This window comes from Lactuca sativa, chromosome 8, assembly GCF_002870075.4.
Source record: "Lactuca sativa cultivar Salinas chromosome 8, Lsat_Salinas_v11, whole genome shotgun sequence".
NCBI lineage: Eukaryota > Viridiplantae > Streptophyta > Magnoliopsida > Asterales > Asteraceae > Lactuca > Lactuca sativa.
This window is the reverse complement of record NC_056630.2, coordinates 196,242,524-196,314,612: the sequence shown is the minus strand read 5'-3', so window position 1 is coordinate 196,314,612 and position 72,089 is coordinate 196,242,524. Positions and strand designations below refer to the sequence as shown.

At 36.0% G+C, this 72,089-nt stretch overlaps 1 pseudogene; it reads right to left on the bottom strand.

The window, feature by feature from the left end:
* Positions 1 to 30,450: 30,450 nt before the first annotated feature.
* On the bottom strand, positions 30,451 to 52,490 carry LOC111912671 (probable serine/threonine protein kinase IREH1; annotated as a pseudogene).
* Between the last annotated feature and the right edge of the window lie 19,599 nt (positions 52,491 to 72,089).

The following is a 72,089-nucleotide window of genomic DNA, read 5'->3' as shown; positions in this document are numbered from 1 at the left end:
CACCGCCACAGGGTCTCAAATGCCCTCTGCTACTCAGGGCCCCACCGGAAATCCACCCCCTTCCTCGTTAGACGAGTGAGGGGTACGAAAATCTTGGAGAAATCACGAATGAATCTCCGATAATACCCCGCTAAACCCAAGAAACTCCTGATGTCCGAAGGAGTTTTCGGAGTCTCCCACTGCATAATCGCCTCCACCTTGGCTGGATCGACCAAAATCCCCTCTTGGTTAACGAGATATCCGAGGAAATGGACCTCTTGTAACCAAAACTCGCATTTCGAGAACTTGGCATACAACTGTTCTCGTCTCAGAACCTCTAATAGCTCCCTGAGATGCTCCTCATGCTGCTCTCGGGTCTTGGAATACACCAAGATATCATCTATGAACACAATGATCGGGTGATCGAGCATCGTTCTGTAGACCCGGTTCATCAAATCCATGAACATTGTTGGTGCATTGGTGAGTCCAAACAGCATCACCACGAACTCGTAATGACCATAATGAGTCTGAAACGCAGTCTTCTCCACGTCTTCCTCCCTCACCATGACCTAGTGATATCCTGATCAAAAATCAATCTTGGAAAACCAAGATGCACTCTGCAGCTGATCGAACAGATCGTCTATCCTCAGGAGTGGATAACGTTTCGTCACCGTTAGCTTGTTCAACTCCCTATAGTCAATGCACATCATGTGCAAACTGTCCTTCTTCCTGACGAAAAGGATCAGTGCTCCCTAGGTGGAACTACTCGGACAAATAAACTGTTTACCCAGCAGCTCCTGCAACTGAGATGATAGCTCTTGCATCTCAGGCGGTGCCAAACGGTACTGTGCCTTAGTGATAGGGGCCGCACCTGGCACTAGATCAATCCTGAACTCAACCTGCCTCTCCGGAGGCACTCTGGGTAACTCCTCAGGAAACACGTCAGCAAAATCCCTCACGACCGGGACCTCAGAAACTGCGAGCTACTCTCTAACCCGCGTATCTACCACACACTCCAAATAACTGGCACACCCGTGTTGAATATACTATCGAGCCCTAGCTGCCGAACAAAACCCTAATCCCAACCTGGTGCCCTCACCATATCCTACAAGTTCTCCCCCACTTGGGGTTCGAACCACCACCCGCTGTCCCTCACAGTTGATCATGGTGCCAAAACGGCTAAGCCAATCCATCCCTACAACCACGCATACATCCCCCATGGGGATAGGAATCAAATCTATCGGGAAGGACACCCCGAAAATCTCTAACTTGCATCCCCGGTAGACCGAAGAAGCAGAAACCCCATGCTCGTTGGCGATCGAAACTCGCAACGGACACCCAACATCATCTATCGGCACACTGAACCCCCTAGAGAAAGTCTGAGATACAAACGACCGACTCGCCCCCGAGTCAAATAATACCAAAGCGGGCAAAGAATTCACTAAGAACGTACCTACAATAACTGAGACAGAGAATAGAAACGTACCAGCAACCACATCTGGTGCTCACTTGGCCTCCTCGGCCGTGAGCTAGAAGGCGCGACCCTGAGCCTTCGGAGGCTCCACCTTGACTGACCTCCCATCCCCAATCCTCATAGTAGCGGGTGCTGAACCCTGAGCCGACTTGGCGGCGAGCTGCTAACAGTTGGTCTTCACACGACCAACCTGATGACAATGGTAACAGATCCTCATATCTGCTGGAGTGGCGAACTGGCGGCAGTCCCTGGCATAGTGCCCCTCCTTGCCACATTTGTGGCACCCACCCCCTGCTCTACAAACTCCCGAATGAACCCTATCACACTTTCCACAAGTGCGGCTGTACTGACCCCCAGACCGTGTATCAGCGGTCTTAGACCGCTTAGGCGCCGGTTGAGACTGTACAGGTGCCTGACGCTGCAACTCTATCTCCAACTCACACTGCCTCGCGGCTTCCTGGAGGTCCAGGAGGGTATCACATAGCTGTGTAGACACGAACTGTCGAATATCAGTCTTGAGCATACTCAGATAATGAGTCATCTGACACTGCTCTGAAGCAAACTCCGGGCAAAACATAGCCCTCTCTGTGAACATACAGGTAATCTCGATCACAGACTCCCCATCTTGTCTCAAGGTTAGAAACTCCTGCGCAAGCTGCTCCCGCTCGATGCGTGGAACGTAGTGGGTGCGGAACATATCTCTGAACTGCTCCCAAGTAATAGCATCCCACTGATCATCAGTATACAACCTAGTCGTTAGCCTCCACCAGTCCTTTGCCCCAAGCCTCAGCAGGTTCAGGGCACACCTGACCTTCTGGTCAGCAGGACATGAGCACGTAAAGAAATAGCCCTCCACGTCAGATAACCACCTTATAGCTCTAATTGCATCCTGTGTACCATCAAACGTCGGGGGCTTCGTATTATCGAAGTCCTAGTACTGGAAAGCCCTGCCGGCTCCTTCTCCAACCCCTACCGCAGTTACAGCCGAAGTGGCTGCAGCGGTAGCTGTCTCTGCTAGAGCTGCATATCGCTCATCAAAATACTTAACCATTACGTTCTTGATCGACCCAAACATCTCTGGCAGCTGCTCTCGGAATGCAACAACAATCTCTTCGTGCATGATCTCTCGAATCTTGGCATCCAACTCCTCGGTCCTTATCTGAACCACGGGTTCAGGTACTACCGGCACCTCCAATCCTTCGTCTCCCGACCCTGATCCTGATCCGGATCCCGAAGCAACACGTCTCATCACCACCATACTGCAAACACACTCAATATATAAGATAAAAAATATAATGTCGGGAGACCAATACCCTCAATCCCTAGGGGTTGTGACTTCCTTGCTACGCATATGGGTCCTGTGCTTTCAGTAGTATGGGCCCCTACTACCTTCCACACCTACCTACATTTGTCTCAAGTATCACCACAACGCCCTAATACTATACTCAACATAATATGCGCTCAACCCTCACTAACAGGGGACATCGCCTATCTCGCAACTAATCCCGCAGTTCCGCACCACTCACACATCTATGAAACTTCCATCAGCCCTTGCAGCACTAGTGTACACTGGCTGCACATAACGCTGGACCCGATAGACTTTCGAATATCCGATCCTACACTAAGGTCGAATCAGACATTCTCAGGCTATAAGATCTTGACTACACACAGCCGTGGTGCATACACTAAACATCTACAGTTATGATGTCAATTCCATATACAAGAACCCTAGGCTAATAGGCATCATATAATCAGACAATTCTATCATGCGATTCCTGAAGATCCCTAGCCTAGCACTAGCATGTTGTTCTAACATATCAGAACATCAAATAACTGTATGGTATTTTGGGGCTTACTTACAGGCTCCGGCTGATCGTACCTTCTGCATCCTCCATCCTTATTTAAAAAACCATTTTAAAATTTTTACTTTCCGAAAATCTCTTTGATTTGAGATTGGATTCACACAAGTGTTCCTCCAATTCACTCAAACCAAGGCTCTGATACCAACTTGTAACATCCATAAATTTTAGGCCAAATTTAAACTTTTCAATCATAAATAAAAACAAAATAGCATTATTTACAAAATGTTTTCCACATGGGCCTACAGTCTCCCCGGACCGCTCATAGGGTATGTTGGCCTTCAGTACGAAGCATGACCGCCTCAACCCAACCAACAAGCAAATAACCATGCATAACTATCATATACGGGCATATACAAACACCAAGCATATCTATCATACTGATCATCAATCATGGAATTCTCTAGAACACTAACCTAGCAGGCCAATAGCATACCAATCCCTACGGATCATAAAAACATAACATACTGTCTATCTTGATTCCAATCAAACAAACCATAATCACATGTAGCATACCATAACAATAACAACCAAAGGGTCGGCCTTGGTGCTGTAGACCCTATCAATATAGTGAGGATAACTCACCTCGCAGATGTCGACTCAGAAGGTAAACTCCAACTCTCGGATCACTCGACAGAGGCTCCACCACCTATACCATAGTTCAATAGTCTCATAAGTTCTTAACCTTATAAGATACTCCATAACCCAATAGTTAACCCCTGATCAAGGTCAAAGTCCTCAGTCAAGGTCAACAGTCCATGTTGACCTCAACTCGCTGAGTACACCTAGCTACTCGTCGAGTTCCTTGAAGCACAATCTAACTCGCCGAGTCATCGAGGTGACTCGTCGAGTTCCTTCAAATCCCAATCAAACCTTAAGGCCACCCGTCGAGTTCCCTCTTTGCAACTTGACGGATACACCCGCGAACATGTTCTTGGTTAAAACTCATCCGACTCGCCGAGTTGTTCTTCAACTCGTCGAGTCTTATGATAATCTTCATCGGACTCGCCGAGTTGTTCATTCAACTCGTCGAGTTCATGGCCATCTTCATGTGACTCGCCGAGTCTATTCAGTCCTCTTTCCATACAGATCCATTTTGAGCCATGCAGCGGCTCCAAATCGCAGATCCAAGCTTCTAGGGCATGCTTATCACGTAAAGTTACAAACTTTACGTGCATGCATGGCTATAAGAGCTCTAAATGTCTCTTTTATGTTCTTAATGGAACTTCATGCTCAATAGGGACCTTAATTACGACCAAGACTATGACTGTATGCTTCTAGAATCCAAGGAGGGTCCAGATCTGAAGTTATAGCTCCAGATCTAGCCCATAGCTCATCACACTAACTTGAAAATCCATATAAAGCCCTAGAAACTCAACAAAAGGGAAAAAGGAAGTAAGGATGGCACTTTGATACCTCCAAAGGATTTCAGCTGAGGTAATTTCTGCTTCCCACTCCTTCCTTGCTTCAATTTCCTTTGAGCTCTTAGCTTTCTTCCTCCAAAATTCTCTTCTCCAAGCTTCAAACACCACACCAAGGCACACACACGAATTAGGGTTTTAAGGGGGCTCTCAAAGACTGTAAAGAGGCCAAAGGAGGCTAAGGCTCCTTTAAATAGAGGTGAAAACCCCGGGATTTAGGGTTTCCACTGCCAGCTCCTACTTGCCGAGTCCCAGAATGGACTCGTCGAGTAGGTCACTTAACACGCGATCCTTCTCGCTGCTACTCGACGATTAGATCAAACAACTCATCGAGTAGGGCCCAACCCAGAACCCATATTAAACAATACCTGAGAATCGGGGCATTACAGTTTTTGGATAATATTATCACTTTTGTTTTTAATTGGATCAATTATAGGGGTAAATTCAGGAATTGTAAATGGGGAGCTTGGTGTTGTAACCCCTTCGAGACTTTGTAATTGATTGTTTTGTTTTCACCCTATCTTTTTCTTTTAGGCAGCGATTAATATAATTTCTGCCGTTAAAAGAAAAGAAAAAATTGAATAAAACAATTTAGCTGAAATCTCTAAATGAGTTTTGTCAAAACCATTTCCAATCTAGCATTAAGACACAAACTTTTATATTAAAATTTGTGCTAAAGTTACTTTCACAACATTAAATTCCATATTTTTAATATTATTCTAATAAATAATATAAAACAAGCGACATTATTTAATAAATAATGATAAAGTTTTATTAATATAAACTAGGTGTAAGACCCATATATTACATAGGTTAATTTAAAAAATTAAATATAAAAATCTAAATATTTAAGAAATTTGGATTTATAAGAAAATAAGAAAAATAATGAATTATTAAAATTGATTTTTTTTATCTTTATAATTTAAATAAATAAAATAAAATAAAGTAAAGAACTTTAATTTGGTTACTTTGAAATAAGAAAGTAAGTCTATTAATGAAATTGACATTCATTTATTAGTATATTTATTGTAATTATTACATTAAATTATTACGTAGAAGTTATTAAAATAGAAAACCCAGAAAATGACATTTGGCAAATTAAATGAGAATGTAACATGTGGCAAAAAAAACCTATTAGAGTAGACTAGGTTATAACTCATGGAAACCACGGGTATATTTAAAAATTTTATATAGATAAAAAAATAATAAATGTCAAAAAATATCAAGAAATAAGTAATTATAAATTAATTTGTTAAGCAAAATAAACATAAAAATATTATTAGGATATGATTTTGTGTTTTCAAAATTCGAATTAAATTTGATTTGTTACTAAAAAATAAATAATAAAAATCATTGAAAAATAACAAGTGTCAAAGAGACATTTTAAAAAACTGACACGTATCATTTTTGAAGTTTCATTTATTAGAAGAGGTAGATTAGTCCCATTAATATAATCACATTATATAATGCTAAAATTTCTTTAACATAAATTAGTCTTTCAATTGTGAACAAAAAACTTCTTATTTTTTATATAATTATATTATTTATTTAATAAAAAAGTTTGTTTTATTATAAGATGCAATACGTCTTTTATATATATATATATATATATATATATATATATATATATATATATATATAGAGAGAGAGAGAGAGAGAGAGAAAGAGAGAGAGAGAGAGAGAGAGAGAGAGAAATATTCATTTGAGACCATATGTTCCAACTATTCATCTTGGAGATCAAAAAAATTTATAAAATATAAAATAAAAAGAAAATTTTGAAAATTATTTTTTTTTTAAATATTATATTCATCATTTAATTTATAAAAAAAAACAATATTGGTTTTTCGAAATATATGCAAAATATTCTAATACAATATTACACTATAAATATTCAAATCAAATTTTTGGAATATTAGAATATTCTAATATTCAAATAATGCTGTTAAAGGGAAATCGCCAATAAAGCCCTAAAATTTTGGTTCACTTTACGTTTTAGTCATAAATTAATTTTTATTTACGAAAAGTCATAGATAACGGCAAAAGTTTGCATTTTGAACCTTTTTCCGGCTGCAACCAGTAACAAATTAATTTGGAAGTATTACGTAAGCTGACCTAAAATATTATGACTTATCTGCAAATAAAACTATTATGACTTTTCTTCAAACAAAAACCTTTTTATTATTATTATTATTATCATTATTATTATTATTATTATTATATTAAAAATTTAAATAAGTATACTATCTTATTATTAATATTGTTAGTAATACATGATGGGTTTTATACAAACAATCCTATGTGTGCATGCAACCCTAGAATTGGATCTATGTTTTCACTATTAGATACACAACATTATGAACACATAATAAAACCCTAATGAGTCATACTATTTTCAAAATTCACCAAGAAGATTAGATTACATACATCTTGTTGTTATGTTGCAATAACAACTCAAATCCTCCTTGTAATGGCTTTAGAAAGCTTAGAGTCACAAGTGTTACTCCTCTAATGGCTCACAATCACCAAGAGCAAGAGGTTGAAGAATGATAAGAGAGGAGGCACCCAAAAAACGTGTGGAAACCCCAAGGAAAACTCTTAGCCACGTTTTTGTTGCTCTAGGGATCCTTAAATAGTGAGGCTATTAGGGTTATCTAACAAGGAAACCCTAATTTGACTGCTTAGGCCCTAAGCAACTCATGGACTCCCTCCTTAGAGGCCTATGACGATTTCTAATGGGTTTCCCCATAGAATTCGTCCACCCCTCTAATATGGAGTCCATTAGCCCAATATTCAACTATCATACAATTGACAGTTCTAGTCCCTTAAGTTTAATTAATGTCTTTTAGCCACGAAATTAATAGATCCTACATATTTGTATCTCTTAAAGATGGAAATGAAATAGAAGTTAAGGAGGATGGGAGATGGGATGGTGACTGGTGGGATCCAACTTAAAATATTCAAATGTTGTTTTAGATTTAAGGTGAGGAGATACATATATATATATATATATATATATATATATATATATATATATATTATATATATATATATATATATATATATATATATATATATATATATATATATATATATATGAAGTTTTTCTAAATATATAAAAAATAAATACATTAATAAGAAAATAACTTAAAAAGGGAACAATATTCTTTTGAGGTAAGACATGGACCAAACAAACAACACAAATAAAGAGTAGGGGTTATCCGAGTTAAAAAAATAAGTTAGGAACCAATCGCACAAAATACCCAAACCGCAAGGACCATTCATGTAATTTACTCTTACATTTTCGGTTTGTTCACATCTGGGTAACTGTTTTTTTTTTTTTTGTATACATCTAGATAATGAACGTTTTGGGAGTGTTCACATATGACCATTATGACCGTGTGTAACCTCCTACAGCCGGTCATAGTGGTCATTTGTGAATACTTCCAAAAAATTCGTTACCAAATTGTGTACAAGAAAAAGATAATTACCTAGATGTGAACAAAACGAAAAGTTAATTACCTTAATAAGTCTATTTCCCTTGAAAGTAATAATAACAAATGAGAAATGACCATATATAAAGTGAGAATATACAACATTCATTATTTTAATGTTTAAAGCATCACCATCCTTTACACCTTCATCCGTAAAAAATATCTTTAATATTCTTTTTTTACTTAGAGGTATTTATATATATTATTAACAATATTAATAATAACAAATTTAAAAAATAATATACATATTTATATTTTTAATATGATAATAATAATAATAATAATAATAATAATAATAATAATAATAAATAGTATACTTATTACAGACTTTTTTTTATGATTCTCATTTTATCATAATACGTTATTGATAATCATATTCTGTAAAAATGAAAATGATTAAAAATTTATGCATGAGAACAAATATGAATAAGAATTAGTGACAATACATGATAATGATGATAGTTGTGTGAGGTTGAACGCATTCATATTACCAAACAACCTATTCTTATAGTTATTCTTATAGAATAGTACTGTCCACACACGTCTTCACAATATATGTCATCCATATTATAACCTCTCTTGCTCTCTCTCTCTCTCTCTCTCTATATATATATATATATATATATATATATATATATATATATATATATATATATATATATATATATATATATATATATATATATAGGGAAATGATCAAATGAGAACACCAAAAAGGTTGAGAACGCGATAACAGTTCTGAACCAATCAATAGATAAGGGCATATAGGTAAACTTGTCTTTTAATTAAATGATATTTTCTTAAATTTTTGGGATTCTAATTGACTGTTACCAAATTTTTTTTTCCATTTTCTTTATATCATTAATGAAAGAGAAAAAAAGTTATCAATTTAAAATGATTTTATCTTGCTTTACGTGATTATTGTCCATAAATGAATAAATATCAAACTAATTTATTGAGTATACAATCAATTAAAAATATATAACAGTTAACTAATTTTGTAATTTAAGTTTGTCAAATAGTGTCATATTCATAACTGAAAATGTCCTGACTGGATTTGTCCTTTTTTTTGTTCATGAATTGATATTAAAAAATATTTAAGAATTCATCATTTCGTTGCAAATGAATACGCCTTTTATTACAATCATAAATGAATACAACTCTAATCATACATGAATAAATTTACAAGAATACAAAAAACATGTAAATTCCTATATTTCCAGTAGTTATATTCATATAAGATTATAATGTGAATCATAGATGAATTACTACAACATTGTTTTTTTTTCTTCATATTTTCTTGCTGCTATCATACATATATAAACGAAGAGGGATGCCCTTGATCCTGCTATCAATTTCCATGCTTTAAGGTTATCCTTATTAGAAACATCAAGCGCTTAATTACATCTGTTCAAAACATAAATCGTTAAGATATGAAATCATGTGATTATAATATACTTCTATTCATTGATGTTTAATTACAAATGAGACATTTGACATTGTATTCTTATAAGATTACAACTGAAACTTTATCTAAAAAACATAGTTCTAATCATTAACAGTTAATCAATATGTAATACTGATTCACATCTATTACCCTCGTTTTCTTATTCCTTGTTCTTTTCAAATGAATCAACCAAAATAAAAACCAAACCCATTTTTACCCTTCTTCTTCCTTCCTATGAAGTTACAGTCAAGAACAAATTTTGTTTTGTTCTCGTGATTTCCTGCAAACAAGAAATACAACCATTGGGATTATTGCTTCATCTTCTTCATATCAACTTCCAGCAAACAAAACACCAATCTAAATCTAGTAATATAAACCCATCGGTTTCTGTTGGAAAATCAAAGTCGAACACCCATCATTAAGACCTATTGATTTACAGTCAAATTAAAAGTAAAAGAAAAAGAAGCGATACCCGATGAACTGCCCCTGTCGTGACCTATCGATTTTTGTTGATAGATCGTTGTTACTGCCTGTTTCGTTGTCCCCTCACACCTTCCTCTTCTTCTATCGAGCACCACGGTGAAAAACCTCACCGGAGCTGCTGTTTCTGCTTGCCTTGCTCCATCGGGCCAAATGTTCTCCTCCCCTTCGCATATGCCACCGGAATCGAAGGAGAAGCAGCCAAAAACTGCTTGAGCAGCCCTTGCTGCACCTACCGAGACCAATGATGATGGGAACAGATCTTTGTGGTCGGTTGTAGGTGATGCCAAGATCGATGATGGCATGAGTTTTATGAAACCCTAAAAAGAAGAGGTGCAAATATATACAAGACAGATTAAAAGAAATATATGAGCGGGTGAGAAATTATAGGAGATATTAAAGTTGAAACTCCTGTTATGTCCTTCAAACCATTTAAAAATTACATTTTAATGCCAACAGTTTAAGAATTTTTCATAAATCCCCCTTTCAATAATGACCTTAGATTTAAGTATTTAAATGGTCCAGATTTGTTCTCGCGTTCTCAGCCTTTTTAGTGTTCTCATTTGATCATACTCCTCTATTATATATATATATATATATATATATATATATATATATATATATATATATATATATATATATATATATATATATATATATATATATATATATATGTATTTATAGGCTTAGGATTATTTGAGAATTCAAAGATAGTGAAAACCTGATTTTTTTTGTTTTATATTAAAAATATTCTGAGACATCTTATATTTCTTTGATTTTATAGCATTAAGTCACTTATTAAGATGTAAATTCGCTGAAAAATATTTGAAACGAATTATTTTTGTGCATATATACACATTTTCTTATATGGATACATACATATATGAAAATGTTCATATGTGCACAAAAAAATCGCTTGTTTTTTTTTTTCTTTTAGCATCAAATTACTTCTTAATAACATACTTAGTAGCCTATAAAGTCAAACATAATTAGATGTTTCAAAGTATTTTTTTTGTATTTTTTTTAAGTTTTTGGATTTTCACATATCTTTGACTTCTCAATGGATCTCAACCATATATATATATATATATATATATATATATATATATATATATATATATATATATATATATATATATAGACACACACACACACGGATTAGTATCATCAAATAGGATTATATTTTTTATAAAATCATATTTTTACTCCATAGTAGATGTCATGGCATATTGTATATGCTTGATTGAAAGTATGTTAACATATATTGTTTTATTTCAATTATGAGAAATAAATAATTTGATAATTAGTATTGTTAATAATATTGAACCATTACTAATGTCTAAAACAAACAAGTCGGAAAATAGTAATGAGAGTTAATTGTCATTAATTGCAAATAATTGGTAAAGAGACAAAAAGAGTGATGAGATCTCATTTTTGGTGTGTAATAAATGGGACATGAGAGGTCCTATTTGTACTAATATTATAACCTTGGAATCCCATAATAAAAATGAACTGTTGATGACGTCTTGTCTCTCATGGGTTTCCACATGACACTTTGTTGACCACATAAAATCCTAAGAGTTGGTGTCATTATATGGAAGCTTATGGAAGTTTCTTGATGCTTACAGTGCGGTCAATGTGTGGTTAACTATCATAGGGTGGGTCCAACCTTATCCAATTAGAATGCATCTAAAAGAAGATACTCGACTCCTAACGACGATATGGTGGTGTAAAGTTTAAAGTGTGCTTAAATCGTAATACTTTGTGAACCTTGCATCTTGTATTCATGTCCTGGCTGGGCACGCATGTGGGAAACGACCCATATTTTGATACACTAAAGCCTTTGATGGCTATTTCCAAAGCATACCTTATAAAAACTCTCAAGGTTCTTCCCCCCACCTATGTAGGATAAAAGGAATTTACCTACTTCAAAAACTTTCCTATAAGTTTCATATAATTCATATAAAGTTGGTAAGTTTCCTTTCTTTTAGACAGATAATGTATCTTAGGTGTCTTGAAGTTTAAACCGTAGTTTAATGTCAACAAAACAAGAAGACGTCAGTTCAATGCTATCTAATGAATTTTAACAAAGAACCTGGTTGCCTTTCCAATTTACCCACACACATCACCTACCATATTTGGATGAATTTTCACTGAGCGTGAATATAAACATGTAGTATAAACTCTTTTCACAACCCTTTAGAAGATAACCCATTATTATTTATTTGAGGTACGACCACTCTCGATCACATATATGCACAGTTTTATAACATCTTAGTTGCTTAGATGTCTCTAAAACTTTTTTAAGAGTATTAACTCAATCTTGTTCTCATAAATCAAATATTGTCTTACCTCACTTATATTTATCATTATTGATAATTTCTATTGTTAGTGACTTCGTTATTACCCTTTAAACTTGAATATTTTAGTGTTAAAACTTGAATATTATCATTAATTTAAAGTTGGGTTACCATCACTAAACTATGTATAAGATTGTATTTTTTATACAATGTGGTTTAACTATCACAATACATTAGAATAGATGACATTGGAGTACACCACCGACGGATATCTAAGAGTAGATATCTAATCCACTCCACCTCTTTTCATGTTGATATTAAGACAAGAAACTCGAACTCCAACATTAAGTTATCTATAAATGTATATTTCTTTCTAAACCAAGAAATAGTTCGTCCAAGTAGAGTATGTATCTAAACACTCCTGTATTTTGAATTGTTGGTGTAATCTATCCATATAGCATTTGAATACCCTTATAGTATACCAGGAGAAGATGTATACATAAATTTGAGAGTAATTTTGTGAATCTAGTACTCGAACAACTACCTTCTAGTGGTTCATACCAATGGTGACAATATACCGACTTAGCTTGCTTATAGAGAATACATTGTCAAGTCAAGTGTAATGATGACATACATCATGCTACTCAACTATACTTGCATAATCTAGTTGAGTTACTTCTCAACTAGATTTCACATTATGTTTCACGCTTGAATCAAAAGGCATTTTGAATTCCTTAATATTCAAATGCTGAAACTTTGTCAAATTTTTTTTTGTATTTAATGATATTGAGTTACTGAAGTCTAACTACCTATTTTTTTACCTTGATACCAAGAATGGTATCTACTTATCCTAGATCTTTCATCTCAAAGTTCAAGGATATATATTTCTTCATCTCAACAATATCTTCTAGGTGAGTACCAATGATCAACATATCATCAACCTACATGCATACAATAGTTGTGTATTTGACTAAGAAATTGGTATAAATGTAATAAAAAGCAAAATCAATCTCAATGGTATAAAATCTCTCACGGGTTACCATCACTAAACTATACATATTATTTTAAACAATCTTCGTATATAATTATTCAAAATGGCTCTCTTCACATCTAATTGATAAAGGTACATTCTTTTCAAGGCTATGATTACTATAAGATCTCTTATAGAAATAATCAAAATAACCAAATCATAAGTATTGAATTAACTAATTCCTTCTCTCTGCCTATATCTATTATCAGCTAATATTTCTTTATAGGAAGATATAAATCCATTTGTATTATATTTTCTTTTGAAAGTCCATTTGGATCCTATCGATTTCTTTTCCTAAGGTACATCAACTAAATTTGTTGTTCCATTTCCCACCATAGAATCCATTTTATCATTGACAAGTTCCTTCCTTAGAAGAACATACCTAGAAGGGATTTAAATTCATCAAGGGTCTGAGGATCATCATCTCAGTTAATGAAGAAACATCGCTTGACACTTTCTTTTAAGTCCCCTTAATCAAATAAGATAGATAATCATCTGATAAAATTCTCTTTTCTATCCCTTATACTTTTCATTGGTTCTTCTATAATTTAAGAAGATCATACGTTATCTCAAGAAGTACTTTGGAGCTGTTATGGGCTTTAAGTTTTCATCATTTTTAAAACATTTCCCTTGAAGAATTCCATATCTCTGGATTCTACTACTATACATGATTCATTATCTAATAGTCAGTAAGACTCGTTGGTTTAAGAATGTCTAGTTAATATATTCTTCATAGCTTGGACTCCTAATTTGAATTGCTTAGAATCAGGTATACGATATTAGGCAACACTCCATACTATCTAAACTAGTCTAGGTTAGGTTTTCTTCCTTTCCACACCTCATAAGGGTTTGTAGGAATCACATGACTAGTGATCATGTTGTGTATATAATAAGTAGTCAATAATGCTCCTTCCATAAATTGTGTGGTAAACTTGATTGGTTTAATATGCAGTTCAACATTTCAGTCAGGGTTTGATTATTCCTTTCATGCAAACCATTATGTTGGGAGTAAATAGTTAGTTCTTTTATGTTTGATACCATTCTCTTTGCAAGATATGTAAAACTCTTGATTGAAGAATTATATTCCTCTATCTGAGCGAATATCTTTATGCATTTATCATGTTGATTTTCTACCTTAGCCTTATATAGTTTAAGTGCATCAAAAGCTTTATATTTGTATGACAACAAATTAACATGTAAGTAACTGCTTGAGTATTCATAGAAAGTAATAATATATCTCTTACATTCTCGCGTGAGTATTTTGTTTTGCTCGCATATCCAAATTGATTAACTTTAGAAATGTAGTAATGCATTTTACACTTGGAAAATCTTTATTTGCAAATTTTGATTTTACACATGTTTCGCATTTATCAAATTTTATATCATTTTTTTTTCTTTCATACCTTTAGTTTGCATTTTTTTCAATATTATTTTGGTATTCGAGTGTGCTAACGTTTGTGCCATAAAAAAATTTAACAAATGATATAATAAGAAAAATAATTTAGTTCAACTAATAAACAACCACATCATTGTTATAAAAAAAGGAAATACTAGTGTTGTTAATATCAAATGTTACTATCCTTACAATCATTAAAATTAACATCTAGTATAGAAAACATCAAACTCAGATCTACCATGACTTGCAACTCCTTCAATCAAATCAAGCGGATACATTCCATGGATTTTGACTGATTGACTGACAAAAATGTTGTTTCTAGAGAACTCCACACCTCCTTAGCAAATTTACAGTTAACAGAATGATGAACTTGAGTTTTTAACTCTACCTCACTAAACAAGTGCAAAAGATTGTTCGACTCAGTTCTTCATCTATTAAAATTAGCTAAGGTAGCCAACCTATTCCTACAATCTTCGACCTCATGATATTAATTTTAATAACAATTTTGTTTTAAAAATTATACCCACTATCCAAAGTTAAAGTACAATCCAAATGTATCTAATTGATGAAATAGAATATTCATAACAACATTCCAACTCCTAACTCCACCTAGCAAAGATTTTAGTGAATCCAATAAACCCTTCTCTTCATCTTTATTCATTCTTCTTCAACACGTGTTATACAATTTGATACACCTTATATCCTTTTGGGTTTCAAAAATGGTATGCTACTTAGGTTTGGGTGGCCTTATGTCGTTATAAATTCGTTACGCATTCATTGATTATACCGGAGACAACAAAAGAAAAAATACCCTTATTTTTCTGTATTTGATTTCAATCCAATGTTTTATAATAACACAAAATTTCTTGGTTTGATTGAATGATATGCAAGATGATGACATAATTTCCTCATTAATAGACCTTTGTTATTACAAATAAGGTTCATCCTTTCATACTCCTCTATCTCTTGTCAAGTGTCTACACATGCAACTCATGCATGTTTAAGAGAATGTGTTGATGAAATTCTATTCTTCTTACAGAACAATCTCCATTTGGTAATAGATCAAAATTACCAAATTGCACTCACATCTTTATGTTTATCATTTCTTATATTTGTAGTGGTTAGTTGGAAATAGTGCACAATAAGAGGCTAAGGTGTTGTTCAATACTTTTATGAATTTATTATAAATAGCTAACAAATCTAGATAAAAACATATGTATTATTGTATAAAAAATAAAAATAAAATGGTACAAATGAACACATATTCTTGATAACAACCAACAAACATTGGTCGCAAAGTAATATCTAAATATTGTAATTAGGGATTAAAGAATTTAACAAATTAAATTATTGGAAATAAACTTCAATTTTAAAATGAGAATTTTCAAAATTTTCATTTTACATTTATTTAATTAAATCAAGAGAAAAACTCAACAATGGTCCATATGGTTTTTTAATATCTGAGATATAGTCCTTAAGTTTAAAAAACTTCATAGATGGTCCATATCGTTTCAAAACTTTTAATAAACAGTTACTCACCCACATAAAAAGACTTATTTACCTTTTTTTAATTACTTTTACATTTTTCTTTAATTAAAACCATTTAAAAAAAAAAGAAATAAAGAAATAATTAACCCTATCCTTGGACCCTCATCTCTCTCTCTCTCTCTCTCTCTCTCCATATATATATATATATATATATATATATATATATATATATATATATATATATGGAATATGTGGCTGTCATGTACCTAATATTAGTTATAGAACCATTAAAAACTACATAATTTTAACAAAATTCAATCAAATATTTCTATCATATTTCTTGTGTCCTCTATTAGAGCTTACGTTAGGCCTTGTATATATATATTTTTTGGAGTTTTATGAGTTTAATTTTGCATCACAAACCATGTATAAAAATATTTTACCAATTACATGTAGTTTGGTATATTGAATTTTATTACAAAAACTATAGTGAAAAATTGAAATTGTTCGTTAAAAACCGGATAAACCTCTTCCAATAATCCATCAAAAAAACCAATGCAAATATACATAAGGTAGGTGTTGAAGGAAGTTACGAAGATTCTACAAAAGGTCTAATGAAAAACACATTCAAAATACATAGATGGAAAAGGAAGGAGAAACTTTAGACATGAAATCCCATGGGTCACACACTTTTAGTCTAATGAAACAGAATCGTAAAGGTAAATACTTGTTCGAAGGAAAGCAACCCTTGGTGAAATTCAGGATATTTGCTGAATTAAGTGATGAATTTGAGTTTGATGACTCCTCTGACCACATGGAATCTGAAGATGACATCATTACCATCTCTGAGCATGAAGAGGAAAGAGTTCCTCCTGTTACAATTATAGCAGAGGAACATGATAATATGATCAATGTGGAGGTGCAGAGTGATTTCAATAAGAGTCAAGATGTAGGTGGTGATGGTGATGATGATGGTAATGATGAGGGTTTCAGTGATGATGATTCAATTTTTGGTGGTAACTTGCCTAGGCATGATGATGTGGACTTTAATTTCGATTTTATGGTTAACTATTTTCCTACAAACAAGGACCTTCACTCATTCTTTGAAGGTGTCCATGAATTTGCACAACCGACAATAGAGACACGAGAAGTAGAAAATATTCACAAAGCTATGCCTTCTACCTCTGAACAAATGGCCAGTATTCCAATTGATACAGATGCAGCATCAAGGAATCCTCCCCTTAATGTTGATGTTCCAACCTCTACGTCATCTGTGATTGAACCTTTGATGACTCATACCTCCCAGCCTCCGTTGAAGAGAATAAGACATGATCTGAGCCCGGGGGTACTAATTCGAGAACAGACCTCACCAATTTAGCCGACAATCACAACACAACATTCTACACCAATCAATCAGACTCAAGAAGGACCCAACACAATATTTGAAGCAGGGGGCTCTTCAGCTCCTGGAGGTTCCTCCCCACCAAGGTCATCACATGACATTGCCTCTGTGAGGCTTGTAAGGGCCTTGGCAGCACAAGAAGCAACAGGTCTTCCTCCTCATGGTAAAGGCATATCAATCGAGGAAGGCAACTCAGAGGGAAATGAACCATCCAATTTAGAGCTCAAGGTCAAGATTGGAGTTCTAAAGCAAACAATCATTGAGAAAGATGTTTTGATCGGAAAACTTGATGTTCGAGTGATAGATCGTGAAGCTGATGTCAATTCCAAGTCAACGCAGATAACTGATCTCCAAACTCACCTGGGAGCATTAATTGTATGCTATTATGACTTGAAGAACAAACTTTATGAAGAATTTTGTGATAAGCTTAAGTCATCTGTTGATCAGCCTGTAGTGTCTTAAGGTTTTCCTAGTGTCCCGATCTAGCCTCCTCTAAATGACTATCCTATGAATCAACCACCTCCCAAAACCACACAAATTGTTGATCGATTCGAAACTGAGCCTGTCAATGCCAACACATGAATCACTATCAAGCAAGCTAAAATAAAGGTCACTGCTGAGAAGAAACAAGGTTTTCTCTTCATGAGGAACACTGATGAGAACTGTAGTAGAGACCAGCATCAACTCATAGTGACTGATATTCAAAATGGAGGTTCGATGACACGTTTGGCAATCGATCAGGAATTAAGATGTGGGGATATCATGCTGACTTAAATATGTGGTTAGTGAAGAGGAAATTTGTTGCTCCTGAATACTACAAAAATACACAAGATTTTTGTTACTGGACAAAAATCGATCTTACAGAGCTTTCAAATGCTCCTTTCCACAATCCCTCCAAGGATCCTCAGGCTAAAAATTTCAAACTCTTTCTAGAAAGATAGGTAAAAGAGAATTTTTTCAGGGATGAAGACTGCAGGATCTCTAGTTAGAAAATAAATGGATGTGCTAGATCATCAAACCAACGAGCCAATGAAGATAGTGTTGTGGCTTGCTACTAAACAGCTAAAAGAAATCCCAATTCCTCAACATTTTCAAGATGGATATCTGGATCAGATGGAATTTTGGGCTTTTGATGAGGCCACAACCACTGTAGTTACCAAGTTTTCCGACAACGACACTATCCTTCGACTTGTTGAAGCTAAAGATCTTCTAAGGTTCAGAGAAAGAGATATCCACACCTTGTCAAAACATCAAGTAATCTGCAAAACCAAAATCATGGAGGCAGTTGCTAAGGAGTTCAATGGAATGGTTACGAAGATAATTGACAATAGGATTTGGATTGGGGCGATGGGAAGATCGGATGTGAGGTTCCTAGAGATTCCAAGATAAAAGAAGACTGAGCTCATGCTAGCCAAAAACCAAGGGGGAGATTGATAGGCCATAAATAAGTGGTTTGGACTAGGAAATCATTTATATAAGTCTTATGGGGTCTTGATTATATATTTTATGTGTTTGTGTTTGTTTATGGCTGAGTTGGGGTTCACGGCCGTAAAAGTGTGTTCGGTCGTAAACCCAGTTTACAGCCAGTCTATTGCTTATATATATTGTCAGAGTCTGTCAGTGTACAGTGACGTGTCAAGAGTGTTTGCGGTCAACTATGTGTTTCTTAAGGTATACTAGACGTTTTTTGCTTATAAACGTGTGCATTGGTTGATCATCTTCTTAATCTACTCATTTCTTACTTGTATTTGTTCTTATTACTGGTTTGGATCATTGGACTGGGACCTTACAAATATATGTGCTAGCTGACTTGTGGCTCAAAGTATCAGCGACAACATTCGCTTTCCCTAAGTGATAAAGAACCTCAAAGTCATAGCCTTGACCACGTCAAGCCATCTATAATGTCTCATATTCAGATTCGGCTGATCCATGAGATATCTCAGACTCTTGTGGTCTGTGTAGATGGTATATCGGACCTCATATAGAAAATGTCGTCAAATCATGAGGGCAAAAAATATTGCCCATAACTCCAAATCATGCGTCAGATACTGAACCTCATGTGACTTCAGTCGCCTAGAAGCATACGTAATGACTCTCCCTCACTACAAGAGCACTGCCCTAGACCGGTGATAGAAGCATCATAATATACAACAAAATCCTCCATGCCCTCTAGAAGGGTCAACACCAAGGACTCATATAATTTCTGCCTCCTCGTCTCTAACGCAACTTGTTGCTTAGGCCCCTAGCAAAAATCCATTCCCTTCCTTGTCAAACGAGTAAGAGGTACAACAACCTTGGAAAAATCCTAAATAAACCTCCATAATACCCGGTAAGCCCATAAAACTCTTGATCTCCGAAGAAGACTTCAGGATCTTCCCCTACATAACTGCCTCTATTTTGGTCGGGTCGACCAAGATCCCATTTTGGTTATCGAGGTGTCCCAAGAACTGGACCTCCCATAACTAGAACTCACACTTTAATAGCATGGTATTAAACCTCTCCCTCCTCAAAACTCCCAGTAGCTCTCGAAGGTGCTCCTCATGCCGCTCCTTAGTGTTGGAATAGACCAAGATATCATCAATAAAAACAATGATCGAATGATCGAGCATTGGCCTGCATACCTGATTCATCACATCCATAAATATTATCAGTGTATTGGTGAGCCTAAATGACATCAAAACGAATTTATAATGACTATAACGAGTTCAGAACATTGTCTTCTCCACGTCCTCCTCCTTGACTCCGATTTGATGATACCCTGACCTCAAATCGATCTTGGAGAACCAAGATGCTCCCTATAGCTAATCGAAGAGATCATCAATCCATAGAAATGGGTAATGGTTCTTCACCATCAACTTGTTCAACTCCCAGTAATCAATTCACATCTGGTGTAAACGATCTTTCTTCTTGACAAAAAAAATCAGCGCTCCCCACGGAGAACTGCTATGTCTGAAAAACTCTTTGCCCAACTGCTCATGAATCTGAGAGGATAACTCCTACATATATAGTGGAGCTAATCGATATGATGCCTTAGCAATCATCGCTACACCAGGGATTAAATCGATCATGAACTCCACTTACCTTGCGGGAGGCAAGCCATGTAATTCCTCCTGAAATACATCTGGAAACACTCTAACTACATGCACATCTGAAACCAAAACCCCTTTCTCTACCCAAATATCAACATATATGCAAGATAACCCATGCACCTATGTTGTAGATGTTGGGTTTTGAGCGTTCTAACACTCCTAAGTGTACATGCAACCCTAAATACCTTGGATCTATGTTTTCTCTATTATACATGCAAATAAGAACTTTCCAAGGTATTATCCTAATCTAGCATACAAAACAATAAATATAACAAGATAGAATACATACCACTTTGATGTAGAAAGTCTTCATGAAGCTTGAGTGCCTAGTTCCCCAAGTGTGACACCTCAAATGGTTCACACAACACCATATACACTTGGCATAACTTGAGAGAAATCTACACTTCATGAAATCGGCTAGCCCTTCATATTCACACACTAGTGGCCGATTTTTGTCAAGAATAAGATCTTTATATATTGTTACAATTAGGGTAAACCCTAATTGTCATGACTTTCCATTTCCTTGGATCCATGGGTTCAAATACACCATGGAGCATCCATGGACCATCCTATGGGTTTTAGCCCAACTTGATTATCCATGGAGCATTAGCCCACTATACAAGTATGGGTGATTTACACAATCAACCCATATATTTAATTAGTCTTCTTTTGATCACTTAATTAATCCTAGATTAATTCTTGATCAATACTAATTAAATAATCTTATTATTCTTATTATTAATATACTAGAACTTATAATATATTAATAACCATAAGTGTCTTATTTCTCTCATTATAGTCTATCCAAGTTCATGATGCCATGCAACCCAAATGGACCATGTCGGGTCGGGTCAAGTCTTACCAATTATAGTTATGGACTTAGACATTAATCCAACAGTCTCCCACTTGGATAAGTCTAAAACTATTATTGCATAAGAATTCAAGAACCGACTGGCAATCGTAGCTCTCAAAAGCTTTTGTCGAACTCTGACCTTGTAGATGAACTCTGACCTTTTTCAATGACTTGTCCATTAGATAAGGGATCATATATTCCTCCATTCTAGATATCATATGGACTGAGACATGGATTATAATCATTCTCTCTGTCCATTTGTTGTTTCCCGATTTCCGATATATGACGACTGACTAATTGAACAAATCAAATCAGTCCTGGCTCGGCCGAGCACTTCCAGTTGTCATCATCAAATCATCAAGGGGCCCATAGATATCGCTTTTATCCCGAAGGTAAAAGGAATGGATAAACTTCGACTCATATGGCTTGTTCTACTACTTGTTGAATCATACACAAAGGCATGTTTTATAGCACCGAGTTACCGAATGCGTTTTCGTGCAATCAATGTACTATCAACTCATAGTAACAACTCATATCTCTACGTTTGAAGAATATAAGATATTATCGTCTCATGATCACTCGGGATAAAATCCATGAAGTGATTCCAATGAGCGCGAGTTGAATCCAATACTCAGAACTTATGAGCACTCATGAGTGTTGTAGCCCTTTTTCCAACACCTTAGACCTCTACAAGCCAACCCATGACAGTCTTAATTCATATCTACTTCCAACATATGACCGACTGTGGATGGTTTGAATAACTTATTCATTCCGGAAGAATAACCTAGTTTATTCGGGAAGTCAAAACATGCAAAGTGAAACACAATAATAATTGAATCCAATATGGTATCAAAACCTATGAACATAAATAAAACACCTTTTATTTATCACCATATGATTACACATTATTCATTGTATACTGTTTCAGCTATCAACTTTATTCTTGAATTTAAAACAACAGTTGTCCCATGCTCCAAGCACGTACACTATGTTTTCTAAACACTAGTCATGCCACACACCAAGTATGCATACTATGTTTGTCTATGATCTTTACTTTGTGAACTAGATCAATTGAACATAACTTCAATGATTCTCTTTTCACACTCCCAAATCCTTACTGCAAATGCAAGAATTCCAAATTCATGCCATTTACTGAAATCTGTTAGATTCTAAACTTATATGCATTGATCCTCTTGTAATGATTATGCACAAAGTCAGAAAGACTTGACAACAATCATTACAGAGTATTCCAAAGGAGATCAGCTCCTTGGAAACATCCTTCTTGCATTAAGTTTCCTAATCTTAAACAGATTGAAAATTCTAACTTTGAAACATTTCCAGATTCCATTTTGACTATCACTTCTGAACAAGAGTTGCCTCCTTACAGACTATGTCAATATGGTCCTTCCAGAATTATCACTATACTTCCAACTGTCCTTGAGCATCCAATCTTTGGTAAACTTTAGATTGTCCTCGACAATTGTTTAATCCTTTTAGTCATATCCAGTTCTAAACCTTTTCCCTTCTTAATGCCCCAGGCATTTGGAAAATTTTAGAAAGGATGGATATAGCACATGTAAACTATCCTATATCCGAAGCATATGGGACACGATTCATGATGTCTCACATATAGACTAAACCAGTCTTTTGCTATAACATTTCCATTTCAATTTGCCAAGTTCTCATAATTCAGATTATGAAAAGGGATGCCGTAATCACAATCGAATTTTAGAACGCAAATAATGGACTCATATACAAAATTTCCTTATGTTGAGCCATTCCAACATGAAATTCATATATATCCTTGACTAAATGATTAAAACCTCACGATCTAAGCTTATAGATTTGAGATGAAGTATAATTTCCTCTCCCTTAATTATAGCAAAACAACTCTTTCCCAATTGAAACTTTTGTTTTCTATAATTAAAATTGCTAGCTTGCAATACTTATCATAATTATCATGCTCCCACTAACATGATGATTATTAGCATAACACTTATGCTCCCACTAGCTTTGACATGTACTCAGAAATCAGCTGACTTTCTTACCAAAGTTTAGATTTCTGATACTAGATTGTTTTGATAAAACTTTATCAAAATCATACACCTTCCCTTAGATAGCACACTTGTGTGTCTAAACAATTATGAAGAGGGATGCCGTAATCATAATGGTTAGACCTTTTTGCCACTTCTCACAAGTCCAAGTTAGTGTGCCGGTAAACCACACACGCTCCACTAACGAATTTGAGAATGCAAATATCACAATTGCTATCTAAGATAAAATCTACTTAGTGAAAGTGTTTCCTCACCATCATTTTCATGAATCGGAGAGAAACCTTATGACACTTAGATTTAATGGTGTATGTGTTCTTATCCATGTGAATTGTCAAAACCATAGACACAAGACAAGGATAATGACAAATCCACACTCATATGGATTGAACTCAATCTTAATTTCTTGCCACCTGGCAGCTCAAGGGCCTGCCATTTCTTCCAAGTTGTTGTGCAACTAATTGAGAACTCTAAGAGCTCATATGCAAAGCCAACTTTTACTGGAATGGGCACAGAATATGTCAACACGATAGGTTATAAACGTCAAGTCGTGTGCTAATGAAGAACTTCAGGTTTTATTCTTGATTAGTTCTTGAGACTTTCAACACCTTTAAGACTCCCACTGTCCTCTTGACATATAAGACTTTCTTGTCACTTATTCAAGAGATAGTGTGGATTCTAATCAAGACAAACATTTCAAAAAATTGGCCTAAGTTGGTCTTTGTTTTATCCAAAACATCACAACTTACCAATTTCAAATGTACAAGAGTAAAAAACTTTTACTCTAACATTTGACAAGTGTTTTAAACCTTCTTTAAGACATGTCACTCAAGTTACAATCTTGGAGTATGACTCTAAGACTTGTATTGGAACGAAGTATGACTCATCTTCTTGATTTAACCATTTCAACAATTGAAGTTCCTCTTCTTAGTCATAAGAATACACTAAGATTTCCTTAGAGAACTAACTTTGATATGGTTTCTTAATCATTAAAATGATCACAAAAAACTGATACTAAAGTACTCTCCCATCTTTTCAGATTTGAAAAACTTTTATCCTTCTGCCTAAGTTGATTCTTCTTATTCGCTCTACCTTACATTGAAACTTTTCCAATGTCTCAGAATTATACTTTTGCCTGTAAGTATAACCATATTTACTAAGCTTTAGTAAATTATGACAAATAATCTTATCGATCTTTTGTGGTGGACTTAATCAGTGCACAAGAATGTGTACTCGATCCCTTAGTCCTTTACTTGACTCACACATCCATGTGACCGAGTAATTAGTCTTACTTTTTCCAATACTTGAAAGCTCTCATTCATCATGCTATACAACTTGCATGATTCCAAGTTCCGGTCCAATTGAAGCTTGGGTTATGAGAATCTTTCCTTATTTGGTAAATTTAGACATTACCACAAATGAAAGAATCAATTTCATATTTCCACTCTTGCTATTAATGGAATCATATAAACAACAATTTTTCCTCAAATGCCATTGTAAGGATATTTTAAAATAAATAAAATCGAAAATTTTCTTTTATTTTAAAACTTTGCGGAAAAACTTATCCTTACAATCCATATGAAAACTTGTTGTTATCTATTCCTAAGCAATATCTCATAACTCCTAAGAAGTAGCTCAAGAATCCGATCTTCAAACTACGCGATAGAAATCCATCTACGCGATCAGATTCAGCATATTCTTTCTTTAAGTTCCTTTAGTTTTCTTTGATTCTTAAAACATCAACATGTGACCCAATCACATCATGTAATAAGAATCTCATAATAGAAACTTAGCAGAGTTAGATAGTGGACTTTACCTAAAGTAGAGTCAAACTTATTGACTTTAACACCCTTAGGTAAATTAGCAGATTCACAACCAATGCCCCTTCCTTTGGCAATATAAACATATGGACCCTTTGATGATGGTACACGGGACTATCACCGACTTAGTTTTTCTCTTTACCATTTGGTCAACCGAGTTGACTATGGCCGATCCCTTTCCATTGGGAAGAGAAATGTTTTTCTGGATTTCCTGTGTCACTATTGTCAATGTCCATCAAGTTTTAAGGAAGTTGATCTTAACAAATAGATAAGATCATTAAGGGTCTTGTCATAGTCTGTTTCATAGGTGTCCCAAAGGAACTCACTATGTGACTTAGAAAGTGATTGAACTACCAACTTTCTCAAGACTTTGACACCCAACTCTCCCGGCTTGTCAATATGTGACTACATCTCCAAGACATGACCACACCTAGACCTTGCCTTGCCAATTGGGCTTGAGTGACCTTGAACTTGTGGGTTGGGGAGAATAATTGGAGGAGGTGAATGAAGTATGATTTCCAAGGGACATCATCTTCATTTAGGAAAGCTTGTTTCAAGAGATTTGGGAAGATCATAAATGTCTAAACCAGACATCTTTTGGGAGATATTCAAGATAGTTGATTTTAAAGTCCTTAATATGACATCCAATCTGAAATATTAAGGCTAGGACCCAACAAACTATTTTATAACTTAGAAGAGGTATGCCGTAATCCAAGCTATAAAATATTTGAAGGTAGGTGAATGACGATTCACCAATTTCCACCAAGATAAACGAAATGTATTATTAGGTTTTAATTGGTTTTGAAACTCCTAGATCTTTGAGATTCATTGAACTGTTCAATGGCATGTTTCAATCTCGATTGTGCCCTTCAGGTTTTGTAACTGGGATGCCGAGGATCACAAAACAAGATGTGAAGTAACCATGCAAATTACTTGGTACCCTTAAGTGTTTACCACTCAATCGATGTGCCGGTTAACCACACACGCTCCATCGATACTAAGATAAACATTAAGTTACCCTTTACCTACCTTGTTAAATACGAGTTAGTGTGCCGGTTAACCACACACGCTCCACTAACCGACTTAAACAAAGTGCAAAGTGTAATTTCATGGATTAGCACCTTATTCACATTTTCCTAAGTAACTAAGATTGGGTATTATTAAGAGTTTAGTTACTTAGTATTTATCATTAATACTTTTAATGAAGGGAGAATTAAAGTCTTGTCAAACCCGTTCGGCTAACGACCCTCCACCAGTCAAGCAAGCGGTGGGTGAGAGTGGACACCCATTAAGTTGTCATTTTATAGGCAACAACCTTATACCCACCTTATAGACTGGCTTCGTGAATGAGGCGTACTAGCGGTAAGACTGACTTTACTCTTATACATATATATATTATTAACTTATAATATTATAAAGTATAAGGGTTGAATTTTAACTCTTTAAAATTCTAAGGGCTAACTTGGAATTAAAGTATTCATAAGTGAAAACTTTACAAATTCCAAAACTTGAGGGCAAGTTTTGAAACTATTCAAAACTAATTAATTCCATAACTTATGTGTTTAAAGTAGTTTTAATCCAAAAACTCTTCAAGTTCCATAACTTGAGGACAAGTTATGGAAGACTTTAAACTAGTAAAAGAATTAACTTTTCTTTATTTTATAACTTATGGAATTAATTAAGGTTACACTTTTTTTTAATTTATTATTTAATGAAGAGACTCTTGGTCCTCTATAACTTGAGGACAAATTATGGAGTCATAACACCATTTAATTAGAACTAGACTCTTCATTTTTGTAACCTTTGCCAACTTTTATGAGTTTTATGAAACTTAAATGTGACTTTTCATATAACTTGAGGACAAGTTACAAAAACACATTTTAGAATCAACTCTTAGATTAATTTGGATTGAAAAGAACTATTTCACTCAACTTTCTATTAATCTAAGCAACTCATACGAACAAGATAATTCAAATCAAACTTTTTGATGTAATTAGTCTAAACCTTAAACTAATACAAAACATGAATCTATTGACAATTATCTTTGAAATTAGATTAGCATGAACATTACCACATCAAAAACAAGTTTATAAGTTCAAAAACATCTTAGGGTAATGTTCCTAGTCCAATTCCAGCCAAAAAAAGTCGAATTTATGCTGTCTGGGGTTCCAACTCGCCGAGTGCACGAACCAACTCGGCGAGTTGGATGCATTTTGCCTTGGACTCGGCGAGTCTGCTAGGCAGACAACATCAAAACTCGTTTTTTCAGCTCCTTTTGCAAGTATAACAAGAAAACAAGCCTAGGCTCTGATACCACTATTGAGTTTTCAGCATTCTAACACTCCTAAGTGTACATGCAACCCTAAATACCTTGAATCTATGTTTTCTCTATTATACATGCAAATAAGAACTATCCAAGGTATTATCCTAATCTAGCATACAAAACAATAAATATAACAAGATAGAATACATACCTCTTTGATGTAGAAAGTCTTCATGAAGCTTGAGTGCCTAGTGCCCCAAGTGTGACACCTCAAATGGTTCACACAACACCATATACACTTGGAATAACTTGAGAGAAATCTACACTTCATGAAATCGGCTAGCCCTTGATATTCACACACTAGTGGCCGATTTTTGTCAAGGATAAGATCTTTATATAGTGTTACAATTAGGGTAAACCCTAATTGTCATGACTTTCCATTTCCTTGGATCCATGGGTTCAAATACACCATGGAGCATCCATGGACCATCCTATGGGTTTTAGCCCAACTTGATTATCCATGGAGCATTAGCCCACTATACAAGTATGGATGATTTACACAATCAACCCATATATTTAAGTAGTCTTCTTTTGATCACTTAATTAATCCTAGATTAATTCTTGATCAATACTAATTAAATAATCTTATTATTCTTATTATTAATATACTATAACTTATAATATATTAATAACCATAAGTGTCTTATTTCTCTCATTATAGTCTATCCAAGTGCATGATGTCATGCAACCCAAATGGACCATGCCGGGTCGGGTCAAGTCTTACCAATTATAGTTATGGACTTAGACATTAATCCAATAGTAGATACTGTCGAGCCCTGGTAGTAGAGAAAAAGGCCGATCCAACCCCGATATTCTCACCATAAATAGTTAGTTCTCCCCCACTTGGAGTTCGAACTACCACCTGCTACCCTTAACAATCTACCATGGCACTAAACCTGCTCAACCAGTCAATCCTTACTATGACACATACTTCCTCCATAGGGATAAGGATCAAATCGATTGGGTAAGACAACCCAAAAATCTCAAAGGTACAATTCTAAAAAACGATCAATGAAGAAACCTCATGTTCGTTGGTGATGGAAACTCATAACGAGCAATACAACTCTCCTCGCGACGTGTTAAAAATCCTACTGAAGGACTAGGACACAAAGGATCAACTCACACCCGAGTCAAAAAGCACAAGATCAGGTAAGGAGCTTACTAAGAATGTACCTAACAGAAATATATTCATAAGCATACAATAAAATAATTTGACAAAATCATAAATGAAAACATACCAGTAATGATGTTCAACACCGCCCCGACATCATTTCCATGATATGAAAAGTACGACGTACCCCTGGCCTTCGGGGCCTCAGCTCTCCCTTGTTGCCTATCCGTAATCCAAAGAGTAGTCAGAGCCAGTGTCTGCATCAACTTCACAGTAAGAAATGGACAATTGGCCTTCACATGGCCAACCTGATCATAGTGGGAACAAATCCGGATGCTCAGCAGTAGAGCCTGCCGATGACAGTCCCTCACAAAATGTCTCTCCATGCCATAATTATTGTACACTATCGATGATCAACCTACTCCCTCATGATCCCTCTTGCACTTGCCACAAGTGCGGCTCCTCTAACCTCTAGATCATGAATCAGGGGGCTTGAACTGCTTTTCTACCGGATGTGATTAAACCGGGGTCTGCCTCTCCTCTCTAGTATATGTCTCAATCTCAATCTCCCTCTTTTGAATGAAAGACTACATCTCGGAAAGGGAACTGTACCGTCGAGTAGACGTAGACTCCATGATCTCAGTCCTGAGAATGCTCAAGTAACGGGACATCTGAACCTACTCCAAAGCAGCATACTCATGGAAAAATAGAGCTCTTTGTGTGAATATCTTGGTGATCTCCATTAATGACTTACTCCCTCATGAGCCCTCCTGCACTTGCCACAAGTGCGGCTCCTCTAACCTCCAAATGGTGAATCAGCGGGCTTGAACCACTTTGCTATTGGTTTTGATTGAAACGGGGTATGCTTCCCCTCTCTAGTATATGTCTCAATCTCAATCTCCCTCTTCTGAGCAAAAGACTGCATCTCGGAAAGGGAACTGTACTGTTGGGTGGACGCAAACTCCATGATCTTAGTCTTGAAAATGCTCAAGTAACAGGACATCTGAAACTACTCCAAAGCAACATACTCAGGGAAAAAGAGAGCTCTTTGTTTAAATATCTTGGTGATCTCCGTTACTGACTTTTTCATCTACTTCAGCGATAGATAATCTTGGGCTAATCTCTCTCTCTCTCTCTCTCTCTCTCTCTCCACCAACGACACATACTTAGTGTAGAACATCTTCGAGAACTACTCCCATTCACTACAACTTTCTTCACAGGAGAATAAGCATTGACACCATCTTCCACCAATCCTTCGCCCTCAAACGAAAAAAGTTCATGGCATACCTGACCTTTTGGTCCTTCGGACACACACATATGAATAAATAGCCCTCCACGTTAGAAATCTTCCTCATAGTCATAATCTAGTCCTTGACCCCATCAAACTCTAGGGGCTTCGTATTTCAAAAGTCCTGGTACTGGAATGACCCTCTCCCCTAAATCCCTGCAACAACTACAACTGTGGTAGCTACAACAGCATCAACCTCAGTCACAGCTGCGTAATGCTTAACGAACACCTTAATTGTCATGGTCTTGATAGACCCAAACACCTCCTGGATGGCACCACGAATAGCCTCAGCTGCCTCAATGGAGATCAAATTGTGAATGTCATGCTATAAAATCTTAGTTATATACAACTATGATGCACATAGTAAGCAACTACAGTAATGATGTTAACTCCATCTATTCATACAAGAAATTCTCATAGGCTATTAGACATCATACATCAGGAAATTCTATCATGCAATCCTTGAAGATCCCTAGCCTACTACTAGCATGTATTTATATCATAATCATCATAAGCATATAATAGTGTGGGTATCTAAGGGTATACTTTCTTGCTCCAGCTGATCGTATACATCTCATCCTTCCTTGGGTACTTTCGAAAAAAATTCTGAAAATACTTTTGAAAACATTTACGAAATCCTTAGCTTGAGTGTAGATTCACATGAATGCTTATCTAATTCTCTTAAACCATGGTTCTGATACCAACTTGTAACATCCCAAAAATCAAGGTAAAATTTTTATTTTTTAAATCAACCTAAAAATCATAAGTGTTTACAAAATATAGTTTCCAAATGTCATAAACAAGAATCAGAGAGTCCTAAATCAAATCTCATAAAAATTCGGGAGGATGTGCATAATCAATGCTTTGCCTTTCTCTTGTCCTCTGAAGTACATAAAACCATAAACGTCAACTTATAAACCAAAACATAGTGAGTTCCCCTAAAGTACCACATACATAGCTAAACAGATACACATAATGCATGTTGCGCCCACAGTCTCTCAACTAGATTTGCCTGTTTATACAGTCCCCAGAATGGATTGCCCCTGGCTAACAATCTCCCGAATGGATTTCCCTTGGCCCAAAGTCTCCCGACTGGATTGTTACTGACCCTTATCATGTCGACAAGCACATTAAATAAACATATAACTAGCACACACAGGTAATTATACAGATCTACCAGTCTAACATCTAATTAGCATACACAGGTAATCTTATTGATCTACCAATCTAGCATATCATCATCCTATAAATAAGACCACATACTCTAATTCGCCAACATTGGTGCCTTTCACCTACAAGTATAGTGAGGAAAATTCACCTCATAATTTGGAATGTAGCCGTATAGATCACTGCTCTAACTCTGTCTCTAATGGTCACATATACAATAAAAAGGGAGGTAATCTCAAAATACTATTCAAATTACCCAAAATGCCCCTAAATCAAACTTGGTTAAACCCCTGGTCAAAGGTCAAAAGTCAAAAAGTTAAAGGAAGTTAACATAGACTTAGTGCGCCTTGCGTACTCAGTCACTATGCTTAGCATAATGGATCCTTTCTTAGTTACAAGGCTCTAGCCTGGGACGTGTAGCATACCACCATGTATGCCCAGTGTATGCGACCGGTTCCATTTTCCCCATTAAGTGCTTATTCGATTAAGATCTCACGTCCAAAGCTAAGATCTAGTCCCAAATATCATTCTAACTCCTAAATTTTCCAAATTTATGACTCTTCAAGGCTAGAAGAGGTCCAAAAACCAAAACCCTAACTTAATACACAAACCAAAGCACCATAACTCTTACATGAAGGGAAGAAAGAGACAAAGACCACATTTTTATGGTTCCTAGAAATCACAATCTTCTGAAAGGACAACTCTTATGGTTTAGAGTAAGCCATACTCATGAATACCAACACAATGGGACCAAAATACATAGAATCTTAAGATCTAGAAAGATCTAAGGAAAACATTCATCAAGTTCCAACGTTTATACCTTGAACGGATGTTTGAGGGTGAGATACTTCTGGATCTAAGTTGCATTTGGCTTCCAAGATGATTTAACACCTTCACAAGCACAAAGAACACACACATTTCAAGCTCAAAATCACATACCAAGGAACTAGGGTTTGTAAGGGACGTTTTTGGGAGATGGAGGTTGGACGTTGAAAGGGTTTTTAGAGTCAAGGATGCCTAAATAATGCTCAAAAACTTAAAATTAGGGTGTGCATACCTGCTGAGTACGCCTAACATACCCCTAAATATGCCCAGCATACGCACATGAACCCGCGATTCCTTTAATGATCTACGTCATACATAGAACCCAATTACGCATGACATAAGGCCCAAATTGTAACAATTTTATACCTTTTAGTGTAAAAAGGAAAATACCTAATTGCTAGGTGTTAGAATATATATATATATATATATATATATATATATATATATGTGTGTGTGTGTGTGTGTGTGTGTGTGTTTTAGACTAGATTAGAAGACTCTAGTTCATATTGTGCTAAGAAAAATACGTACCGACCTTTTGAGGTCTGTGGTCTTCTAAAAATCAAATAGTATGTGAAGGATAATGTCTACGTATGGTATGTGTGGTGCAGATATAAGACACTAGAAGATTTGTAGACAAAAAATAAATACCAACCAAATGTCAAGACTGTCCAAAAGTTTCATCTTGGTGGCACGCCGAGAATGGTTTTATATCACAATGAAAGAAGAATGTAGCTACTTTTGATGAAGAACTTCACTAATGATTTGTATTTATTTGATATCTACTGCCAAGAAAGGTTTTATATCATGCTAAAAGCAGATTGTAGCTGTTTTCAAGTATGTTCATCTTCAAGGGATGTATCAAGTGGTTGCTTTGCTGCTCTTAGGGTGTGATTATGAAAGAGGAATCCTACTTTGGATTCTCATAATTTGTTTCACTTGCTAGAACACACAAGAAAAAGTCTACAAGGGTATGTATTTTGTATGGACGAACTTAGTTGCAATAGATTTGATTGAACTTGGATCGTCTTTTGGATTTTGAGATTATTTGTTATTGCTTCTTATGTGCCTTTGTGTCCTTTTGTATCCTATAACCCAATAGTGGTATCTAAGCCTCTAGTTCACATCTTTTTCAATTCGATTTCTAGTCTGTTTTGTGTAAATATATTTGCATGAATGTGGATTGATTAGGTCAGACCACTATAAATTTTAAAGTCCTTCATAAGCATTTTACAACTGAAATCAATTATGGATTAAGAATAAATCATTTCTGCCAAGTATACACGTAGTGTCGCCTATTTGTTTATGGTGTGTAAGTAGCTAGAAACCTGAACCCTAATTTGTGGAATGCGAAGCATATCTCCCTGGTTTGGAATGAGTGTTCACACATGGAATGCAACACATTGTCTCTGGTGTGTGACACATGTTTACTATTTATTCACATAAATGAACATTTTAAGCTTTCTAAACTAATTATGCTTTGGTCACATTAATAAATCCGAATCAGATTAATAAAATTTAATGAAAATTTGATAGTTTTACAAATATTGATTATCACCTTGCTTGTTGGTTTTAATTTGTTTAATTATAGTTATTAAGAAAGATAAATCTATGGCATTGTTGTTTAAAAGATCTCTTGCATTTGACATCATAGAAACAATTATATGTCAACTTGCTTTAAATTTTATGGTTATTTATTTAATCTAAAAGTTGTAATCCAAGTTTGCAATAATTATGTGGCTTGAATTGTGTGACACCCCAAAACCGGAACGGCGGAAACGTTCTGGGGTGGAGGACGTCATGTTTAGTATCACAACACATGCATCATAGTAATAAAAGTAATAAACAACCATTTCATTAGAAAGAAAGTGCTTACAAAGTATGTGTTCACAAAACATAAAGTACATAAGCAAATAACAAAACAAGACATGAGGCTATACTGATCCATCTTCTGAATTCCCAGTGTGAGTACCTGTCTACTAGTTTCCTGAGAATACAAGTTATTTTGAAAGTGTGTATAAACAATTAAGCTGGTGAGTTCATAAGATTTTAGTGATGTAAGTACGTTGTAGAAAGCTTAATAAGTTGTAGTAAATTGTAAGTTTTGTTTTTGAAAAGTTCGCTTGTTCCTCCGGAAAATCCTATATTTCCTGCTTTGATGAAAGATAAGTAAAAATGACTCTACAATCCTTTCTATGAGTACTAAATGGATACAAGTTATATAAAACTCAGAGTAAACAATAAATCGATTGTGTGTATCTGCCATAAGCCCACAACCAAACAAGGAACAAGGAATGAGGCGGATGGCACACATCCTATTGGTTGTTAGATCATTGTTGTATATAACCTTGGTGTATTCACTTGGTACTCACGGAGTTAACTGTAATAGTTCCTTTAAATTTGATGAAAAGACTCTTTAAGAAAACCCTTATTTCTTATAATAAAATACTAACCATAGTGGTGCCTTCTATAATCACTTAGTTTATACTAGCTATATATAATCTAATATCAAACAGATAGTTAATTGTGTGAATCTGCCCTAAGCCCACAACCAAAGAAGGAATAGGGAATGAGGCGGAAGGCACACATCCAACTACCTATCGGGTATTAATTATATATACCCTGATGTATAAACTAAGGTATTATAGAGTTAACCACCTAAGGTCCTTTAAGCTTATACTTGGTTTAATAAAATGGATTAAATCCTTTACTGGTAAGTTTCTAGTTTTGTACACCAAATGTTCTATTTGAAAAGTATGTTTTGTACTAGAAAAATGTGCATTGAATTAGTGTCCTATGACCTGACCCATACCTGGTACCCCTTATGATGACTTAATGTATACAGAACATATATATAACAATGATCGAATGGATAATAGGTTGGGTGAATCCGCTCTAAGCCTACAACCAAACAAGGAATAGGAAATGAAGCGGAAGGAACACATACTATTACATGTCGGATCCTATTAGTATATATCCCTTGATGTATACATTAAGGAATCATAAGGTTAGCATTATGGTCCCTTTCTACTGAATGTACTAGAATCGACTGTTCTGATTGTCATTAGTAAAATGTAAGTTTTCCCTAGTTTATAACTATCTTGACTAGGAAATAGTTTGCATTAACCTTCAACTGGAACTGTCACTTTATGAAAGTAATGGGAAAATGAAAGTAATCAGTTTTCTTTTAAATTGACATCCTAGCATACTGATTTCCTTAAAACATGTTTGTTTTATTATGGTCAAAATGTGAAGGCTAGTACCCATACTATATGCTCTCCCTGTCAAGAGATTTTGGGAACCATGCACGACTTCCGAAAACCAATTGCTAGGCCGTGTAATCCACATTAAAGTTATGTGATCATGTATACTCAATTTAACTATCACCTTTTCTTTAGAACAATGAGTTGGTGATTCATTGGTAAAATTATATCCTGTATTTGTTCCATGCTATAGCATCTTAGTGTGTTCGTTCTGTTATCGTATCTTAGTATGTTCTCGTTATAGTATGAACTGAACCCCTAAACTATACCCCTTATAGTTTACTAGTATTTTACTTAAACTGTTATTGAAACGACTCATTTTACTACTACATTATGCTTGTGCTTTAGAAATGGAGTTTTGTTAAACTATAAAGTAGCATAACTTTAAAAGAGTTTTTGAAATGTTTTCATCACTTATAAAAGACATAAGCAATCTTTTGAAATACGTTTATAACAAAAATTTACACAATTATCATTGTGTTCAACTTGTATTCCCCCCCCCCCCCCCTCCCTTAAAATCATTTAAAACAGTTAAAAGATTCATTACGGGGTATGAACTCACCCGATGTGGGTGATTCAAACGAATGTGTGTGTAAGGATAAGAAGTTCCACGAATGAAGTCCCGAGACTTAACGAGTCCTAAATGACATATAATGGCATATATTGGTGTAAAAATAGTGTTTAAAGAAACTAACATGCTAGGAAACACCTTTAGGGACTAGGAAACACTTGAAGTGAAGTGGTGAATCACATGTGATTGATCAAGGGATAGTTCACGGACACAAATGGAGTTTACGGCCATGAGTTTACGGCCAAAGGATTTTATGGTCATAAACTCATGGTTAATCTTGCCAAAGTGTGTGTTTTAAGGTCCTACAACATCCATTAAGGGTTCAAGGTCAAAGGCTTGGACTTAGGAAGGGTTTGCGGCCAAAATGGCACACTTATAGGGGTTTACGGCGAAGGGAGATGCTCTTGGCCGTAAAATCGTTTTGTTCTTGCATTCTTGATGGTTTCAAGGCTCTAATAAGGTGTTTCAGCTAGATAACAAATTAAGGAAAGAGTACTTACGATATAGAGGCTTGAAAGGGTTGATTTCGGCCAAAAACACTAGTGTGTGTTCTTGGTGTTCTTGGTGAAAGTTGAAGATTTGAAGATCTAGTTAAAATGGATGTTTTAATGGATGAATCATGAGGGTGTTACGAGATAAAGAGATGTATCAATAAATCAGAGGAAGAACACTTACGTTTTTGATGATCTTAGATGACGAACTCCATGATACTTGAGAGAGAATTGGAAGTTCTTGAGGTGGAACTGAAATAATGAAAGAAAGTTGAAGGATATGAGACTATATGGAGGAATTTACGGCCAGCCTTGAGTTTACTACCGTAAACTCTTGTACCTTGGCCGTGAACATCTTTTTGATGATGCTTAGGCTTTGATGATGCTCAATGAATTTAGCAGGTACTTCCCAACACTTATTGCTTAGGTGTACTCGGCTAAAACTCCTTAGAATGACCTTTAACAAGGCTAGAAATCATTACTAATGAGTCTAACACTCATTTGAGTTGACCGACTGAGCTTTCAAAGAAAAACTTTTCGGGTTGTCACATCATCTCCCCCGTTAGATGGAATTTCGTCTCGAAATTAGCTTTCTTAGTTGTACTACTGGGGTTGTGCTCCTTTGATTTGTAGAATATCCATTCGTAGACCTTGCAACTTTGTCCTGGAGTTCATTATATGACTCATACTCGGTCCATCTATCATTACCTCATGTATACAAGTCGCATAGAATTAGGATTCGTAAGACGGTCGGTTGTGCGACTATGCACCAGGTCCACAACCAAACAAGGAACATGAGATAGGGCGGAAGCACACATCCTAAATCTGCATCATCATAATCATATACCACCCTTGCATATACACTGAATAGTGATAGGTGGGCTGTATTCATCCTTAGCCTCTGTGCTCGAACTTGGTCTGTTGGACGAGTGGTATTTCGTGACGGTCTGTGGAACATACGACGGCAAGGCTTCGGAGGACAAAGTACCCTTCACACGAGTACTTCGGGGTTTAGAATATGAAAGACAAAACTAAGGTTTAGGTCGGACAGTCAATACAAATGACGAAGGTTTCGTGAACTTTACGGTTGAGGCAATAAAAACATATGAACTTAGTATGGTGAGGACCATGCCAATTCATGACGAATGATAGTAACATACTCTTTACTGAACAAAGTTTTGGCCAATTTGAAAGAAACGTCTGTGTATACGATGACGTACTCCTAGTGTGTTCGACAATGTACTCTTTGTAACTGTTCTAGTGCTTTATGTTTTCCCTTTGATACTAACACTTCTACATTCGTACCGCGATGAGCGAGTACATGCAAATGGAAGTGTCTTGATAACTAGTATCGATAGTTTATACCACCCTCCCTGGTACCACTACGATTGTCTATCATATACAAGTTATGAATAATTAAGATGAATAAGATAGTCGACTGAGTAACTCTGCCTCAAATGCACAACCAAACAACGAACAAGAATTAAGGCAGAACCACTCGCTCTAAGTCCGCAACATCTTAGCTATGCACAACCCTGATGTATATGCTAAGCCATCATAGCTTCTCTGAACGGATCTTTTAGTTCTCTTGAATATTGTGACTTGTTTCAATAAGTGAGTTATTATAATTAATTTGAAGTGTTTTCCCCAAGTTTTAATCTAATATATAAATATTAATTAATTTTAAAAATAATTAACATTTCGAAAACGTACCGCTTCTCGAAGGCGACTCCAGGGTTGATTCTCCTACGGTGAACATCAAAATACGTCCATTCGCACCTGAGTTCTTTGTTATCGGGCAGTCCCTCTGGCAGTGTCCAGCTTCGCCACAGCTATAGCAGGCTTGGTTTTCTACAACTCCGGGGGCTTGGGAGATCGGTTGAGCCGGTGCCATGCAGAAACGGACTGTGTGTCCCTTTTTGTGGCAGTTCAGACACTACATTTCTGATGGGTTTTGGCCATAAGAACATCCTATGTGCTCATACAAACCCTAATGCTTGGATCTAGGTTTCTCTATTGTACATGCAAGTTATCCAAGACTATAAACCCTAGATCTAGCATATGACAATCAATATAACATATAATTAGGGTTTAGATCATACCTTGATTGTTATATAGTAATAACAATCCCAAATCCTTCTTCTATTGACTTTAGAAAGCTTAGAGTCACAAATGTCACTCCTCTAATGGTTCACAAACACCAAGAGCAAGAGGATGAAGAGGAGAGAGGATGGAGGCTGCCCTAAAATGTGTGAAACCCTAGAAGGATGCTTAGCCACGTTTTTGGGTCATAAGGGTTCTATATATAGTGAGGCTATTAGGATTATCTAACAAGGAAACCCTAATTTGGATGCTTAAGCCCTAAGCAACCCATGGGCCCCTTTCCTTAAGGCCTTGGACGATTTCCTTATGGGTTTCCCCATAAAATTCATCCACTCCTTAATACAAGGCAATCCAAGGCCCAATTGCAATTATCTTATAATTACAATTCCAGTTCCTTAAGTTTAATTAATCTCTTTTAGTCACAAAACTAATTACCAATTAATTATTGACTAATATTAATTAAACAATATGATTTCTTCTTTAATATATTATTCTCATAATATATTAATAAATCATATTTAATCCTTTCTCTCCATAATTCATCCTATCAAGTTGCTTTGGTGAAGGCAACCCAAAAGGACCATGCACCATCGGGTCAAGTACATACCAAAATATTTATGGACTTAGACACTAATCCAACAGTCTCCCACTTGGATAAGTCTAATAACTATTATGCGTATGACTTCAGATCCTGATCTGCAATCGTAGCTTTCCAAAGCCGCTGTCAACTCTGATCCTATCAGATACGCATGTCCTTTAGATAAGGGATCATATATTCCTCCATTCTAGATATAATATAAGACATGATTTCTAATCATTCTCTTTGTACTCTTTCTCGACTTCTGATTTATGACGACTGACTAATTGAACAAATCAAATTAGCCCTAGCCCGGCCGAGCATTTACGTTTGTCATCACTAAATCATCGAGGGGCCCAAAGATATCGCTTTTATCCTACTTTGGATAAAAGGAACGGATAAACTTTGATACAATGCTTTCTTGCACTTACTCACCAAATCACACACAACAATATGTTTTATAACACCAAGTTACTAGTGCGTTTACATATTATCAATGTGCAACCGATTTGCAAGATACAACTCACACATCTCGGTTTCAAGAATATAAGATGTTATCGTCTCACCAATCACTCGTGATACAATTCATGGAGTGATCCAAGTGAGCATGGGTTTAATCCAATGCTCAAATCATATTCATAAGCACTCATGAACGTTGCAACAAACATTTGCTTATGTCTAATACTCTTTTAGACATTCCACACACCGATTCATGACAGTCTTCATTCATACTTACTTCCAACATATGAACGACTGTGGCCCGTTCGAATAGTTTGACTGTTCTTAACCAATTAAATTATTCAGGAAGTCAAAACGTGCAAAGTGAAACACAAGAATAATACTAATCCCATATGGCCTCAACCCTTTGAGCATAAATAAAACACCTTTTATTTATCACCATATCGATTACTCATTATTTGTCGTTTCGGGTAATCAACTTCTTACTTAAATTATTACACTTGTCCTACGCTCTTAGCATGCACACAATGTTTACCTATGGTTCATACTTTGTGAAATAGATCAAATGAACACATTTCCAATCATACTCATTTCACAACTCCTAATCCTTTTTCATAAGTGAAAGAATATCGAATTCCTGCCACTTATGGAATATGTTAGATTCTAACATTTTATGCAATGATCCTTTCGTAATGTCACTGCACCAAGGTTACAAAGACTATTTCCAATGAAATTACAAAGTCCTCTATCGGAAATTGTTACAATACAATTCCTTAGATATGATGTCTCTCACTCAAAGTACATTCCTTTGAACATCCTTTTGCATAAAAGTTTCTAATCTAGTCATAGATTTTCAATATTCAATTCCCAATATGGAAACGTTTCCATATTTTCCATATGACAACTCATTCTTAATAGAATATTATCTATTCATAATAATGTCGATATGGTCCATCCAATATGGAAACATTTCCATATTTTCCAATACTATACTTCCAACTACTCACAAGCGACCAATCCTCGGCGAACTTTGGATTTTCCTTTGATAGTTGTTTAATTATCCTAGTCAAAACCAATTCTTGTCCTTTTTCCCTCTAAATGCGCTAGACATTTGGAAAATTTTAGAATGGTCAAATATTATAGCATTTGCAATCGATCCTATACCCGAAGCGTATGGGACACAATGCATAATGTCTTACATTTCTATTTGATGCTTTATCAATCTTCCGCCATAATATTTCATTTGCTATGTTCTCAAAATTCAAATTGTGAAGAGGAATGCGGTAATCATAATCAAAATCTTAAGAACACACTATATACCTTTGACTAAATTTATTAACATTCCACAACCTAAGCCTTTAGATTTGAAATGAAGCATAATATTCTCTCCCTTAATTATAGCAAAACAACTATTCCATCCTTACAACTTTGCAAAGAATGATTCTTGTTTTCTATAATTAATATTGCCAACTTGCAATACTTTCCTTAATAATCATACAATCATAACATTTATGCTCCCACTATCATGATGATTATTATGAACATAACACTTATGCTCCCACTAGCTTTGACATGTATTCAGAAACAGCTTAACTTTCAGAAAAACAATGCTTATTGAATTTCTTAAGTTCATGTTTCTAATACTTAGTGCTTTGATAATCTTTTATCAAGGCTTCTTGAACTTATACACCTTTGCCTTAGATAGTTCATATGTGTGTCTAAACAATTGTCAAACCTCACAATTCAAATTATGGAAAGGGATACCGTAACCATAATCGAATTCGAGAATGCAATTTTACAATTACTATCTTCTTAAAATCTTTCTTAGTGAAAGTATTTCCTCACAATCATTTTCATGAAGGAGGAAATCTTATGACACTTAGATTTAAACAGTGTATTTGTTCCTATCCATGTGAATTTGTCAAAACCAAAGTTTACGACAAATTCAAACTCATATGGATCGAACTTTATTAATCTCGATTTCTTGCCTTATGGTAACACAGCTGCCCACCATGTCTTCCAAGTAGTTAAGCAGCTCACCTTTTCTTATCAATGTACTTTTCATTGATCAAGGTCCTTGCCTTTTATGCATTCAAATGAGAACTCATAGAACTCACATGCATAATTAACTTAATTAGAACGGCACAGAAACAAAATAATGTCAACACGATAGGTTATAAACCTCAACTCGTGTGCTAGTGATGATCGATAAGATCTATTTTGATTTGTTCTTGAAACCTTTCAAGACCATTAAGACTCCCACTGACTCTTTGACATATAAGATTCTCTTGTCAATAAACATTTCTTGACAACCAAATATTCAAGAGTTAGTGTAGTTTTTATCAAAACACTTCATAAATTGGTCTTAGTTGGTCTTTGTCTTATCCAAAACATCACAACTTTCCACATTTGATGAATGTTATAAACCTTCTTAATACTTTTCACTCAATGTCACAATCTTAACTCTAAGACTTGTTTTGGAACGAAGTATGATTGACTTCTTGATTTAACCATTTCTTCAATTCTTGAATCCTCTTCTTAGACATGCAATTGTACTAAGACTCACTTAGAGGATCAATTGAGATATGGTTCTAAATCATTAAGACCTATCATAAAGCATAAAAGCTACTCTCCTTTCTTCTTATAATGGAGAAACTTTTATCTTTCTGCCTACTTGATTCTTCTTATTCGTTCTGCTATTGATGTAAACCTTTTCAATCAATTCAGAATTACACTTAATCTTGTAAGTATAATCATATTTACTAAACCTTTAGTAAATCATGACGAATATTTTTGTTATTCTTATGGTGGACTTGATCAACATGCAACTTTGTGTACTCGATCTCCTAGTCCTTCACTTGACACTTTGTCAATGAATTAGTCTAATTTCCAAATATGAAATTTCTCATTCATCGTGCAACCAAGTTACATGATTCCAAGTTTCTGTCCAATTGAAACTTGGGAGATGAGAAACTCTCCCTATTTGGTAAATTCTTGACTTTTTATAAACATCATAAACAAGAATCATATCCACTTGTTGTAGAAATATGCAAACATCAATTTTCATAACGATTTCATTGCAAGGAAATAACCAAATAAATAAATAAGTCAAACCAAAATTTATTTTATTTATAAAAGCAGCGGAAAACATTTTTCCTTACAATGCAAAATCAACTGAAAACTATGTATTCAAAAAGAAAGTTCCTAACAACTCTATCATAACTATCTAAGCTCAAAATCTAATCTTCAAGTCCATGCGATCTAGATCCATTTCTTTGTGATTAGATTCTTCTTGCTCTCTAACCAAGCTTCCTTTCTTTTCACCGATCCTGCAAAACATTCAAATGCAATCTTATCACATCATGTATCAAGAATCAACGAATAGGAACTTGACGGAGTTAGATAGTGGATTTTGCCTGAAGCACAGCCATACTCTTTGACTCTCCCATCTTGTGGACTCTTCAGGCTCTTTGGGCAGACTTGTATCCAACGCCCTTTCTCTTGGCAGCAAACGCAGGTCGGTTCTCTTAGAACGTCCTCGGAAGCATGGTTGGTTGACTTTCCCAACAAATATGCTCCATTGCTTTGCCAAATCATTTCTGATTCAGCAGCAATGAGCATGTAAGTTAGGTCAATAAGGTTATCATCATGATCCATCATATAATACTTTCTTTTGAACTCATTATATGATTCAGGAAGTGACTGCAGAACCCAGTTCACAGCCAGCTTATCGGGGAATGACACACCCAACATAATCAACCTATCAATGTGTGATTTCATTCCTAGAATGTGGGCACACACGGGTTTACCATCTTCATGTTTCATTTCCAATAGGGCTTTAGTGATGTTGAACCTTTCAATTCTTCGATCTTCTGGGTTAGGGAGAACAATTGTAGGAGGTGGAGGAAGTGAAGCATGATTTCTTGTTCCTCAATCGAATCATGGAATACCATCTTCATTAGGAATGCTTGTTCCACGGGATTTAGGAAGACCATAGTTGTCGAACTTTGACATCTACAAAACGGGAGAAAATGAATTCAATTTAGTCGATTTATTTAGTCCTTAGTAAATCACCCAAATGGGATACTAAGGCTAGGACCCAACACAATATCCTACAACTCGGGAGAGGGATGCCGTAACCCAAATTGCAGAACATTTGAAGGTAAGTGAATGACGATTCACTAATTTCCACCATGAAAAACGAAAAAGAAATTTAAGTTTTAAATCTATGAAAACTCCTAGATCCCATGAGATTCATTGAACATTTCAATGGCATGTTTAAATCTAGATATGCCCCTCTAGTTTGTGACTGAGATGTCGAGGATTACAAAGCGGGTGTGAATAACCATGCAAACTTACATGGTGCCCTCACATGTTACAGTCACCTATTCGATGTGCCGGTAAACCACACACGCTCCACCGAACTATGACAAACATTGAGTCACCCTTTGCTACCTTTGCTTAGAACCATTTAGTGTGCCGGTAAACCACACACGCTCCACTAACGTCTTCGCAAGGGCACAAAGTGTAATTTCATGGAATTGCATCAATTCACTTCTGCCTAAGTAACTAAGATTGGGAATTTGTAAAACATTTAGTTACTTTTGTAATTCATTATACTTATAATGGAAGGTTTCGTCCTATCCTACCCGTTCGGCTAACGACCCTCCACTAGTTAAGAGTGCGGTGGGTAAGAGTGGATACCCATTCAATCGCCATTTTATAGGCAATTTCCTTAAACACCCCTTATACACCAGCTTCGTGAATGAGGCCTACTAACGGTAAGACTTACTTTTACTCATACATATATATAATGTTAGACTTTTAATGTTATATATAGTATAGGGTGTATTTTACACTTTTAAAATATTAGGTGGTCAAATTTAACAATTATACTTTTAATTCAATTAAATTGTAAACCAAAACTTTATGGATTTATTAAGCCTCTTTTAATTATATGCCTTAATTAATTAATAAAACCATAAGGGTGTGATTTGAATCTTTTTCAAAACAATACTAGGGTTTTAGAATTTAACATTCCTAAATTAAACCTTTAATCAACTTTTAAATTCCAAAACTTGAGGGCAAGTTTTGAAACATTTCAAAACATTAGGGTTTAGAATTTAAATATACATCAATATTAAACTATTAATCAAAATTTAAATACCAAAACTTGAGGGCAAGTTTTGAAACCTTTTTCAAAACATTAGGGTTTCAACTATTTAAATTTCAAAACAACAAAAACTTTTGAGGTCAAATTTAAACTATAAAACCTAAAGGGGAAAATATGAAACATTTCATAACATAAGGATTAAATAACAAATAATCTAAATTAACATTTAATCATATAATTATCCATATTTGATTTATTTAATGATTTCTTTCAAAACAATTTACCAATTTAATCAAAATAATTAATCAATTATCACATAAGGAAACAAATATTTTATTAATTGATAAATATCTTCAATTAGATCAAGAATATAGTCATATATATCAAAAAAAAATTGGATTTATATTGATCTAATATGATAAGACAAGTATCCACAAGCAAAAACAGCAAGAAATCCCGGTTTTCCCTCATTCTGACCAGCCGACTCGTCGAGTCAGGCATGGACTCGTCGAGTCAGCATGGACTCGGCGAGTTCATCTATGGACTCGGCGAGTTCAGCAAGCAGAACCACAAAAATCGAATTTTTTCAACATACAAGGCATCAATACAATAGAAACCAATCTAGGCTTTGATACCACTGATGGGTTTTAGCCATAAGAACATCCTATGTGCTCATACAAACCCTAATGCTTGGATCTAGGTTTCTCTATTGTACATGCAAGTTATCCAAGACTATAAACCCTAGATCTAGCATATGACAATCAATATAACATATAATTAGGGTTTAGAGCATACCTTGATTGTTATATAGCAATAACAATCCCAAATCCTTTTTCTATTGACTTTAGAAAGCTTAGAGTCACAAATGTCACTCCTCTAATGGTTCACAAACACCAAGAGCAAGAGGATGAAGAGGAGAGAGGATGGAGGCTGCCCTAAAATGTGTGAAACCCTAGAAGGATGCTTAGCCACGTTTTTGGGTCATAAGGGTTCTATACATAGTGAGGCTATTAGGGTTATCAAACAAGGAAACCCTAATTTGGATGCTTAAGCCCTAAGCAACCCATGGACCCCTTTCCTTAAGGCATTGGACGATTTCCTTATGGGTTTCCCCATAGAATTCGTCCACTCCTTAATACAAGCCAATCCATGGCCCAATTGCAATTATCTTATAATTACAATTCCAGTCCCTTAAGTTTAATTAATCTCTTTTAGTCACAAAACTAATTACCAATTAATTATTGACTAATATTAATTAAACAATATGATTTCTTCTTTAATATATTATTCTCATAATATATTAATAAATCATATTTAATCCTTTCTCTCCATAATTCATCCTATCAAGTTGCTTTGGTGAAGGCAACCCAAAAGGACCATGCACCATCGGGTCAAGTACATACCAAAATAGTTATGGACTTAGACACTAATCCAAAAATTTCCCAACATACTCCGGTGTGGTGGTAGTTGCACTTTCCACACTTTGGGAGGGTTCCAGCATATCGACCGATAGGCGCTAAAGCAGCAGGCATTGTAGCGGCGTACATGGTACTTGTTTGTTGCCCTTGCGGGGGTTCCTGTGTTGTTTGCTTCGTCTTCCTCCTGTTCCCCGACTTCTGATTATAGTCCTCTCCCTTTGATGGCTCAGGAACTGGGACTTCTATGCCATGGCAGACTCCATGGTCGATGAGTCGTTGGGCCAGGCATTTTGCACTATCGAATGTAGATGGTTTAGAAGACAACACATCACCTTAGGTCGGGGCAGTTAGACCCCAGATGTATCTTTCTATCTTCTTTGTCTCCGGGGTAACCATCCCGGGGCACAATGTTGCCAGGTCTCTAAACCTGTCAGTGTAGGCCACTATGTCTGAGCCGACAATCGTGAGCTCCCATAGTTCTTGTTCCAGCATTTGAACTTCGCCCCTTGGGCAGTATTCTTCTAGCATCATCGCTTTTAGGTTCTCCCAACCTATTAAGTTAGCCACTAATAGGGTCAGTGACTTAACATGACTGTTCCACCATGTTAGGGCTCTGTCAGAGAAGGTTCAGGCAGCAAAACTTCACTTTGCTCCCTTTTGGGCAGAAACAGATTGCGAAGACCGAATCTGTTTTCTCGAACCATCGCATCAGAGCGATGACTCCACCATTTCCATCGAAGTTTTTGGGTTTGCAGCTCATGAATTCCTTATACGAACACTCCCTTGGGTGTTAGTGAGTAGCTCCGGGGATATTTAAGTGGGTACCGCTACCAGATTCGAAGGTACCACTTTCGCCAAAGTGAGCTACAGTAGTTGCCACTGCGGAGGATATCGTTGCTTGGAGAGCAGCAGGATCGAATTGTGGCGGAGGTAGTGACGGTTGAGTTGCAGTTATCGAAGTAGTGTGTCTCGCTGATCGACGTGGATGCATCTTTCTAAAAAGAATACAAGATGAAAAGGAAATAAGTCTATAGTAGTGGATAAAGCCTAAAGCTGAAACACAAGGTTATCCTAGTTCTGAGCATATCTGATCCTGACTTCCACAGGGTTCTGGAAACAATTCATAAAAATTCTATACCAAATAAACTTTATGAATTTGGAATGGCTATCCTCGAATGAATATCTGTGACCTGAATAAATGTTACCAGCTGCATGTAGAGAAAATAATCCTAACACATAGGGTGAGTAGTGTTGCCACTAACTCCTTAAGTTAACTAAGATTATTACTTATTAGTGTGACGCATATGATGTTTTGGTTACTTTGGTTGATACTTCTTTGAAAAATTCTTCTTGAACTTGATCTTGTTCCTCCTTGACTCTTCTGCTAACTACTATGAGGAAGTGGTTACATCTGTCTGCGTTTGTCGTGCGAGAATGGAAATGTCTAAAGAATCTATGAAATTTAGGGTAAATTTATGGGGTGATCCTTACAGAGTTCTCCTATAAATATACAATGTATACATGTTGTATATAATTTAAAATTAAATAGGCGTTCGAATAAGTGATCCTACTCCAAAATCACAACCAAACAAGGAACAAGTAATGAAGCGTAGATCAAAAATTCTAAGTCTATAAAATCTCAATTGTATAAAACCTTGGGAGTATACATTGCAAGATTATAGACCTATTTGTAAGGGTCTTTTAAGTTATCACACAAGTTTTATATATATATATATATATATATATATATATATATATATATATATATATAGTGCCTAAAATACTCCTATAGTATTTTAAATGTAATGTACTTAGTATGTTTCAAACTTGTTATCGTGTTATAGTATCATAGAATACTCCTATAGTATTCTAACATTCATGTTCTGATCTAGAAATATCTTGAATAGAATTTGGTAAGTTTTAAGATTGTTGCAACAAAACATCACTCCCAAACACATGTCGGTTGCATCTCAAATCAATATAGTTGATCAGGCTATATTGATCCCAGATACGATTACATAACTGCCTAGGTTTGACCGCAATATTCAACCTTTAAATACTTCTGTTCTGTTCTTCTTGTGATACTTGTTCTAGTATGTATACATGTATAAGCAAGTAGGTATATTTTTATAACTTATTGTTATATTCTTAAAATATATTATTATCCAGAGCACTTAAACCCCATTGTATTTATAGCTGTATATCTTTTATCGGTTGATATACTTAGTTCACTATAAACAATGCTCTGATACCAATCCGTCACACCCCAAAACCGGAACGGCGGAAACGTTCTGGGTGAAGGATGTCATGTTTAGTATCACAATACATGCATCATAGTAATCAAAGTAATAAAAAACCATTTCATTAGAAAGAAAGTGTTTATAAAGTATGTGTTCACAAAACATAGAGTACATAAGCAAATAACAAAACAAGACTTGAAGCTATACTGCTCCATCTTCTAAATTCACAGTGCGAGTACTTGTCTACTAGTTTCCTGAGATTACAAGTTATTTTAAAAGAGTTTATCAGCAATTAAGCTGGTGAGTTCATAGGATTTTAGAGATGTAAGTATGTTGTAGAAAGCTTAATAAGTTGTAGTAAATTGTAAGTTTTGTTTTAGAAAAGTTCGCTTGTTCCTCCGGAAAATCCTATATTTCCTGCTTTGATGAAAGATAAGTAAAAATGACTCTACAATCCTTTCTATGAGTACTAAATGGATACAAGTTATATAAAACTCAGAGTAAACAATAAATCGATTGTGTGTATCTGCCATAAGCCCACAACCAAACAAGGAACAAGGAATGAGGCGGATGGCACACATCCTATTGGTTGTTAGATCATTTTTGTATATAACCCTCGTGTATTCACTTGGTACTCACGGAGTTAACTGTAATAGTTCCTTTAAATTTGATGAAAAGACTCTTTAAGAAAACCCTTATTTCTTATAATAAAATACTAACCATAGTGGTGCCTTCTATAATCACTTAGTTTATACTATCTATATATAATCTAATATCGAACAGATAGTTAATTGTGTGAATCTGCCCTAAGCCCACAACCAAAGAAGGAACAGGGAATGAGGCAGAAGGAATACATCCAACTACCTATCGGGTATTAATTATATATACCCTGATGTATAAACTAAGGTATTATAGAGTTAACCACCTAAGGTCCTTTAAGCTTATACTTGGTTTAATAAAATGGATTAAATCCTTTACTGGTAAGTTTCTAGTTTTGTACACCAAATGTTCTATTTGAAAAGTATGTTTTGTACTAGAAAAATGTGCATTGAATTAGTGCCCTATGACCTGACCCATACCTGGTACCCCTTATGATGACTTAATGTATACAGAACATATATATAACAAAGATCGAATGGATAATAGGCTGGGTGAATCCGCTCTAAGCCTACAACCAAACAAGGAACAGAAAATGAAGCGGAAGGCACACATACTATTACATGTCGGATCCTATTAGTATATATCCCTTGATGTATACATTAAGGAATCACAAAGTTAGCATTATGGTCCCTTTCTACTGAATGTACTAGACTCGACTGTTCTGATTGTCGTTAGTAAAATGTAAGTTTTCCCTAGTTTATAACTATCTTGACTCGAAAATAGTTTGCATTAACCTTCAAGTTATGAAAGTAATGAAAAAATGAAAGTACTCTGTTTTCTTTTAAATTGACATCCTGGCGTACTGATTTCCTTAAAACATGGTTGTTTTATTACGGTCATAATGTGAAGGCTAGTACCCATACTATACGCTCTCCATGTCAAGAGATTTTGGGAACCAAGCATGACTTCCGAAGACCAGTTGCTAGGCCGTGTAATCCACATTAAAGTTATGTGATCATGTATACTCAATTTAACTATCACCTTTTGTTTAGAACAATGAGTTAGTGATTCATTGGTATAATTAGATCTTGTAATTGTTCCATGCTACACTACTAGAAAAACAGCCTTTTACGACGCTCATTGCGCGTCGTAAAAGGCTCAGACGACGCGCAAATGCGCGTCAAGGAAGGCCCTGTCATAAAGAGAGACGACGCGCTTTTGCGCGTTGTCTATAGACGACGCGCATTTACGACACTCATTTATGACACGCAATTACGACGCGCGTTTACGACACGCATTGCGTATCAAGGAAGGCCATGTCATAAAGGAAGACGACACGCATTCGTGTGTCGTAACCTTACGACATTCGTGTTAACGACACGCAATGCGTATCAAGAAAGCCCTTGTCAAGAAAGGCCATGTCATAAATGAATATGACACCCATTTTTGCGTATCATAATTTTAAATGTTTAAAAAAATATTATTTATAGATTTACTAATTTTCAAATTAAATAATACATTAAAAATCTCATAATACAAAATAAAATACCATAATGAACAAAGATAATTCATTTCACTAATATGTCAAATACAAATAATTATTCCAAAAGTGAGTAAATGTTATAAAAAATGAACTCATTTATATACAATTGCATCATCACGACTAATCGGTTTTATAATCTCAAAGACATTAATGGAAGTGCGGTCCTTATTTCCGGAATGTATAGAGTTGGTTCTTAAGCTCCGTACCACATCATCCTCCAATGGAGCATCTTCATCGATAACCGTGCTTGCGATGTCAAATTTTTCATCATCAACCATCTCACAAATCTGCAAATACTTCTCCCTGCTTGTAACAACTAATAATTAACATTTATGATTTATGATTTAACAAACACACACCTCATAAAAAACATGTTTATTATAAAAATGTTATCACCGAATAAGCTTCTCTATGCGTGCTCCAAATGTCTCAACGGTCAGGGCATCAAACTTTCTCCGGTCGATCATGACTCTTAAGTCATCAAAACACGTCAGCAGATACGACAAAGATCGGTCATCATCCAATGGCGTATTGCCAGCACATCGAGCATTATCAGCAAGCTCATTCATCTACAAATATTTCAATATCAATACCTATATCTCATAACAAATAAGAACCTATTACCTACCTGTGGAAGGTCATCATGTTCAGAATAGGCACCCTTCCCTGCCAATAACAAGGCTATCTGGCTGCTTTTTGGTGTCATCAATGGCGACCTAGGAGTCATGCTGCCAGCAGATGATGTGGTCATTCCTTGGTCAGATTTAGGACCAAAGCGGGTCCTACATGACATCGAGGGGTGAGCTTTAAGATCATCCATCGATACAGACTTATCGCCTTGATCAGGAAAACAATCAAGCATGTCTTCTGAACCTCTACGTGACCAATCACTAAGCTTAGGGGACATGAAATCACAGACTTCGGTAACACTTGAACTTGCTTTAGCAGCATCTGGACTTCTATTATCCTTTTGTGAAATCAACTCCATTAACTTCTCTAGGGTTTCAGCAACCCTTACAAGCCTTTCATCTACACTTATACCTGTCTGATCGCAACAATCAGCAATCGCACAAATTCTAGAATGTTCTTCCACGTGTAAAGTCAGAACCTCCTCTTCACAAATCCGAAAAATGATGGAAGTTTCATCGGAGATATTCGGTTGATCCCCCACCCCCATGAAACTCGATGCTGATGCTTAAAAGAAGTACTTGATTGTGACTGTGATTGTGATTGCGCATGTGAAACTTTAACAGGCGATGCCTTCATAGTAGTAGTAATCGGATCCACATCTTTTTCACTGGCTACCCTCTCAATAATAGCATCGAACTTTATATCAGTTTGTTCCTTCACCACAACTTCTTCTTGGGGGCTTTTCGGTCCAGGTCCAGGAGATGGGAATTTCTTCCAAGAAGCCATTCGGTCTTTACCCGAGTCCAATTTTTTAGGTATTTCTATAGTAGGCGGAGATGCAACATTTGCAGGATGTTGTAGTATGGGTTTTTCTTTCTTAGGTTCCAGCATCCCGTGTTGTTCCTGACTGAAAGATTTTCTTGATGATGATGATGATGATGGTGGTTTTGAGGGTCTTGGAAGAATACGTTTATCTGCTGAATGAAGGGATGGACGGCGTTGAAGAACCGGTTCATCTTCATCCAATCCACTTTCTTTATGGAACTGCAGGAGCCTTGTACCTCTTGTGAGTATGAACATCATTCGGGTGTGAAGCTGTTTCAAGATACCAATGGGGAGCTCTTGGCGTCTGTCGTCCAGTTCCTGAACAATCCCCTCACACTGCAACCAAAACTCTCCAGGAGATGTCATGGCACACCTCTGAGCCAACATCAGTAAGTCCTATAGAGTTTCCTGCCATTACGGTTGACTCTCTACATTCTTTTCTAGAATGCCAAGTAAATCCCCAGCAAATATATGAAGATTAGCATCCACTTCTTCCTTTTCTTTGTCAAACTTACCCCGTATCATTGACAAAACCTCCTGCTCCCGCTCACATAAATTAAATTTATATCAATCAGCTATTTATTTAATACAAATATACAATAAAGGTTACATAAATAAATGTCTGCCTACCTCTACGTTATTTAAACCTCGAGATCTTCAGTTTGGGACTATCAACAGGCTTTTGAGAGCATTCCCATTGATGAGAGAGTCTTCTACTCTAGTAATCATGCCCGTAAACCTAATAAATATGAAGAAACTTTTCATGGAAAAATATATTTTTGTATTAGTTGCTTATAAATATTATGTTTACCTTCTTTCTGGAGAGTCTTCATTGTCAAACTGCATATTAAATTTATTGTTCACAGATTCAATATACTTGTTCAAGCCTATGTAAACTGAGTTATCCTGTAAAAATATTTAATACAGTAAATATCACTTTTATGGAATCGAGAAAAGTAAAAAAAAATAATAATAAAAGAAAAAACCTTGGTTTGTAGTAAACAACAAATTTGGTTTGTGTAGAAACCGCATGTGAAGCAGTTGCAAGAACACCAAGGCGAATGCTTCTGCTTGAAATCACTGACGCTGGCATGCAGTTATGTTATTGACCCACATGTCTAGTTGTATAGTTGACTTCTTGTTCCAAGAAGGAAGTGTCTCAGATAATTCATTGTATGAAAAATGACTGTGAGCCTAATATTTTATGGATATTATAAATAAATAAAAATCATTTTTTATCTCAAGTAAATAGCTTACAATTACTTGCACATTTTCAAGAGTTGTGCTCTTTACAATGATAATATTTATTATGCCCACATCTTAAATTTTAAAAAGGAGGTTTAACAAACAGAAAAGAAACATTGTACTCTTGGGAATAACTTATAACCACAACTTAAGTCGTTAATATAGCTTATCTAAGAATTATTGCTTTATAAGAACCTCACAATTTTCACTTTCAATCCATGGTTAATTTTTCCCACTTTTTAAGTGTTATTTTCCTGTCATGTGGGTTATTACTACTACAATGTAACAGGTTAACATCTGGTGTACAAGTAACTAGACTAAAAAAAAGTTACAACAAAAAGAAAAAAAATTGTATAACTTATTTCTTGAATAAAAAACAAGTATCGTTAAAAACTTCACACATGTTCATCCTAATAAACTAACTTGTATGCACTGAAAACCACAACCAAAAAAGCTACAGAATAAACTTAACTACCAACACTTGTGCATATCTTGGATCAATTTCGCCTCAATTTCATTAGTTTTGAAAAATAATCACCTAAAACGTTGTGAAAACTTCAATTAAACATTGTGGTATGCCATTATGTCAAAAGTAAAGGATTTAATTCAGCTGTTTGATTTGTAGACTAAATCGATAACATTTGACATATCAGAGGGAGTGAGGTTGTAAAGTACAAGTAGGGATAAAAATGTAGTATTTGTATGAGAAAAGGAGATTTTATCTGTTTTAGGTGGAATATGAGCTAAGTGTAGCAAATCACATTATTATATACTTTCTTATATACTTTCTTATACTATTCAAGAAACTAAAAACCATTAAATAATTGAAATCACAGTAATAAGTCATCATTAAGATTGCTTCACTTACATTTTCAAGGGTACCAAATTCATTTGACTTGTATGTCTCACTACAATACGCATTACACAATGCCTATCCATTAAATGCTTTGTTTTACTTTCTTATACAATGTGATTATATTTATGATATCTTAAAAACCCATACTTACTTCCCAAGTTGATGTCATTTCTACATCAAAATCTTCCCATCTAGCAGGTGTATTTCTTAGTCAAATCTGCATTCTTCCCCTGTGCCACATAAAAATGATTACATGTAAATGCAACTTCATCAAAACATTGTATTATACACAAGTACAGGCATATATATATATATATATATATATATATATATATATATATATATATATATATATATATATATATTTATATAGCTCGTTGTTGACAAGCATCAAAAACTCTTCTCTCTCCCTACTCAAACTGTCAAACACTGCACAAATTAACAACAGAAAAGTAAGAAAAACAAAAAAAATGCACAAATTAATCAAATTGTTTCTAGTTTATCCTTACAGATTTATAAACTAATACAACCAAAGCTCACTGACTTTACAGAGATGCTCTTGTTTTTCTGATGCACATGTTCTTGCTTCTTCTTATGCCTCTGAGGATGTTATATTAATCATCTCCTCTTATAATGATGTCATATCTTCCTCATTTCCAATAAGTTCTTCTTCTTGGCTTGCTCATCTTTCTTTTTCTATTCTTCCTCGTGTAATATCAATTACATATTTTGATTCTCTTTAGGCCACTTATATTTAAACTATACGCAGTAGACCAACAAATCATTAAAACTAATTGTGCCAAATTCCCTGAAACATAAAAAAAATATAGAAGACAAAGTTGTAAACAACAAATAATAAAATAGAGGAAGTTGTTGCTTTATTGCAGAAAGAAAAACAAAGCAGGAAGGGATATATAGCAGTTAGTGACAGAAGAAAATTGGAAAAGAAACCTAACCTCCTCATGATGTGGTAATCATTAGAAACTACTATCCATCTTATTTTTCTTTCCATCAACTGAACTTAGTGCAAAGTTTTCTCCATATAAACCTGCCCAAAGAGGAACACCTGTATGATGAAGAACAACCAGAACTTCAAAATCCCTAATAAGAACATAAGTAACAAAGAGAAAATGAAAAAAACCAAACAAATATGACTTCTTTCACTGTCAGAAGAACCGAACATTTCATCAAACAGTTGGTGGGCATTATGTTACCCCAATAATTGGTTCCATACAAATTCAATATGTCGATGCATCAAATTCCAAATATAAATGGAAATAAAGAAAGTGTTAAAGACCTCAGATCTCTCATTTCCAGATTGAGTACATAATTAGGTCCCAATAATGTTCTTCGTTTCAACACCGGTGAATCACCACCAAATTACTTTGATAAAAAATGAGTGAGGCTTAAATCGAAACACAGTACTTAAAAATAACAACCTAAATTACCCCCAAATTGGAAAACTAAACAAAAATTAACAAAGAAACAGATGAATTTGACAAGACAAATGCATATGAGTCTTAATTAAAACGCACCTTTCAGTTTTTCTTGGTTGTCTTCTTGTTGAAGAAATGGATAGAAGACTAGAAGATAATTTATCTTCGATTTTATATGGATTGAAAGGAGTTGGATATGAAATAAGTGTGGTTCTTGATAGCGATGTGAAGCAGTTCTTTACAGGATAAAAAGAAACTAAAGTAGTCACAAGATAAGGTATTGTAGGAGAAGCGACCAAAGAGGTTGCCGGAAAGGCGAGGCGAGGTGAGTGACATAGTCGATTTTTGGAGAGGCCAGCAAGCACTGAGAGTATACAAAACATACTTGTTGTTGTTCAGGGAGAAGAAACAAAGTGATCGGTCTGGTAAAGCAGTGATGCCTTCTTTCTCGCGTGTTTTAACTTGAGCGACAATGCTTTCATACAACAAAAACACTGTAATCGGAAACCCTAGCTCCCCATTTGTCCCATAGATCCTTTCTTCCATATTTCAAAGTGATAACTCATGGAATTCTGTGACAACCCAAGTTGTCCCGTTACATTTCCTCGTTACCGTTAACGGAATATTCCACTGTATAAAAGTTCCGTTAATTAGAGGGCATCAATTTAATAAACATTCCATTTGATTACCTTTAACATGCCGTTAAGTCATGATAAAAGGAAATAAAAACACAGGACAGCACATTTTCATTCATTTGGAAAATGTCAAGTTTTATTATTACGACCACTAAATCAGGTGCGACCAAAAGCCCCGTTTAACGGTAGTATCGGGTAAAATTCCACTGAGCCACGACTGTGAAACCTATATATGGGTGAGTGGAGTCAAATGGGAGACTTTTTACACTCTCTCTCTATACTCTCTCTCTCTCTAGACCCGTTTTCGCCCCGAATTCGCAACCAAACGCTTCCAAATTGTAAGTCCGCCTACCCTAGCTTATTCTAAACATAGTGATTCATGTTTATAGCCCAAAAAACCAACTTTTTTTTACTCCAAAATTTTCAATATTTCAAAATTTCAAATATTATACCAAAATGTTCATATTTTCGTATTTCCAAATTACAATTTTTCTTATTTTCTAATTTTAAAGTACTTTTTTTTCTTAAGATATATTAATATTTACTTAATTTAAATATTTTATTAATAATCTATGGTCCCCGATTAATCGTCGATTATTCCCCGCCAAGACCAATTAATCCCTTAACACCAGTCGACCGTCGAGCTACCGTCAAGCGATTTTTACAACCTTGGTTTCGACCTTGCTAGCTGTATCTTTTATTTGATACTGTCTGGGGTCTATAGTCTCTGTTTCGACCTTGCTAGCTGTATCTTTCATTTGATACTGTCTGGGGTCTATAGTCTCTGTTTCGACCTTGCTAGCTGTATCTTTCATTTGATACTGTCTGGGGTCTGTAGTCTTTGTTTTGACCTTGTGAGAGATACCTTTCATCTGGTATCGTCTTCGGTCTATATTCACTGTTTTAGGTACCTTTCATTTGGTACCTTCTGGGGTCTGTGTTCCCCCTTTGTTAGATTGAACCAGGCGTGTCGATAGTTCGATACCTTCCTGGAGTCTATGATTCTTTGCCTTAGTCAGCAGTCCTCACTGCTGAGGCATATGTTATTCCCTGATATCTCTTGCTTTATTTAATAATCAAATTCAGTATTTTGATAATAATAGCAATTGAGGGAAAACTACCTTTGACCGCATTACACTGAACAGTCTTGGTAGAAGGCTGCTTTATTTAAAGAAAATATAGGATTTTCTGGAAAGAACACTGATGCACTGAAACCACTTAAACTACTACCTATTAATGTTATTTGACTAAATGATACTAAATACTTATGAACTCACCAGCATTTGTAAAAATGCTGATACTCGCTTTTCAAATAACTTGTAATCTCAGGTCAGCAATTAGACAGGTACATCCCCCGGAGCTGCTGATGAAGATGGCTTAAGTACCTTGCTGCACTTTATATATTTTGCTTGTATTACTTTGATACTATGTAATGTAACCATGTAAAATTATTCTATTAATGCAATGTTTTGTTGTACTTTGATTACTATATGCATGTGTTGTGATACTTGACATGACGTCATCCACCCCAGAACGTTTCCGCCGTTCCGGTTTTGGGGTGTGACAGATTGGTATCAGAGCATTGTTTATAGTGAGCTAAGTATATCAATTCATAAAAGATATACAGCCTATAAATACAATGGGATAAAACACTCTGACCAAGAATTATACTTTAAAATATAACCATATTTTACCAAAGTATAATAACATCCAGAATCTAAACACTTGAACAAAAGTATCACAAGAAGAACAATAATAAAAGTCTTCGGATGTTGAGCACTACAGTCAAACCTAGGCAGTTATGTAATCGTAAGCTGGGATAAATGTAACCTTATCAACTACATTTATCCGAGATGCGATGAACGTGTGCTCGGGAGTGATAGTTGTGTGCAGCAGATCTGAAACTTACCAAATAGGAATTCTAGAGCGAAACATAAAGTTAAAATACTATAGGAGTATTTTAGAACGCTAAAAGATCCACACTAATCCCAGAAATCATATTCAGGAGATAAGAAAACAAACAAGAGTTAAAATACCATATGGGTATTTTAGAATACATAAGCAACCTTGCGTGAATAACTAAAAAGATCCTTATTGATATACCTACAACTACAGAGGGTGTACTCCCAAGGTTATATATAATAAGGACCCCATAGGCTGAGAATGTGTGGTTTCGCTCTATTTCCTTTTCCTCGTTGGGATGTGGTTCTGGAGTAGTATCACATATTCGAAGGCCTATCAGATCTAAGCTATATATGATTTGTATACCCTATGTAATCGTAGCAGGACTCGATATGGATCATACAGTGAAATGTTAATAATCCCTTAGGATTCTTTAGACATTTCCATTCTCGCGCGAACCCTGTAGAAAACCCTACCCACTTCAGTGCTTGACAGAAGAGTTAATTCCGACCCCGAGAAGATTCATTGAGAAGATTTCTTGTTCGGAAATGAATGAACTGGGTCGAGACTATTGAATGCATCAAGTGCCCATATTCTCTTAAGGACAGTGGTGAGAGATTCGCCTAAACTTCGGAGATTCTCAGTCATCCATCATGAAGTGATGACACCCACAGTTGGAATCAGAAGGAAGGCGGAATAGAAATTCAATATGTCCATACGAGAAGAGAACCCTAGGAAACTACCCGGAGGAAACCAACGCCGATTCCAGTCAAAAACACGAGGCAGACCGAGGGAGCCAGTACATGGAACCCAGGAATTGTCTTTTCCTCGTGTTCCTCACGCTAATACACCCTTAAAATAATACAAATTAGTGAGTTAGTGTCTACACTACTCACGCTATGTGTTAGGTAAATCGTCGTTTCCCGTTGCTAGTTACACGAATAGGGCGGATCCCCGCATCTCTAATGAGAGAATTTTAGCCATCTGCCCTTGAGAGTCTCTCTTTCCGCAAGTTTTGTTCCGAACCGTTCTCATATCTCTCCAGGCCGGAGAGTGAAACTTATCCCAGTATAAAAGGTAACTTAGTAGGAACGACTCGCATCTTATGGCCTTTTTCCGATACTCATACTCCTACCTCGATTACCAGGACTACATCATAGGGATGTAGGTCAACGTTCAAACAACCAGTACCCGAGGCACGGGAAAATTTAGGCCTGGCCCATTTAGGATAGAAATGTCCAGGGTTAGCTATAGCCTCTTATCATCTTGTATTCTTTTCCATGTAGGAAAACCATGCCACCGAAGAAGCGCAATCAGCCCCCAAGCAAGAAACCTACTCTCTTATTCGATGAAGCTACGTTCCAAGCTGCGGTCTCAACAGCCGTAGCAGCTGTCATGGCTCACCTAAATGCTAACACCGCCAATGTTAGCAAGGGCCCTGTCGGGAATTCCGATCCTGACAATGGACAGCAACAACCAATACTTCCATGCCCAGTCTCCCAAGAACCTCAAACGAACCTACTAAAGAGAAAACTCAAGATGGAGGAAGGAAGTACCTCGGCCCAAGGACCCTTCGAAGGGCAACAAGCAGAAGCAACTCCTGCCAACCCTTCCCTCCCAACTTCAAGCAGACCATACCTAGGAGACCTTCCCCACTGCGACAAGTGCAGCTACCATCATCATGGTGTCTGTCGGGAACTTCACTGTCTTAGATGCAACAGGAAGGGGCACACCTCCCGTACCTGCAGAGCCCCGGTGGAGTTTATTACACCAACCACTAGAGTAGCAACCGACATAGTTTGTCACTGATGTGGTGGAAAAGGAAACTTTAAAAGGGATTGCCCAAATGAAAGAAACAACAAAGGCACAGGAGGAGCCTAACTCTACCGCTTAGGAGGAAACGTCAAGGAACTCGGTAGATTTTTGGTACGTCTCTCGATCTCGGATAACTAAGCTAAGAACAATAAAAGACTAATTCAAATGCAAATTCTTTCCAGTAAGGCGAAAGTCGCAGCACTGTTATAAAATTTAAAATCCATTAGGTAAAACTATAATGGCTGAACATATACGCTACGGCCATGTATATTTAAGATGGATAGACCTAGAGTGAGCGAATGCCGCCTCATTTCCTGTTCCTCGTTTGGTTGTGGATTTAGGGCGGGGTCGCTCAGTCAACAGTCCTACCCACCTTAAATATACTTGACTAGTATATGTGAGGCGATTATAGAAATGCCTTGTGAGAATTCGTTCATGAAAAGATACTCTGTTCGGAAACACTTAGAACTCTCTATAGTTCCGCGTCGACTCTATCGGTCCAAGTATCCGCGGTAGCGATACATAGGACGAAACCCGAGACGCCTAGAACTTGTGTGCCTGTTCGGCACATGACTCTATCGATCTTCACTTTATATCATGTCGAAGTGTGCCAACTTCGACGACTCTATTGATCATGGTTTGACTTCGTGCAACCGTGTGTACGCCCTTAGTGCTGTGTAAAAAGAACTTTCTCCGAAGCCCTGTCGGCAAATAAAGGTTCTCCCGAACCCGAACCTAACACAAATAATCACATCTAATGCAATCCGTCAATCGTCCCTCTTATCTCAAACCTTCCAAAGTACCCAAGTGAGGGTACCCCGCGCTATGGACCGACCCCTCGTAGTCAGATGAACACCGAAGCGAAGGACACTGCAGATACTTTAGAAGACGACAACCAACCGGAGCATACTCCTTAGATTTCCCTGTGAAATCCGTCGCACCTCGCACATCAGGTTCGTGAACCCAGAGAATAGAACTCATGAGGCTGACCACTATAACCAGGTATATTGCTGGCATCCATCAAGTATTGGCGGTTAAGCCAAGCATGAGCTCTACCATGAACCTCTTCGTAAAACACTTTCACCCTAATCGATAACATAGGGGCCGAAATCAAGAGAACTACTGCGGATTGAGCTAGTAAAGTTCCGAGTGAAGAGACCCTATGCCCACTAGATTTGACTTAGACCGAGAAAACTTAGAACCTTCGGAAGAGTAGTTGTAATTGATGCTCTGACTACTCAGGCACCTTGCCCACCCAGTTATAGGCAGGTAGTGCTTATCATCCTCCACCCTCTCGCAAGGAGGAAATCGTCGTCGCCCTGTAGACGATGAATTATATTTTCCGAAGTAAACACTAGGATACCGAGAACCACAGGATAACCTTCGCAGCCAAGAATACTTGGTCAAGTGCGAAAGTAGTTGCGTTAAATCTCAGGACCCGAATCCCGAAGAGATTATGGACTCGACACCAGCTTTGGTGTTAGTCGAGGGATTATGCAGGAGCACGCATTTTCCACGCTAGAATAAACCATAGTCTTAGAGATTCCTTGGACTAAAAGGTGTTCCACGAATACTGTCTCAAGCAGAGATAGTAGAACCACCTCCCGAGATAGTCCGACACTCGTCTGGTGAAACCCTATCTCCCCGATCCTCAGGGTTTCCGTATCTCAAGCGTCGTTAGTGCAGGTCCATTTTGCACAAGCTTGGGATAGACACTCTATAGCAAACCGATAACCATAGTCGCGCAACCCACTTGACGATCTAGGAAGCCTTTATCAGCCAGTTGGCAGAAAACACGAAACTGAAGACCACTTGAGATTCCTAAGAACCAACCCGAAGGACTACACTGCCAGTACGAGAGAGAACGTTAGGAACTTCGGAATGGCGATCACGCCAGTGATGATCTTTCCATAGAAGTACATTATGTTTTGAGTACTGAAAAGCTCTACCCCTTTCCGAGAGCTTAGGACCATCCGAGAATCCTCATGGAAATTTGGTCCAATCCTTTTCAGACCACTACTACTTTCGGATATACCACAAGATTCACATTCGACCGATCCACTTCTTAGACTTGATATGCGATTATCCGACAACACTCTTCGTGCCCCACTCATCTTGGTAGAATCCATCGAGAACCCTGACTTCATAGATACACCAGTCGGAACCCGCTAACTACACTAGACGAAATCCGCATCCCGTGTGTGAAGGTCTGTGAGAATGACAAGCACAGACTAGAGATCACTTGGGAATGCAAGGGCAACCGTATAGGAAGTACTCCCTTACGTCTACACGGCAGTTCATACCTACTTCCTTGCCTAGACCTGAATTTCGGGACGAAATTCCCTCTAACGGGGGGATGATGTGACAACCCAAGTTGTCCCGTTACATTTCCCCGTTACCGTTAACCGAATATTCCACTGTATAAAAGTTCTGTTAATTAGAGGGCATCAATTTAATAAACATTCCATTTGATTACCTTTAACATGCCGTTAAGTCGTGATAAAAGGAAATAAAAACACAGGACAGCACATTTTCATTCATTTGGAAAATGTCAAGTTTTATTATTACGACCACTAAATCGGGTGCGACCAAAAGCCCCGTTTAACGGCAGTATCGGGTAAAATTCCACTGAGCCCCGACTGTGAAACCTATATATGGGTGAGTGGAGTCAAATGGGAGACTTTTTACACTCTCTCTCTAGACCCGTTTTCGCCCCGAATTCGCAACCAAATGCTTCCAAATTGTAAGTCCGCCTACCCTAGCTTATTCTAAACAAAGTGATTCATGTTTATAGCCCAAAAATCATCCAAGAAGGCATGGTATAAGGAGTTTACGGCCCAGGAACATTCTAGGGCCGTAAACCCCTAAAATGGTGCCAAACATGCCTTTAAACTTGTCCATAAGCTTAGAAACTATTAGGGGAATTAGGCTAGGGGTTTTTTAACATAAAAACTCATGGATTTAGAGGAAAAAGGAGAGCTTACGGCCCAAGCACAAGCTTAGGCCGTAAACACCTCAAAATCTTGTATAAAGGTCCCAAATGCACTCCAAACTCATCCTAGGGCTTATTACATAATTTAGGGACTTATCCTCTTGAGTTTAGACACTTGAAACACTCCAAAATGATTTAAAGAAAGGAGTTTACAGCCCAGACAAAGGTTAAGGCCGTAAACACCCTAAATCATGCCCAAAAGTTAGTTTTTGCCCCCCAAATGACCATAGGCTATCTCTATAAAATGCTAGGAAGGATTTAAGGGCTTAAACACAAGGAAAATGAGGGATTTCTTGGAGTTTACGGCCCAAGCATTTATCGAGGCCGTAAACTCCCCAAAACCCCCTCAAATGTTGGTTTTAATCACCCAAAATAGCATCAAACTTCATAAGAAAATTCTAAGAAGGCAATAGGGGCTTAAAACTTCACTAAACTCAAAGATTGAGAGTTTACGGCCGTAAACTCCCTTGGGATAGTTCCTAGTCCATAAACTCCTATAACATACCCTTAGAGGCCTCAAACCCACTCATGCCTTTGAGGAAAAGTGCTTGGAATAATTCTATGAACAAGCTAGAAGCATCAAACACCCAAGAATATGACCTTGGGAGTTTACGGCCGTAAACTCCCTTAGGTTGGGCTGTAAACTCCTTGTTTGGTCCATATTGATGCTTTAAACCCATTTACACACTTGATATTTGAGTTTAGCAAAGTTCCACAACTGATAAGAGACCCTTAGCACCCTTAAACACTACCCGGGACCCCAAACACTCAACCAAAAGTGTTTTCCACTCCTTTGAGTGTGTATAATTGTTTACTTAGTATATTATATGCTAATTGTATGTGAACATATGTTATCATATGTTAAAATAGGTCCTTGTGTGTGTTCAAGTCCTTGCGTGACCCCGAACGCCCAAACGGCACTTTCATCGGACCTACTTACACCAGGTGAGTTTATACCCCTGAATGAACATTTTAAATGTTTTTAAATGTTTTATAGGGGGGATTACAAGTTAAACATGCCAGTTATCATATCAATCACATGTGATTGATAACCCGCATGCACAAGATTTTGCCACTATACACTGTTTTTACCGAGTAGGACGCTTTAACGCTTCATCAATTGTTTTAAAACTCTTACTTATACCCTTTTAAACTAAATTCATTCTAAACTGGTTTGTGAAAGATTTTCCAAGATTTTCAAACATATTTTACAAAAGAATACAAAGTGTGAAATTTTCTGTTCGTAAAGGCTTATCATTAAGATTCCTTTTTTTTACGTATATTTTTATTTGAAGTTATTGTTGATTCGCTTATACTTATTTTATACTCCTACTCTGTAATGCTTTCGCTTATACCTGATGACGCTTATACTTATTCACGCTCTTACTTAGCGATGCGATTCTTATTCACTTATACTTGATAACAACTCTACTTCACTTATACTTGATACGCTTTTGCTTCACTTATTGTTGCCTCTACTTCATGATACGCTTATACTTGTTCGACACTTCTACTTCACTTGCGACCGCTTCTACTTTACTTGATAGACACTTCTACTTCATAAGGATCACTTCTACTTGAAACGCACTCAGTCTTAGTTAGATGTATGTCTGTACTTATATAGGTATACATATAAGTAATGATTGAAAGACTTACGAAGGCTCGTCTGCCCTATTTCCTTTTCTTCGTTGAGATGTGGTCTGGTGGGATCGGGTAGCCGTCCGAAGGTCGTTTGGTTCATTAGTTATATACTATGTGTATGAGTATGGACATACAGGAAATTCTCTAGTCGAGTCAGTTAAGAGTCTCTACCTCTATTCTACACTTACCATAGAAACACACTACTCACTGTTTGGAAGTCTCTACCTCTAGTATATCACTTACATTAGAAACTCATTTACCTCTAGAAACACACTATCCTCTATTTGGGATGCATCTTCGGGACGCGGCCTTCTCCGTCGTCTAGTTGGTAACCAGAGTCTCCTGTAGGGAGAGCGGGCATTGTGTGTATAGGCCTATACGGGATTGACAACCCCGCACCCTGAGTGCTAGCTACAGTCCACGGCCCACCAAGCCAAGGGGTGACAAATGTCACATTATATAGATGCTTGTAGGGCATCTGGAACTCTAGTCAGTATGGTTACGAGTATCCTGGGTTGCCTTATAATTCATGGCTTTAAGGTAACGGTATTTCGTCAGCAATTTACATTGTATGTTGATGTCACTTTTCAGAGTCACACTGTTTTGACCCTGCTAGACGTATCTTTCATTTGATACTGTCTGGGGTCTATAGTCTTTGTTTCGACCTTGCTAGCTGTATCTTTCATTTGATACTGTCTGGGGTCTATAGTCTCTGTTTCGACCTTGCTAGCTGTATCTTTCATTTGATACTGTCTGGGGTCTATAGTCTCTGTTTCGACCTTGCTAGCTGTATCTTTCATTTGATACTGTCTGGGGTCTGTAGTCTTTGTTTTGACCTTGTGAGAGATACCTTTCATCTGGTATCGTCTTCGGTCTATATTCACTGTTTTAGGTACCTTTCATTTGGTACCTTCTGGGGTCTGTGTTCCCCCTTTGTTAGATTGAACCAGGCGTGTCGATAGTTCGATACCTTCCTGGAGTCTATGATTCTTTGCCTTAGTCAGCAGTCCTCACTGCTGAGGCATATGTTATTCCCTGATATCTCTTGCTTTCTTTAATAATCAAATTCAGTATTTTGATAATAATAGCAATTGAGGGAAAACTACCTTTGACCGCATTACACTGAACAGTCTTGGTAGAAGGCTGCTTTATTTAAAGAAAATATAGGATTTTCTGGAAAGAACACTGATGCACTGAAACCACTTAAACTACTACCTATTAATGTTATTTGACTAAATGATACTAAATACTTATGAACTCACCAGCATTTGTAAAAATGCTGATACTCGCTTTTCAAATAACTTGTAATCTCAGGTCAGCAATTAGACAGGTACATCCCCCGGAGCTGCTGATGAAGATGGCTTAAGTACCTTGCTGCACTTTATATATTTTGCTTGTATTACTTTGATACTATGTAATGTAACCATGTAAAATTATTCTATTAATGCAATGTTTTGTTGTACTTTGATTACTATATGCATGTGTTGTGATACTTGACATGACGTCATCCACCCCAGAACGTTTCCGCCGTTCCGGTTTTGGGGTGTGACAAATTCACAGAACATCATTAGGCCAAACCATGGAAAAGAGAAAAGTAGAAACGAAGGAAGATGAGAACAGGGCGGGGTTTTCTAATTTTTGGGGGTTTCGTTTCCCGCTTAGCTATTAAAGGTTGGCGGTGCGAGATCGGAGGTTGGGTGGTGGTGCGATGCTGCTATGAAGACCAACGCCGTAGGGCTTTTTCTTGCTAATCGGAAGAGGCGGGGGGGTTTAATTTTTGGGATCCAGTATAGGCGGGTGAAATCCCGCTTAAAACGCATGTTCCATTAAAAAATTATAAAGCGACACTCTTAGATGACACACATTTTATGAAAGGTGCCCTCCGCTTTTTCTTTTTTTTCTTTTCAGACACTAATTTTAGGGCACGCACAAATGCGGTGCCCTCTATCCTTTATATTTTGCAAAACTGACATTATTTTTTAGGGCACGCACAAATGCGTATCGTCTATCAGCGCGTGTCATTGTTTGCGCGTCATTAAAGGGCTTTTTTCTAGTAGTGCTATAGAATCTTAGTATGTTCGTTCTGTTATAGTATCTTAGTATGTTCTCGTTATAGTATGAACTGAACCGCTAAACTATACCCCTTATAGTTTACTAGTATTTTACTCAAACTGTTATTGAAACGACTCATTTTACTACTATGTTATGCTTGTACTTTAAAAATTGAGTTTTGTTAAACTATAAAGTAGCATAAGTTGTTGTTTGTTTTTTCTGAGGCAAAATGTCTGCAGTCTGCAGACCACATCTGTAGACCTCTGCAGCAGAAGAGGTGGACCAAAAGTCTGCAGTATGAAAAAAGAAGACTGTTTATTTTTTTAACATCTGCAGGCTACTAAAATAAACCAAAATCTAAATATAATGATTTTTTAACTACAAAATGATTTTTAATATACTTATAACTTTGTTGTAAATAATTAACAAATCTAAATCAACTTTTATTTATTATTGTATAAAAAGTGAAAATAAAAATGGTACAAATTAACGTATGTATTTGATAAAAACCAAGAATTTTGATCGCAAAATTATGCCTAATTAGGAATCAAAGAATTTGATATATATATATATATATATATATATATATATATATATATATATATATATATATATATATATATATATATATATATATAACAATGGAAATAAACTTCGATTTTTTCAATTAAATCAATTAAAAACGTGTTATAAATATTTTTTTAAGAAATTGATGATGTTTTATTAAATAATGTTTTATAAAATTTGTTACAAAAAATATAAGAATATATTATTCTTTTATTTTTCATATTTATATAAACAACTTTAATGCCCATTATTGTAATAAACTTTTATTTATAAATTTTTCAAAAATATCATGTTTGTGCCGTCGAACTTTTTTTTTCAAATTGTATATCACTAATAAAGTTGGAATAAATATAAATTCAAAAAAAAAAACAAAGTATGTGTTTTTTTAGGCTAGAAGGTGTTTGAAGATGTTAGAAGACCCTGATTCATATCTGCGCTAAGAAGAAGGCACGCAGACATTTTTAGGTGTGCAGTCTTCAACAAAACAAACAGTCTGCGAATGTTGATGTCTGGGCGTGGTCTGCACCGGGCAGACAGAAGAGGCCAGGAAGATCTGCGCACAAAAAAAAAACACCGCCTTAACTTTAAAAGAGTTTTTGAAATGTTTTGATCACTTATAAAAGACATAAGCAATCATTTGAAAGATGTATATAACAAACATTTACACAATTATCATTGTGTTCAACTTGTATTCCCCCCCCCCCCCCCCTTAAAATCATTTTAAATAGTTAAAAGATTCATTACGGGGTATGAACTCACCCGATGTGGGTGATTCAAACGAATGTGTGTGTAAGGATAAGAAGTTCCACGAATGAAGTCCCGAGACTTAACGAGTCCTAAATGACATATAATGGCATATATTGGTGTAAAAATAGTGTTTAAAGAAACTAACATGCTAGGAAACACCTTTAGGGACTAGGAAACACTTGAAGTGAAGTGTTGAATCACATGTGATTGATCAAGGGATAGTTCACGGACACAAATGGAGTTTACGACCATGAGTTTACGGCCAAAGGATTTTACGGTCATAAACTCATGGTTAATCTTGCCAAATTGTGTGTTTTAAGGTCCTACAACATCCATTAAGGGTTCACGGTCAAAGGCTTGGACTTAGGAAGGGTTTGTGGCCAAAATGGCACACTTATAGGGGTTTACGGCGAAGGGAGATGCTCTTGGCCGTAAAATCGTTTTTTTCTTGCATTCTTGATGGTTTCAAGGCTCTAATCAGGTGTTTCAGCTAGATAACAAGTTAAGGAAAGAGTACTTACGATATAGAGGCTTGAAAGGGTTGATTTCGGCCAAAAACACTAGTATGTGTTCTTGGTGTTCTTGGTGAAAGTTGAAGATTTGAAGATCTAGTTAAAATGGATGTTTTTTATGGATGAATCATGAGGGTGTTACTAGATAAAGAGATGTATCAACAAATCAAAGGAAGAACACTTACGTTTTTTATGATCTTAGATGAAGAACTCGATGATACTTGAGAGAGAATTGGAAGTTCTTGAGGTGGAAGTGAAATAATGAAAGAAAGTTGAAGGATATGAGACTATATGGAGGAGTTTACGGCCGTAAACTTTTGTGCCTTGGTCGTGAACTCCTTTTTGGTGGTGCTTAGGCTTTGATGATGCTCAATGACTTTAGCAGGAACTTCCCAACACTTATTCCTTAAGTGTACTAGGCTAAAACTCCTTAGAATGACCTTTAACAAGGCTAGAACTCATTACTAATGAGTCTGACACTCAGTTGAGTTGACTGACTGAGCTTTCAAAGCAAAAAAATTACGGGTTGTCACAAATTGTATGGATCTGACACACCGTGCCACGAATTGACCTATGTGTTGCTTGAATGGTTATGTTTTGGTTAGGGATGAAAAAGAGTCCAAACCCGGACCAGTTTACCCAGACCCTGAAAACTCAAATTTTGAAATTAACGATTTATAAGAACCGAGATCCGAACTAGTATACGGGAACCGGTTCACTTGGTTTCGGGTTACAAACCAGGTAAAGTGAGTATGGAATCGGTTGGAACCGAAAATTGATAATTGGAACCAAATTCGTGTATTAGACCCGGAAATAACTGAAACCCATAAATGGAACCGAAAACCTAGAATTTTGGAAGAAAAGAAAAACTAAACGTGTGATTTCAATTGTTTTTTTCTTCTAGATTTTGTAGATCAAACAAAAAAAATTTATTATAATTTGATTTATATATTTTTGGTAATATATATAACTGATATATTAAAATGGGGTGAAGAATAAACTAACCTATGGAGTTGTCATGTGTGACTTCATGTATATTCCTTGATTGCTTTCTTGTAAATTTTACAATAAATTTATGTAAAAGAATTAGTATAATTGGAACAAATGAATCAAAGCATGGGAATTTAGTGAGAATGCCACATTGCCTCCAAGTAATCAATTAGTAGTAATTCATCAGTAAGCAAATTGTTTGAGTAACCCTTCAAATTTCGTTTCAAGTCTCACTAAATCGGTTCCGGTTCATCAGTAAGCAAATTGTAATACCTAATTTTCACTTTTTAATTATAATGTAGTAGTTTGGTTGGGAAATTGTATTAGAATAGACTAACCTATGGAGCTGTCGTGTGTGACTTCATGTATATTCCTTGATTGTTTTCTTGTAAATCTTCTAATAAATTAATGTAAAAGAATTAGTATAATTGGAAAAAAAATTTAAAGAATGGGAATTTAGTGAGAATGCCACATTGCCTCCAAGTAATCAATTAGTAGTAATTCATCACTAAGCGGATTGTTGAGTAGCCCTTCAAATTTTGTTTCAAGTCTCACTAAACCAGTTCCGGTTCATCAAACCTGGTTCCTATTTTCTTAACAAATCCTGTTCTAAAACCCGGAATACCCGGACCCATTTGATCCGGACCCGGAATACTTGGAACCTGGATGAGTTTAATTTTAGACCCAATCCCCAGACTTGTTAAGAACTTTCCAGTTATACCAGTTTCGGTTCCAGTTCAGTTTTCGAATCTATAACTCATCCCTAGTTTTGGTCTTTATGACCTTCGTGTCTTTTGTTTTCTATTATAATACATAAATTTCACTTTTTAATTATAATGTAGTAGTTTGGTTAGGAAAATTGTATTAGAATAGAAAAGTGTTTTGTAATGAAGAGTAAAGACACAAGCTAGGATTGAGGATGGCTGCATCGTTACTTGCTTGATAGTTTATGGGGAAATTGATTTATTAAGGTAATTAAGTTTTTGTTTTGTTCACATCATGATGACTATTTTTGTAGTACAGATCTAGGTAACAAACTTGTTGAAAGTGTTTACATAAGACCATTATGACCGGGTGTAGAAGGTTACATCCAATCATAATAGTCATATGTGAACACTTTCAACAAATTCGTAACCTAGATGTGTACAAAAAGAAGAAGTTATCAAGATGTGAACAAAACGAGAAGATAATTACCTTGATAAGTCAATTTGCATTTTTATTAAGGAAGTTGATCATAATGTTTGCAATATTAATAGATTCAGTTAAATTTCTTTAAAACAATATTTATGACCATTTAGAAACATTTAAATTGATCACGACATGTTGGGAGCCATTTTTTGTAGCATTACAATCAAACAACTATATATATATATATATATATATATATATATATATATATATATATATATATATATATATATATATATATATATATATATATATATATATATATGTATATATATCGTGAGTCATGTATTCTTTATTACAGATATTACCGTTCAAGCGGAAGACTAATCAAAATTTTACTCGTCCAAAGCATGAGTGAACAGTCGATTCTCTGAGAGAGGATTTGTTCAGAGTCGGGTCTGTCTAAGAGCTTGGGTAAGAATTCAAAGAAAAAGTAGACTCCTTTCACTTAGCTCCATGGATCTTATCATAAATGTTTGGTGCTTCTTGGGGCTTCTTCTACGATCGTGAAGTCACCGGATGAATTTTCAAGTAGATAGATCAGATCTGGACATGGTGAAGTCACCCGGGCACCATAGCATTTCGGGAATAAGAGGGGATACTGGACGTAACCACTCCCTTGGCCCTACCTAACTACATGGTAGTGGTCTAGGGAGCACAATTGCAACGGCATATATATATATATATATATATATATATATATATATATATATATATATATATATATATATATATATATATATATATATATATATATTGTTAGGATTAAAACCCTAATTGAGATTTGATGAACAAAATGCAGAAAATAAGAACAAACACAAATATGAAGATTAAGTCGAATGATCACTCGATTTATTCAAATATGAGGAATAAATTACACTTTCAGCATAGACTAAAGAATCTAACACTACATAAGAAACCTCACATGGCGGCTACATTTTACCTCACTCTTAACCCTAATAATGAATAATACATGACTATTTATAGGGAAAAGACAAGTCTTGGGCTTTTAACCTACAATTCATCAATGGGGCCCATTGCCATCATCCATGGAGTGCTTTGAAACCCTACAATCTCCCCTCAAAGTATGGAATGGATGACAATGCTTTAACTTCCAAAACAAGCATCTAGCAAATAAAAAAATCTGCAACGAGGAATATATGAAGCAATCCACGAATCATGATTCTTCAATAGTCTTCAAACACGGGCTCTAGGATATATAAACCAAGCACTGAAGTAATGTCTTTAAACTTCATTTTCGAATGTAATCCCAAAAAAAATCATGAAAACCAAACCCGCCATAAAAACCCATTTCAGAACAAAGAAACCGAATCACTTCTTGTCTTTGAAGAGCTCCCCCTGCAAGTCACAATGATCTTCACATAAG